General features: G+C 33.4%; 2 protein-coding genes across 7 annotated transcripts in view; both read right to left on the bottom strand.

Annotated features, from left to right (window-relative positions):
• LOC133306095 (mitochondrial succinate-fumarate transporter 1) overlaps window positions 1-1158 on the bottom strand; it is a 5242-nt gene extending 4084 nt beyond the window's left edge. For 2 of the 6 annotated variants that reach the window (XM_061506377.1, XM_061506376.1), the window contains exon 1: window positions 936-1059. The gene's annotated coding sequence lies outside the window, so the exon portion shown is untranslated. Of the gene's footprint in view, window positions 1-935; window positions 1060-1086 lie in introns of those variants that run through there. The other 4 variants (XM_061506374.1, XM_061506375.1, XR_009750842.1 and 1 more) reach the window with 4 other exon arrangements.
• A 32702-nt stretch (window positions 1159-33860) lies between these two features.
• Window positions 33861-36746, bottom strand: LOC133306087 (transport inhibitor response 1-like protein). The gene is made up of 3 exons (XM_061506361.1): window positions 35665-36746; window positions 35074-35578; window positions 33861-34990 (listed from the first exon to the last, which is right to left on the bottom strand). Exons 1-3 carry the CDS (start codon window positions 36300-36302, stop codon window positions 34235-34237), a joined length of 1899 nt encoding a protein of 632 aa, XP_061362345.1. The 5' UTR covers window positions 36303-36746; the 3' UTR covers window positions 33861-34234.
• Between the last annotated feature and the right edge of the window lie 26303 nt (window positions 36747-63049).

Below are 63049 nucleotides of genomic sequence, written 5' to 3' on the forward strand. Positions count from 1 at the left end.
AATTAGGATAACCAGAAGCGAAGATGAATAATGTCCAGTCAACATTATATTAGTAGAATAATTTAACTTAGAAGGGTAATTAATGACTAGGATAAAAATTCCCAGTTGTCAAGTTTTATAATTGAATTCAATAACAAAGCAGAAAAAAGAGTGTCCAAGACAAAATCAAAATACATAAATATATATATTTATATATATGGGAGAGATTATACTTACCACCAACTAAGTTTACCACCTCTTAGTACCTCTATTATAACCATTGATGAAATCAGTTATCATTTGATATAAATTTTACTCTCTCTCTTCCATAATCTCCTCCACTCTCTCTCTCTCTCAACTTCCTTTTGCCATCATGTTTTAGTTACTATTATCTAACTGTTGTAAAAAATGTGGTAATAAGTGATAAACTTAATTGGTGATATATATTAACCGCTATATATTTAATTCAGGTGCAGCATAATGAAACAAGGAAAATTTGTGGAAGGCGTCAAATGGGGCATGAAAGGACCCTCGAGAGTGACTTATTGTCAAGGCTTATCAGAGGAAAATGGTTGTTGAAATTAAATGCTTACAAAAAGTGGGGGCTGGTCTCAAGAAATCTGTTTTAGCATTCAATAAGTATCCAATTCTATGGAACATTCAGACACAGGTCTTGTAATAGGTAGGGAATCATAATTCGGAAGACATTGCTAGAATCCCTCATGCCTTAGCCTATAACTTGTAGAAGAGGGTTGTTCCCCATATGCAAGCAAAATAATTCAAACGTGGAAACCTGAAGATCTGGTCAACAATCATTTAGGCTTAGGAAATTTTATTTGAAGATAATTGTGACCAAATATTTTGGAAGATGAGTCTCTCCTACAGGATACATATCAATAACACAGAACCAGAAATAAATAAAAGTGCGAGAGAGAGAGAGAGAGAGAGAAGCTCACAGCGGTTACAGGGTGGCGCCGTCGCGGTGGCCGGTGGGATTGGAAACTGAGAGAGTCGAGTTGTGTTGCCTGCTCAACTGTGAAATTGAGACCTATTGCATGGCTAAATCACAAATTTTAAAAATAATATATATTTGAAAAAAAGACTTACTTTCTTCCTCAGAAGTCAGAATGTGCTCGTTGGGCGCTCCGAGAAGGCAATTAAAATTTAGAGAATAGAAATTCAATCTTTACAAACGCTTATAAAATATTACACAGATAGTATATAATAGACTAAATATTATTTTTCGTCACTGACAATTTTAATTTTTTCGAAGGCTTTTTTGGTCCCAACACTAAAAAAGGCTTAATTTAGTCCTTAATTTTAGAAAAAATAGTGTCATGTTTGTCCTTCTGTTAGTTGGCATCCAACGGCCTAACTAACGGAGCACACGTGGAATGTTAATTTGCTGAGTCACTAACATCACAAGCCACGTTGGATGAAAGAAACTACGTCATTGTGAATATGCGGAGTGTAGTAGCTGTAACTAGAAGCGGACGACGTTGTTTTTGTATAGGAGAAATCTTCCACTTTGGTCTTAACTTAATTAACACACTCAGACAACAACAAATAACTTCTACCCCCCCCCCCCCCCCCCCCCCTTCTTTTTCCTCTGGTCGTGAGCTACATTTTCGGTGAAAGTTGTGAGGAACGGTGGGTTGTGGGTCAACATCTCCTCTGCAATTGCAAGGATTTTGAAGTAGTGTGGTTATTTGGTCAACATCAGAAATACGGTTGTGAGTGTGGTCACATTCGAACAAGGTACGTGGAACAAGTCATTTCTTTATTATCTGTGGTCCCCCTTGTGAATGAGTAATTGTTTTTTGTTTAATGTTTTCCCCCATGCGGTACCTGGTAAAGATATTGTTAGGGTTTTATTTTGTACGGAACTTGTTGCATATGGTCCCCTTTTCGTGTTTTATATTTGCTATGTGTAATGTTTTGTGGACCCGAGTTTTTAGCAATAGACGTCATGGCCATTTAAAAAATCTCTAAGTGGTTGTCCCTGACTGTTACAGTATTATTGTAATATTGATAAATCATGATTGGTTTGATGATACTGTAAAATGATGCAATGGTAGTGTAAAAAATGTTTGTGTTGTGTTTTCTATGCAGATGGACGAATATATAGTTATAAGATATCATCATGGGGGTGTGTTGGTTAGGAATGATGAAGGAAAGCTTACTTATGTAAATGGGAGAATGGATGATTTACCTGAGATGGATGCAGACTATGTCAACCTTCGTGACCTTAAAGCTCTGTTCAAGGGGTATGGTTATAAAAAAATATAGACAGATGTGGTGGCTTAAGCCTACTGAGAGTGATTTAGAGGTTGAGTTATGTCTTCTTGAAAAGAACTCAGACGTTTTGGAAATGGTTAAGGCTTCCTTGGGTAATGGGAACAAGGTAGAAATTTATTTCGGAGATTGCATTGCAGCTCCTGACATTGTGGCTGGACCTGCAGAAGGGAGTGATGGGTTTGTACCTCAAAGTGCTGATGAGGAGGGGGTGTTAGGTGATTCAGTTGGCAGTTCATGTGACTTCCATATGACTTCTGCAAATGAATATGAAGATGGAGAGGGCAATGGACTGTCAAGTGATTCATATGACAGTGTAGAAGATGAGCCATATAAGCCTCTTCCACCGGGTTATGAGGACGAAACAGAGGATGAACATGATGAGCCACTTATTTCATTGGAAAAAAGGGTGAAAGGAAAGAAAAAAAAAGACAGTTAACCAGCATGACAGGGAAGAAAACTTGGAAGAGGATGAGCAGAATATGTCATTTGAAGAGCAAGGGTATGGTTATAATTCTGAAGAGCTGAAGACTCCTCCTTCAAGTGGGGATGAGGAGGTTGAAAAGGCTGTGTTTCCGAAGTTTAATGCAGATAATACTTTTGGTCATGTCCAACTTGAGCTTGGAATGGAGTTTATCAGTTTAGAGCACTTTAAAAATGGTGTTAAAGACTATAATATAAGTCTTGGGAAACAATTTAAGTGGGTTAAAAATGACAAGGTAAGAGCAAGAGTCAAATGCTCAAATGAAGACTGTGAGTAGATGATATATTGTGCCTGGAACAACAAATTCAATAGTTTCCAAGTGAAGACATTCAATGATTCATGTAAGAACCTGCACCGTTAATTAAGGTATTTAATTAATTAATTATGCAAAATTAGGAAATGATTCCATAATTGACTCTAGTAATTATTAAGAGGCTTTAATAATTATAGTGAGTAATAATGCTGAAAGTCGTTTTTCGGAAGAAAAGTGCAGATACCGGTTCTGCTAGTCGGTATAAATGCGTACCGAAAAAGTATCCCAGAAAATTATAATAAGTATATGATAATTACTAGAATGATATGTAGGACTTGTAAAACGAGTTTCAAGTCCAGATAATGAGAACTGGTGCTGGAAACCGGTACTGGCTTTGAAAAAGCGCGTACCGAAAAGATGCTCAGAAAATTATAAGAAAAATATGTTAATTCTTGGAAAAATGTGTAGTTTCAGATTCCAAAGTTTGGGATTAAAATACTAAGAGTAGCAATTGAAGTTAATACTGTATGTTTAATTGTTAAACCATTATATAAGCTTTAGTGGGCACTAAACCCTAGGCCATATTACTTTCTCTACGTGAGTGTGTGAGGGTGGCTGATCAGCTTGGCTGCTCCTTGGGATTTCTTCTCCATTTTGGGTCCAAGACACTTCCTTTCTTGATTTTCTTCACACTTTCATTTGGGAGACACTTGGTGAGGGTGAGAGCTAGCTTTGGGACTCCATTGCTGGTCTTTTCTGAGTTGAGAGAGCTGTTGTGTGTGAGGTTTTGAGGCTGACTTGGGTTGGTTGTTTGTGGGAGCCTTTGTTTTGGCATTGTGAGGTCCAAGAAGCTTCCTTTGTGTTGAAAGGTCCAAGCTTGTTGATCCATTTTCGTGCACCTTGTTGAGTCAGTCTTGAGGGGCTGATTGTGAGCTCCAAAGAGCAACCTCTTCTTCTGTTTTGAGCTGGGGTATGTGTACCAACCTTTGATCATGAGTTTAATGCTTAAAAAGGAAAGCTTGATGCATGTTAAGGCTTAAAGATGATAACTTGTTGTTGGGTAATGTTGAACACACGTAGAAATGCATGTTTAGGTGCTTTAAATCGTTAAAAAACCCAACCTTGGATGGATATCTTCACGACATGTATCTTCTGCATTCTGTCGTGAAATATCCGGATATGTGCCCGAGGAATATCCGGATATGTGATATCCGGATATGGATTTTGAGCATCCGGATATCAGATATCCGGATATGGGATTCTGGATATCTGGAGATTGCATATCCGGATATGTCCAGTGAGATATCCGGATATTGCATATCCGGATATGGTCCTGAGGAATATCCGGATATTCTGGGATTTCGTAGAACAGTAGTTGTGTTGTGCGTACAGTAGGCTATTGGGGGTTTGTGGACCCTAGATTGATGAAGTTGAACTTCTGTTTTAATTAAACTAAGTCAGAATCAAGTGATTAAGGGCTTATGGCTTGGTGAGAAGCCTTAAGACGTAAAGCGTAATGAAAAGGCGTTGTCTTTAATTTGTATGCATGTGGTACATGTTATTGATTTATATTTGGTCCATATCAGATTGTGATCTGCTGTGATTGGACTTTGAGCTTGTGGCATTGGATAGCTAGCTTAGAGGTAAGCTTTCGTGTCCTCAGTTTAGCCATGTTGTGGTTCCACCATGTCCCATGGGGGTATGGTTTATGCATGTTGTGTACATGCTTTTGGATATTTGATATGTTGATTGAACTTTACATGTAATGGCTTTTAATATGCATGTGTTGTTTCATCTTGACGGGAAGCCTGAGTATGTAGCGCCATACAAGACGGTGTACCGGGGTGAATGCAAGTGGTACTTGCACGGTGTGTAGGTGATAGACGTATACTTGCACTGTCTCTGGCCAGTAGATTAGTATTGACACACATGGCATGATTATCTGTTGCATTGCATTGTTTTAGAAATGATAAATGATAAACTGCTTTTGAACTTATATTGCACATGTAAGTGAGCTTGGGGTGGAAGATCCTTGAGGACTCACTGACTTACTGAGATTTCTAGATTAGAGATCTTACCCCACGTTTGGGGAATGCTTATTTCAGGATCAGGTAGTATGAGTACTGATGCCTCAGGCGGCAGGAGGCCGGAGCTTAGCTGATTATGTTTTACTGCTTTATGTTAGCATGACTGGATTTGGATGCTGTTTATGTTTTCCGCTATTTACGTTATGTTGTTGTTGAGACTGATGTTGGGCATGTTGCCTTATTTGAGTGAGCATGGGGATTGTCCATGACACTTTCTGTTAGTACTTTTAGATTGGAGTTGTATAAACTGTTAGATGGTCCGGTCTACTTTGTTGTAGTTCCGTGACTAAAGCCACATTCCTATTATCTATGTTATGAGGTATTTTAGTTAGCTGTCTTATTGCAATTACATACAGGCGATGTTTTATTAATTGATTATTAAGCAAGTTGGTAATGTTAATGGCATCATAATTGAAAAGAAAAAGTAATTTCGCATTTTTAATTAAGCGCAACTTAATACAATATTATGATAACATTGCCGGATATATACGGGGTGTTACAATTCACATTCGTGCTGCAGATTTTTTAAAAATAAAAGGGCCAGCAGGGATTGAGTTGCAAAAAAGTTGGAGAAAAGGCTGGTTACACAGCCCAACATGACAAGGGTTGAAGCTTATGAGCATTTAAAAGAGGAGTACAAGGTCCATGTACATCTCAAGAAAATGACCAAGGAACTGAGTAAAGGCAAGGGCAGAATAGAAGGATGTGAGAAGGAACAGTATGCCAAGTTAAGGGACTACCTAGCTGAGCTTTTGAGAAGCAATCCTGGCTCCACTTGCCAGATGCAAGTAATACCACAGCCTATACCTGAAAGGCCACCTATTTTTTCTAAATTGTATATATTGTCTTGATGCTTGTAAGAAAGGGTTCAAAGCTGATTGTAGGCCATTGATTGGCCTGGATGAGTGTTTCTTAAAAGGATACTATGGGGAACAGCTCTTGAGTACGGTGGGAGAGGATGCAAACAAGAGCTTTTATGTCATTGCTTATAGTGGTTGACAGTGAGACTAAAAAAACTGGAAGTGGTTTCTGAACTTGTTACAAGAGGACATTGGCAGCTATGTAGTCCATGGTTGGAACTTAATTTCTGATAAGAAAAAGGTATGTTTATTTAAAACTTTCTTTTGGTTTTATATGGGTACTATATAACCTGTACATTGGCAGCCATGTTTAATAATTTTTGTTAAAGGTGACTTTGTTGCTTCATATATGGATGCAGGGTTTGATACCAGCTTTGCAGGAGGTGATGCCTGGTGCACATCACATGTTTTGTGTGCAGTATGTCTGGAAGAATTTCATTAAGCATTGGAAGGACAAGGCCATTAGGGGAATAGTTTGGGAATGTGCAAGATGCATTACTGTACCTCAATTTCAAAGAACTATGCAGAAATTGAAAGATTTGAATGAAGATGCTTGGGCATATCTACAAGAGATTGACCCCTCATGCTGGGTCAAAGCCTATTTTAGTCACTGGCCCAAGTGTGACAACATTACAAACAACATTGCAGAGGTTTGGAATGCAAAAATTGTAGGATATAGGTCCAAGCCCATAATCAGTCTATGTGATGAACTTAGGTGCTACATCATGAGGAGGATGGTTGCACATCAAAGAATTCTTGGAACAGTTAGGGGTAAAATTGTCCCTGCACAACAGAAGAAGCTTGATCAATTGAAGGTCCTAAGCAATTCCTAGACCCCTACATGGATAGAGAATTTGAATCAAGACATATACGAAGTTAGTGGAAAGGGTGAAAGGGTTGGAGTGAATTTAACCTATAAGACATGTGCATGTAATCTGTGGCAGCTGACTGGATTGCCATATGGGCATGCAACTGCTGCAATATGTCACAAGAATGAACCAGCAGAGTTGTATGTGCATCAATGGCTGACAATGGATGCTTTGCATGCCACCTATGCACACACCTTGAACCCTGTCAATTTTGATAAGTATTGGCCTACATCAACTGAGCCAAAACCAATTCCTCCACAATTGAAAAAGCCAATTAGCCGTCCCAAGAAACATAGGAAGAAAGATCCAAGTGAGGAACATGGGAACAATACCAAAAGAGTGAAAATGACATATGTTGCTAAATGTCCTAAATGTGGACAGACTGGTCACTATGCAAAGACTTGTAAGGGACCAGCTGCAAGCAAGAAAGGGAAGAGACCAGCACCTTTTCAACTTCAGTTACTGTCAACATACCATCAAGACCTGAAGATGAGCTCCCTCTGTGTCAAGGAGGACCTTCCCTACTAAGTTCCCAGGCAGCTGAAGAATCAATTAGAGGCAACAGCCCACCACCTTCTGCCCCACCACCACCAGAAGTTTTGTCCAGTGAAACTCTCAATGCAACAAGCAGTGGCACAAGGAGCAGGCTAATGGCCTTCATGACCACACCTGGGTTTAGGCCACCAAGGCCAGCTTGAATGACATGATCAGTTGTAGGTTTAGTGTTTTTTGTACAGGCAACATTGGTATCTTTGACCATTTTTTGTATTGTTGGCTATTACGAATTGTACCCCCACATTTTTTTGTATTTAAGGCCATTAGGTGAATTACATGCTGGTTTATATTACAATTGACAGGCCCTCTTTTTGTTATGTGCCTGTAATCATGATTTAGTCATATGGATACTGTTTGATGGATGGGTTTAGAATTGTAAATGGCTGCATTAATCCTGATTTATCAACCTTTGTCAATTGCTTTCTTTCCCGTTGTTTGATCAGTTAATCTGTTGCAATTTTTCCCCCTTTCTTTGCTGCAATATGTCTCTGAAACTAACAACTAATATTTCAAAGACTTGTGGTTTATGGTTTACCAACTGATTTATCTCTGGATACATTTCTTGAAGCTGGTTTGTGATACAATGATGTCATGATGTACAAATCCAAATATGGCCATTGGATTGCTGAATTGGTGGTTTTAAAGGTTTGTGGTTGGTGGTTTGCTGCAATATGCCTTGCAACTTCTGTGTTCATGCCCATTTTTTTTACTGTTAAGGACCAAATAGGGCCCCGATAAATTTGTCAAGGACCATAATGGGTTTCGTGAAATTTGTTAGGGACCAAAATGAGTTCACACAATCCCATTTTGAAACAAATATGACTGCATTCCAACTTCCAACATCTGATATGCAGATTTATTGACTTAATACAAAAAAGGTGTGGTATGTGGTTTGTGACACAATGGTTCCAGCAGATGCATTCATTCTAGCCTAATTATGCAGATAAATAACAAAACGGTTATAATCCATCATGGCAGTAGATTCATAACAGGAATAAAACATATGATGCAAACAGATGGCAACGAATAATCCATGACCTTGTTCATGCCATTGACATATAGTGTAAGCTTTACCAAAGAAATGAGACTACACAAAAACACATTTTCAAACCAATATAGAATAAGCCATATAATAAAAGCATATTCATTCCTTTGCTCATTAAAGTATAGAGAACTCATTAAATTTCATTCAAGAAAAAATACATTTGGTACACTAGTTTTGATTGTTACCACACTTGCAACAAAAATACAAATCATGATCACACCTACACAAGCACCAACTATGACCCTAGCTACCCTACCAACATGCCTAATTTCATTGTCCATCCTATCTAACTCTGAAACCACCTTCATGTAGAGCTCATTCAGCTTTCTTCCCTGGTCATTAATCTTCAGTTCTTGCTCAATAATCTTCACACCTTGGTCTTTCAGCTTAACTTGCAATTGCTCACTCATCATCATGTCCACATACTTCAACTTGAAATCCATTTCAGAAACATCCAACTCCACCTTGTGTATTCTTCCATCTTCAAGCTCCAGCCTTTCATTACATACGTCATCTACCCATCTAAAAAATCACAAAACGGCTTCTTCTCCTGCCAAAATTACAAACCACAATCAGCAAAAATTTCAACTTAATTAACTTTAAATTACAAATGTATACCTTGAAATTAGGGCACCCAAAGAATGCCCTATTTGGGTTTCTCTCTGTTTTGGAGGTATAGACCATAGTTTGCCTCCCACATTTGCACCTTCGACCGGCGGTCCGTGTGGTTATTCTACCCTATGATGTACGGACACTGACATGGGACACGACACGACACGCCGCCACGTTAATTCTAAAAAATGGCATATTTCAACACGTTGGGACACATTTTGATATTAAATAATATTTTTAATGTATATAATATAATTTATATTTAATAGATATAACAGTCCATAATAAGTCATATAACCAATCAAATATTCAAATTTCATAACATAAATATAAACAAAATTAATTTTTCGTACCTTGTTAATTTTTCATGTCAAATTTTATAACAGAAAAAAATTGATTTATAAATGATTTTTTTTATTTTTAGTTAATAAAATAAAATTAAGACTAAAAAAAAATGTGTCCGAGCGTTGACCACGTGCTGAAAAAACGTGTCGGAGAGTTGACCACGTGTCCCAAAATATTGATCGTGTGTCCGTGTCCCAAAATATTGATCGCGTGTCCGTGTCGGACACGTGTCCGACACACACAATTAACAAAAAAGAACGAGTTCGTGTTTCAGAGGTTCTACCCCCTATTGAAGTACTCCCACTTGAGCCCCATGCCAGATGAAAGACTTATCTTCTCCTACGCCCCAGGAAATCAATGGCCTAATAACTTCTACTCTCCTCAATTTTCAATCATCAACGTGCGAAGCTTTTGGGGAATGTGTTTGTTTATGGTTGATTTAGGCTGATTTAGGGTTCTCAAATGCTCAGGGACCATAATGGGTCAGTTACCCTTCGATGCTAGGGGCAGTTGTCCAAAACTCCAATAAGACATAAGGCATGTTCAAAACGTCATTGTATTACTTCCACACTGGACTACTTAATTCTGAGTCAGCAAACTAACATTCCACGTGTGCTCCCTTAGTTGGGCCGTTGGATGCCAACTAACAGAAGGACAAACGTGGCATTATTTTTCTAAAATTAAGGACCAAAATGAGCTTTTTTAATTGTTGGGGACCAAAAGGGGCTTCGTTCGTGAAAATTGTCAGGGACGAAAAATGATATTTACTCTATATATTATGTATATAATAACTTATAAGAGTTTATAAATATAATTTATTCCTAAAATTTATTAAAAAATTAAAATAGAAATGGGACACCAGACACCATCAACTTGATTTAAAGATGCAAAAACTAGAAGAAGAAAAATATTTTTTTAATTTCTCTTTTTTTATAAATCACATGTAGATAATTTTGTCACAGACGGGTCCAGGATTAAGGTTTTAAACTCCTTCAAAAGATGGTAATGAGGAGGATTGAAGTACTCTCATTGTTTTAATATTATAATCATGTACTTCCCAGAATACGTAGTTATAAGAGGTTGCAAGAGAACTATTGTTTTGCAACAACATAAGAAAAAAGAGACCCTTTTTAAACAATGAGAATATGTTCCATTATGTCATGTGAATGTTAGGAATTTAATTTCAATACAACTTTGATGGAAATAGATTCTCTTATTTGAAAAAAAAATGACATGGTCACGTAGGAAGACCACAATCATACAAAAATGAATTAACGGTTATGATTTTATATGATTATGACTCCTCACATAATTATATCATATATTTATTTATTTTTGGTAACAAAGGAGGGCCTTAGCCCAAAAATATATTTTTTAACATGAAAGGATTCAGTTCCGTTTTATTTGTAAAAATAAAAGTATTCGTAAATGAAATAAAAAATTAAAATATATAAAACAAGTCTGTAGATCCCAAAGCTTCCATAGGGGAAAAAGAAGAAAATAATAATAATAATAAAATAATAAACGCAGCCAAACAAAAAAAAATTTCTCGCAAATGCTCTTATAAAAAAAAGGTAATATTTTATTATAATGAACAAAAACATGAAAATAGCTTGTTTTTATAAATTCCCGGGAAGAGCTTCTAGCTACACAAATTTAGTTTTTCTTTTTAAATAAAAAAAGCTTTTTTCTATTCTTTATATTTTATTATATTCTTATTCTAAATTCTTATTTACAGTATTTTAAAAAAAGAAAAAAACCGCCAATTTTATGCTATCCATAGATAAAACTTCATAATGTTGAGAGAGATAAAATATTTATTTATATTGGAAAAATGTGTATTTTAAAATATTCATATATTAAAATTTTAAAATATTTATTTATATAAATAAGTATTCAATAAAAAATTATTTAAAATAATTTTTTATTGATATATTAACAGATAAATATATTAATATAAATAAATTCAATTTATTTTAATTGATAACTAAATATTTATCATATTTTAAAGAAATTTACCTTTTAATTTTATTATAATTTTTTTATCTTAATAATATATAGGTTCATAAATATACGCTTTATGATAATTCCAATCGGAAACAAAGCATGGATAAATTATTTTACCAAACAACTTATTTATAGCTTCAAATCTAAAACAACTTCTAAGCTAATAATATTATATAATCACCAAATAGATTTTTGCTAGGGGTGTTCGTGGTCTGGATTAGATCAATTTTGGAAGCAAAGATCATCTGATCTAATTTCTTCGGTTTGGATTTTTTTCAAATCCGATCCGATACAATCCAATTTTTCTCGATTTGGATTGGATCAGTTTTCGGTTTTTTGAAAATCCTAAATTTGTTTTCATGATTATTGTGCAAATAACATCTTTTGTATATATTGGCTTTGTAATTTATTTATTTTTTGAAATGCAAAAGTATTAGTAAACTATAATATAGTTTTTTTTTGGCAATGAGATATGAAGCTATAAGATAAAATTTTGTTGATGAGATGTGATTAGATTTTTTCTTGGGTTTAGTTGATTGGTTAATGGGTCTTGGGTTTAGAAAATTTTAGGCTATGATTGGGGAAAGACCCAAGTAGGTATAGGAGAATTAATATATTGGATCGATTTGGATTGAATCGATTTTCATCAACCCATCCAAAAATTGATCCAATCCAATTAAAATTTGCGATTTTTTTCGGTTTTCGATTTTTCAATTTTCGATTTATTCGGTTATTGGTTTTTCGGTTCGGTCATCACAGTTTGAATCGGTTGATGAATACTCCTAATTTTAGCCTCTATTTTCAAACTTCAATTTTTAATTTTTACTTAAAAGTTGCTTTTAAGTTATAAAAAAATTGCGCCAAAGAGACTATAAGTGACAACTATTGCATTAGTTTTTATTGGGTGATATTTGAAATCAAAATCATGATTTTACAAAAAATTATCTACATTCTTTATCTCATATTCAATTTCTTTTGGTAAAAAAAAAAAAAAAAAACCTCAAGACTTTGATTATCACAAAATACATCTAAATTTACTCCATATAATGTCTTCAAATATAAAAGCAGAGATTAGTAATGTTAATTTCATATTATGGGTAGGGTAATATTTTTGAAGTTGTAAGCTACAATTTTTCATCCTACATCAATACATAACTTACCCCCTTCTTGGAAGCATCACTATATACTTTGAACTTCTCGAATCAATATTTTGAATCACTAAAACTGGTTTTGTGTTTAGTAAAGTCTTTAGGTCTCAGGAAAGCATTTTCACACTCATAAGTCTATATGAAATAATTTTACTTTTAATTAACCAGGTAAAAAGCATAAATAGTTGAGAAAATCCCTTGATGAATCTCCTATAAATCTAGCAAAAAATTAAAATATTGAACGAAACGTGTAGGATTTTGATCAATTTACCTTAAAAAAAAGTTAGTTCTTTAATGTTATAAAATATCTATTTTATATATGTGGATGACATTTGACTATTTATATGCCCCATGATGTGTAGATGATGACTTTTGATTTTCTATGTCCTTTGATATATAATGTAATTATCATACTAATATGATGTAATAAAATGTAGTCACTTTCCTATTTATGTTTAGAGTCCTACATAAACCCGATCTGAACCTATTATAAAGGCCCAATTGTAAACAAGGTCGAACTTTCCTTGCGACATAGCCTAAAAATAAACAATCTTGCTCAAAAGGCATGCATCTCGCTTAGAAACTTGGCCACCAAGCGATCATAACTTAACCTGAAAGGAATCATCATTGCCGACGTCAGCAGTTTACGCAAGTTGGCCACAAACACCGTAAAAAATCAGTGAAGGGTTGGCAGCTCCAGTTTGCCTCCATAGACCACATAATTTACTTTAAACACGGGCTTATCCACTAAAAAATAGCCTAGGAGAGGCCATCCCTCTGTACCAATCAACCTGAACACCACCTCATGAAGGATGATGATAAACACGACGCTCGGGCATTATAAATGCGGAGGCCATTGGCCTAAGTATGATATCTCTATTTGAATACTTGAACCTCTGTGAGTAGTAAAATGACTTGAGCGTTAGAATGCCTTTACAGGTACCTTCTAATCATTCCCAGATTACCCAGATATACAAAGGTGCCACCTATTCATCTCGCAACGCATTACAATATCTCATCAAGCAATCAAGCATCTCAACAAACAATATACACAATTGTCTTTCTCTTCATCAACATCATTAAACTTCAATCGTGTGTGATTAGGCCCAGTCTAATTGGTTTTTGCATTTACACTTCAGGAGAGATCAGTGGAGGATGACTACAGCTTGCTCCATCAGCCCTGGTCGCAACTCTATTCCTCGCCATTAGCTTCAACATCTTCAGCTTGTTTAAAATCGCCTTGTTTACAAATAAAAGCACAACAAAAATGATAAGATGAGCAGGATACAGTAAAAGCACGAATAAAATGTGAGATCAACAACAAAAACTATATGCAAGATGAAAATTCCTACCAAGGAAAACTTTCATATCATCATCGGTATACTCATTGAGGATGGTGAAGAAACTCAATAAACCACTTTCTGTGCGTTGTAGGCAATATTACACAACTTTGTCACTGTTATTCTCTCAGGCAAATCTAAATCGTCAATCAAATAGCTAATTTTGGGAAAGTCTTCAAGGTCGTTTGTCAAGTATAAAGGAAAGAAGGGAGTATTATCTTCATCATCCAAATAAAATGGATGATGATCTCGCGTAAGATAAAGTTTGAAGTAATCCATATTGCAGTTATGATTTTTTTTGGAATATGCCTCGCAAAAATTATAGGAGGGATTTTTTCTAAACGAAACCCAGCTTTTGCGGGATTCGTAAACTTTGAACAGGCACAAAAAAGAACGTGGCAACATGAAAAGGTTGCATGCTTTACACAACATTTCATACACATGAATATACCCTCAAGCATTTAGATGCAGTTGTAAAGTTGCGACATGAATATGATTTAAAAGATTGATTACCAAAGATGAAAATGGCAGACAGGCGCTTAAGGAAAGGAAAACATGACTATATATTATCAAAAAAATGTTATGGTTGTTCATCAATGCGAGATGAGCACACACTTTCACTGCAGGAATTGGGGAAATTTCCCACTCATGGTCAAATGCCTTGTCTTTAGTGAGGTGAATTACAATAGAAAGATCCATTACTGATTGGGTAGTGTGAAAGTTGGAGGTTATATTCTTCACATCATCATTCACCCATGCAAGGCTGGCTACATCTCGCAAACCAGAGGCACTTTTTCCTGTAAAGGAGCATTCACTCATGATTTTCCTGAGAGTGGAAGAAGTAAAGTCAGTATTAATAGAACTAGAAAAAGTATCAGAAGAATTAGATGAAGACGAGCTAAAAAAAGAGCTTAAAGGCACTTCGCCTATTTTGCGTTTGTTAAAAGGGTATCTAGCAAGATACACAACAATTAAAGGAACAACACTGGGAATATGAGGAGGAGGACTAGGGTAGAGAGGTGCTCTGGGAATAGAATGGGGACTTAACTCAGAAGATAAGCTACAAGAAATAACAATGGGAGTTTTTGATGATGAAGGAATTTGGGAATTAGGATCAATTAGACACGAGATGTTACTCTGTTGGGATTGAACCCGAGGTAACCTATGAGATCCCTCTCGATACTCGCAGAATGAAGATCTAGCTCTTCTAGAACCTCGCAAAGAAGACCCACCTCCATAACCTCTTAAAGATAGGAGGGAGGGTTCTTTCAATTTTAGCCTTCTCCTATGGCGAGATACACTCCCCTGTTAACCACCATTCTGCCGTACTAAGTGACCTCGACCTAGGAAATGGTCTCGGTTTGAAACTTATGGAATATGACCTTTCAGCCATGTTTCTAAAATACACATAAAAAGGATGATCGTTAGACATTTCCTCAAAAGGTTGGTACGCAACCCAAAAAATCCAAAAGACTTGATGGAGAATAAACCCAAATGTAAAAGCCCAAAAACTAGAGCACACCCATAAAAGAAATGACACTACTCACCGGCATGCAAATACACATGCAAGTTTCAAATAATCTGAAACAACACTAAGCAGAAGATTACCAGAAATAAAAATGAATGAAGGTGAAAATGCTAGTTTATACCTAGTATTTATACTTAAATTCAGTGAAGTTCTTCAACCACGAATGCAAGAGCACACTCATAACGTGTCAGCAAAGGAAATCAAGAAGCTCGAAGAAGAAGCAAATAAACTTCTCTTAAGACACCAAGAATTATAATTGTGGTTCCCTCCAAAAACCTTCGTTAATAATATGAAAAGTGACTGAAGAGTATAAGCGTAAAAAGCGTGCAAAGATGAAACGATTTTATCGTAAGTGGGACAAGGGTCAGCCAAAGATCAAAGGTTTATTTCATTAACCCACAAGTAATAAGGTTTGCGTTTAATGCGTCTAACAGTAAAAATTACATTAACCGTTTCTTAAGCGGCAATATGATGGTTTTACCAAAGCCCACTCAAGTACAAAGACTATGGGTACGTGGAAAGTATCTTACCATAAGTGCAGATAAAACATCTCAAGTGAATAAAGATCTCGCATGAAGATTACATCTCGTTCCTCATGCCTACAACATAAGCACCGAGCTGGGGGACTTCTGATCTGACTTGTTATAAAGGCCCAATTGTAAACAAGGCCCAACTCCTCCCTGCGACATAACATAAAAGCCGACCATCTCACTCAAAAGGAATGTATCTTGCTAAGAAACTTGGCCACCAAGCTAACATAACTTAACCTGATATGAATCATCATTGTCGAGGTCAGCAGTTCAGGTAAGTTCGCCACCATCAGGAACCAATGAAGGATTGACAGCTCCAACTTGCCGTCATAGACCGTAGAGTCTACTTTAAACAAAGGCTTATCCACTAAGGAATAGCCTGAGAGAGGCCACTCTCTCTACCAATCAACCTGAACACCGCCTTATGAAGGACGGTGATAAACACGACACTTAGGTACTATAAACACCCCAGTTATGATATCTCTCTTTGAATACTTAAACCTCTTTGAGTGCTAAACTGACTTGAGCATCAGAGTGTCTTTGCAGGTACACACCCTTTGGGCTATTCCCAAATTACCCAGATATACAAAGGTGTCGCCCAATCATCTCATAACACATTACAAAATCTCGTCGAGCACTCAAGCATCTCGGCAAACAACATACACAATTGTCTTTCTCTTCATTAACATCCTCTTCCTTCAACTCTGTGTCATTAGGCTCAACCCAATTGGTGTTGGACTGATCAAAACCAAATGATGGTAGTTCAGTTGGCGCCAGAGAACAGAGCATGTGGAGATGAGGGCATATGTTCGATCCTCCACAGTACCATCTTTGGGAGGAGTTTAAAGCCTTAATCTCGGGACCCGCCCTGAATCAGATTAGTCGAGAAGCGTTGAACCGATTGGAATATCTCAAAAAAAAAAAGTCCTATATAAGAGCATCACATAAAATTAGATGATTAAACCATAGGTGTGAACACCCAATTTTGATCAAATATGTTTATATAAACAATTTTTGTTTAAAAATAATAAAATCTACTCAGTAATTTTTCTTTTTCTTTTTGGTAATGTAAAGGGGTTAACAACAACACCCCAAATAGATCAATTCAATAAAATCGTTATGAAATTACAAGACAAAGACAAATTAGCCCAATACAAAGGCCAAATACCAGGGGGAGGGTTTGAAAAAACACAAAAATTATTCTCAACAGTATAGTCTAACGGATATTTAGAAAGTCAATCTGCACAACTATTTCCTTCTGTAAAAACATGAACTAGGTGAACTTGCCAATTTTTTTGTAACCATGCTCGAATCCGAGTCACTAATCGAGACTCTCGAGCTGCTCTTCCACTACTGAAGAGCAAAGTGATAACTGAGCTTGAATCACTTTCTAAGATGTAGCGTCTCCAACCTCTAGCCCAAGCAAATTCAAGACCCTTGAGGACGCCCCATAATTCTGCAACAAAAGCTGAACAATGGCCAATATAGTAAGCAAACCCTTCTTTCCGATAACCATTTTCATCTCTTATAATTCCTCCACAAGCAGCACCCCTGCCATTACTCCTGGCTGCAGCATCCGTGTTTAATTTCACCCAACTTGTGTCCGAAGGTAACCATCTAATAAGAACATAAATATAATTCTTTGTCAGCTTTTTCCCCTTAGAAGTTATCCAGGCTTGTGTATACTCACAAACCAGACTCACTACGGACTGCACCTTGTATGCTTTCCCGCTATTTTCCACACCATGCACCTGATTGTTTCTCCACTGCCAAGCTAACCAAACAGTAACAGCAAAAACCAACGACCAGGGGGCATCAAAGCACAAAATAGATACATTTTTAATATTCAATTAAAGCCAAGAATCTAAATCAGTATCAAAGAAATCATTTATCAAATTTGGCCTCAAAAGATCATACCAAACTTTTTTAATCTTGGGACAGTCACGTGCCATATGAATACTGGATTCCTCATGAAAATTACAAATAGAACAGCTAGGAGGACACAATCTAAAGTTAGCCAGGAAGCTCCTAGTTGATAGGCGATGATGAGCAGTCTTCCAAAGGAACAAACTTATCCGATTGGGCCCTTTTAAATTCCAAATGGCTGACCAGAATTTTCTGTCAATACCATTAGAATTATTCTGATTTAGCAATGCAAAATAAATATTTTTCACAGAAACTTCATTTGATCCAACTAAATTCCACCATTTTGTGTCCATGCCATTAGATTCATGAGGAGGCAACATACTTCTAATAATTTGAACACAATCATCAGGAAGAAAGTTAGATATATTCTCACAATCCCAAGTACCATTATGAGTAACATAATCAATTACTCTCTTACCAGCCTCTGTTGGGGAAATTTGAACAATAGCTCTGTTTGCAAGTTTCCCCCCAATGTTCACCCAATGGTCTTCCCAAAACAGAACAGAAGATCCATCACCCACATCCCAAACCAGCTTGGGTTTAAGCTTATTCCAAACATCACACATAAATTTCCAAAGTCGAGAATTACCATTCTTCCAATTTAAATCAGTCTTAGTATTGGATGAATTTGTGTACTTAGCTTTTTGTACCTTCACCCAAAGTTGATCAGGATCATTGACAAAATTCCAAACTAGTTTTCCCAAGAAAGCTTCATTCATGACTTGTAATTTCCTCAACCCCAGCCCTTCATCTGCTTATGGTCTTGTAATTGTGTCCCAACCAATAAGATGCATATGTTTCTTCTTTTATCTTAGGCTATTTGACCATTTTGCCCCTCATTAATTAATTAATAACTATTTTGCTCCTGATTCGAAACTATCTATCAATCTGCCTCTCTTTAATCGACTACTTTGCATGTTTAATCGACTAAATGGTTGTTGGGAGATTTAATCGATTAAATCTCCCTACTTAATCGATTAAAATCTTCCTACTTAATCGATTAAAATCATACTGACTTATTTTTTTGTCAAATATGGAGATTTAGTCGACTAAATAGGGAGATTTAGTCGACTAAATCTCCCAACAGCCTTTTTTGTCTGTTTTGGCCATTTAGTCGATTAAAAATGCAAGGTAGTCGATTAAAGAGGGGCAGATTGATAGATAGTTTCAAATCAGGGGCAAAATAGTTATTAATTAATTAATAAGGAGCAAAAGAGTGAAAAAGCCTTTATTTTATCTGCCTCTTAATTTATATTTTCTTTTTCTTTTTTCTTTTTAGTTGTAAGCGAAAACAAAAATGTGTCAACTTCATTTGAGTCTTTTTATTCTATTTATTTTCACCTAACCCGTACTCCACTACTTCAGCGAAATTGATGTTTTCTTATAATAATAAAAAGTAAAAGGGATATTTACAAAAAAAAAAATAAGTAAAAGGGATATTATATGTGTTTTTGTTTACTTTTTCCTTAGGACTTTTATGGCGAGTAGGTAGTACTTTTATTTTATTGTTTTTAAATGCAATTGAATCATCCTTACGAGTTTACGCTCAGCTTAGGTAGGATTAGAGTATTATTGTTTGCTTTAGAATAAAGTTTGGTACGTTTTGGCTAAGGTTTCATATTGTTGTGATGTTTATGTTTTAATGAAATTGTATATTTTAAATTTGTTCATGTTTATGATCTGATTCATTCCGATTTTGCTTCATATTTAACTTGTCTTTAATTTTGTTAGAAAGTAACATAAGAAATGGAAATGGTGAAGCTTTCTTGGTGTTTGTGAATGGAATGCATTTTTTATTATTCTTCTACATTCCTGTACGTATTACATTTTAGATGCAAACATAAGAAATGGAAATGGTGAAGCTGTCTTGGTGTTTGTGAATAGAATGCATTTTTATTATTATGTTTTTTTACTTTTCCTGCATTTTAGATGCAAACATGTGATCTTAAAATGGTGAAGCTTTGTGTGGCGTTTGTAAATAGAATGTATTTTTATTATATTTTTTTACTTTCTACATGTACAATATTCTAGATGAAAACGTGGTCTTAACATTGCTTGCATATTTGAATAAATCATAACATGACAGTAGCGAAAGTTAACATGTAATCTTAGCAAAAAGGAATAACAATAATAATAAACATATTAAAAATAGCAATAATAATAATAATAATAATAATAATAATAATAATAATAAAAAAGGGTAACGACAATATTTCTTAATTATTAATTTTTAAAAATAAAAGAAATAATTTTATTGATAAAAGGAAGACTTAGCCATGATGGCTTATTGACTTACATATTTTTCGGGATCATTTTAGCTCCGACAATTTTACGGTCCAAAATTTATTTTATCATAGGTTTTAGAATAGATCAGGATCATTTTACACGGGTGTAAAACTAATTTTTTACAGAAATCTCAGCGGTTGATTTTCGTACCTCCAACGGTTATAATTTAGGAAGTCATATGAATTAATTAATATTAATTAATTATTAACTACAATATAAATACCAACCAATGATTTTCGTTCATCAATGGTTGAGATGTGGTATAAGACTTGTTAGTCTTACACTGATACTGGTGTAAAAAGAACCTGCCCCTGTTATAATAATGAAACTTCTAACATTTAGATTATTATCAAGGGATAATTTAGCCTGACGATTTGTTAACCTCACATATTTTGTTTTGGCTCATTTTAACCGTAACAGCTTGGTGATTTGAAATTTATTTAAATTCATTGTAAAAATTTTAGTAATGAAAATAATAATATAAAATTATTTTTAGAAAGGTAACATAATCGTTACGGATTGTCAACCCCTCGCATTTCATTTAAGTTTAGTCGTGACGGCTGGCTGACCAATAAATTTCCACTAGAATCTGTTAAACTGGAAGTTTGAATTCAAAAAACTGTTTTGTTTAGAATGTTATTTGGATAATACCTGATTGTTGTTGAAATAGGATTTTTAGGAGATGCTTTAGCAGTATAATTAGTTGTTATTTTACTACCACAACTCTCACTGATTTGGTGTTAGTTGAAGATTGAATTTTGTGCATATAAACCTTAGTTGAGAATGATAATACCAGATGAGAAATTATATTCTTCATATCTCTTTGTTTGACATGGTATCAATGCTGGTTTCTGATCCATGAAAGGGACAATTAATTTCATCAAAGTCACACATCGTATTTGCCCATCATTTCCCCTTCAATAAAACAACCCACCATTACCCGTTTTTACTGTTTCCATTCTACCTCGACCCATTTTTTTTTTCTTGTCATACGAAATCCCTACTTTTCTTTTTCTATTCTCATGGAAAACCAGAACACCAACCCCAAAATCACCCTTCCACAGTCACCCGCCCCTTCTCCAAATATCATCATTCAACAAGATAACTCTTCTTTTCCTGTATCCATTGTCCTTGATGACTCAAATTATCCCCTTTGGTCCCAATACATGGATATACGAATTAGGGCTAGAAACAAATCCGGTTATCTCACCGGTGCTCTGAAAAAGCCAAATCTGATGACCCGTCCAATGATATCTGAATTACTGAGAACAAGCGTGTGAAGAGTTGCCTCATTGATTCTATGAGCCCTGCCATCATGTATAGATTCCTTTGACTTGAGACTGCCCAAGAGATTTGGGAGGCTGCTATGAAGACATTCTACGATGGCTCTGGCGAGACTTACTTGTTCGAACTCAATCAACGATATTCTCCATTAAGCAACTTGGTTGTCCACTTTCAACATACTACAACAAACTCTTCCTCCGACTGTGATTTGTACCTAATTCGCTGCATCTCGTAGCCAATTTGAGAAAAAAATTTGCCACGTATCCTGCTTTTGCTCAGAGCTGGTTGATGTTTTAACCACATAATTATCTACTACAAATAAGGAATTAGGTGGCCACCAGAAACATGCCACGTCTACAAACTAAATTCGCTACCTGTTGTAGCGAATTTGCATACATGGCACTTTGAAAAATCTTACTGTTCGAGTGGCATTTGGACAATTTTGTTTTGAATTTGTGGCAAATGGGTTATTGTTCCTCTAAACTTAATGGATCTCCCAAATTAAAATTATAAATTTAAGAATATTTAAATTAACCAACATACAAATATATTTTAGGAACAATGTAGCTTTGATTTCCTTATTGCAGCTAAGGATATGTTGGAGCGAGATTTTTCTCGTCAAAACTAAAGTAAAATTTAAATAATTTAGTTTTATTTATTTCTAAATAATCATATATCTCCTTATGGAATAAAGTAATTATTTTTAAAAGCTATTAATAATTTGCACAACTAACTTAGGGTAACCATTTTTAATTGAATGTGTTAGAGGTGGAGTGGGATTAAGTTTTCACCCTTCCTTATATAATTAGACTCCTGAATCTTGATCTAAAGTTTTAAAGATTAGTTTGCAAAATAAAAAAGGTTTTTTTTTAAATTTCAAATTAAATATAATTAATGGCAACTCCATATTTTTTGAATATAAATTTTGGATCGTTACAGTAGGAATTTGGTGATATTCACATATTTTTAAGAGTTCATGTTTTGAGGTAATATTGACGTACTTTTCAAGAATTCTTGTTTTGATCTTCCTGTATTTTCTCTCATGCTTTCGTTTCCATATTAATTTCATTTTATAACATTTACAACTATAATTAGGAACAAATATGATGTTATACCCATTATTGGAATTTTGTTTCAAAAGAATAAACAATAATTCAAAATTCCTTTAAATCAATTTGACCCTATAGTATGACATGCATAACAATGATTATATATGGATATTGAATTATAAGAATACCTAAATAGGATAAAAATGAAGTGATCATGATGGATTTTAAAAGAGCAATCGCTAACTGGGCCTATGAGGTGAAAACTATCCTCATTTCCCATACGTGCAGCAAAACCACATGGTCTTAATGGACTAACAATGAAACATATGGGCCTCTCATTGTAACAACTAATACAAGTTAACCCATCTGTATATCGTAAAAAAAAAAAAAAAAAATATGTCATTTTAAATAATATAAATTATGATATTTTATAGATACAAAAAGTACGAGTTTCACTAAAAAAAATAAAGACAAAAAAATAAAAATAAAAGTGTAGACTTCATATCTTTATATATGAAATGACACACTTTTTTTTATAAAAAAAAAAAAAAAACCCTCGGCCTACAAACCCCGTAAAATAATGAATCTATGCATTTATAACATCTCATTAACAAAAGTGATTAAATATGTGATAATCAATAAATGCTTGATAAACATTTGACATTTAACTAATCCAAATTTCAAGAATCGTTAATTAGAATTAATAAATTCTGACATTTGGTACACTATAGCACGCCCACATAAGAGGCCGAAGGTGTCATACAAACGTTAAAAAATTGAGATGTTCTAAAGTTGAGGCCTTACCGAGATTGCAAGACTAATTTTGTAAAAGGGGAGTGAGTGAACTTTGGTCAAAGAAAAAACCTGCGGAACCATCTAGAATGCTCATTCTAAAGTACTATAGCATACATTCTTAATACAGGAACAAGTTTCGGCCAAGACTTTCGCCCTTGGGCCAAACGCACATATGGCTCCTCTAACGCGATCAAGGGAAGTAATGACAAAGGATCTATGAGAAAATACTAAAATAATGTGCCAAGGTTATGATCACATTATTAAGTTAGCCACATCCATGAGAAAACACTAAATCTTGAAACTTAAGATTATTACTTTATTTTTTTGAATTTTTTTTGTTTTTCCATATATTTATCGATTAATTGACTAATTCAGTCGAGCCGAAATTTTAACATAAAATACATAATTATATATCCAAGACTCGAACTTAGGACTACTAATTAAATGAAAACAACTCGTATGTACTTTATGAGAATTTTTGTATTTTTGTATTTTTTTTTTTGGAGAAATATATTTTCTTTGTTTCCCAAATCTTCTCTTTTTGGGCTCACAAACAGGTGTAACTTCGCATATAATGTTAGGTAAATTTCCCATGGGAATTTTCATTTGATTTTTTGTGCATGTTTTAGGTTTGATATTTTCTCTCCATGAGATCAATGGACAACAGGTGTGGAAAAATGGTTAGGCCTCTCTTATCATGATTTTTCATTATCTCACATGTCACATGGTATTTGCCATTTCTATATATATATATATATATAGATAGGATCTTTTGACATCGGTGTCAAATTTAAAATTTGACACCTCATCTGAGAGCCATCAGATCAAAAAAATATTAACGATTCTGATTGGTAAGCATGTGACACCATTGATATTTTTTGATCTGACGGCTCTCAGATGAGGTGTCAAATTTCAAATTTGACACTGATGTCAAATGATCCTACCTCGTATAGGGGCAGGATCCTTTGACACCGGTGTCAAACTTTAAAATTTGACACCAAATCCTAACCGTTGATTTTCGTCAATTAACGGTTATCATATATTGAGAATTACACTTATTAATTAATCATTAATTCTCAATAAATGATAACCGTTGATTGGCGAAAATCAATAATTAAGATTTAGTATCAAATTTTAAAATTTGACACGGTATCAATGGATCTATCCTTATGATTTGGGCTCGACTTCTGGCTTATTTTTAGGTTTGTCCTTTTTGAAAATTTTGTAAGATTAAGATCCACGACAAATCAGGATACGCGGTAGCTGGTAGCATTACAGCGGTGCAGCATACCGTACACATGCAAATCTCAGAAATCAACAAAAATCAGTTGATATCATGAATCATTGGAGCTTCAATTAGTGAACCTGAAATATATTCACTTCAGAAGTGGCCTGCACACGACGTTTTTTTTTTCTTTTTCGGAAACTGGCCTGTACACAAGTAACACAACGTTGTTCGTTATCTTAAAGCAGTGTCCTGTAAACGATAATAACGATGTGAGTGAACACCTTGTATTATTGTTTGATAATACGTACCTGCTCTCCGCTAGACTGATGGTGAAGAATGATACGGATTGAATTTTTTATTTCAAAATACCACGTCAGCTAACTATAACATTTGATGACTTATGTATGGACACGTGACAGTAAGTTCATACTCACGTAAGTCATTGTACTTTGCAGCAAGAGTACGTGGGAGACAGCTTCTGTCCTAGCCTGCCACACCAATGATGGACATGTATATGTGCAACTGCACACACAAATTTTTTGGAAAAAAAAAAGAAAAAAATATATTTTGAGTCATCAACAAAAATTATAGGGCCCAATTTAATCTCTTAAAAAAAATCGACTCGTGATCCCATTAAATTCTAAAATAAACCATGTTAGTTCTTTTGAGGGACTAATGTGGGTCTTCTTGAATTTCAGAGGGATCACGATTTTGAATATCTTAATCTATTTTTGAATTCTGAGGGACTACGAGTCGACTTTTTTTTCCTAAGGAAATAAGTTGGAGCCCGTAATTTTTGTTGAGGATTCAAAATGTTCTATTGTAACAGTTTAGTTGACTCTTGACTACTTTTTTTTATGTTAAGTTAAAGATTTCTTTTCTTTTTTTGTTTATATTCTTTTGTATTTTAATATATTTAAAATTTTCTTTAAATTTTTTTCCTTTATTCTTTTATTGTAAGTATATAGACATAAATAAAATTTTCTAAGTCTGCTATTGTGCCACACCACATAAAATGCTAGGTAGCTTGTTGTGTTACGTGTCTGACACGTGTCAAATTCGCTATGTTGCATAGCTTATTTTGTGTCAGCTTTTCTGACATGTGGGCATATATACTGTGCGGCATAATATATTATGTGTAAGTAGCTTAACAGTTCAGCATTATTTGTCTAATAAATTAACACTCCTAAACATAATTAATTAATAGTTCTAAAATAATTTAAATTAATATAAACTAAATAAAATTCATTAACACTCCTAAACTAAATTAAATTACTTAACAATTCAATTTTTTTTTAAATTTAACATAAACTAAATTAAATGAAATTAATTAACACTCCTAAAAATAATTAATCAATAGTTCTAAAATAATTTAAATTAATATAGACAAAATTAAACTAAATTTATTAACAAACATAAATTTAATTTAATTCATTAACACTCCTAAATTAAATTAAAACTATTATAAAAAATTAAATTACTTAAGAGTTCAAAAAAAATTAACTTAACATAAACTAAATTAAATGAAATTAATTAACACTCCTAAAAATTATTAATTAACAGTTCTAAAATAATTTAAATTAATATAGACAAAATTAAACTAAATTAATTAACAAACATAAATTTAATTTAATTCATTAATACTCCTAAATTAAATTAAATTACTTAAAAGTTAAAAATAATTTAACTTAACATAAAATAAAATAAATTAAATTAATTAACACACATAAATTAAAATAAATTAACAGTCCTAGATTAAATTATTTAAACATAAGTTATTTAAAACTAAAATATTCAAACCAACATTAATTTTCCTTACATCATTATATTTCAAAATATAAAATTCAATAATTAAAATTATCGTATAATTTATTAGACCACAATAATGCAAATCAATATTGGGCTACTTACACATAATATGCTATGCAGCAACATGTCAGAAAAGCTAACATATAACATATTATGTAGCATAGCGAGTTTGACACGTGTCATACACGTAACATGCCAAGTTGCCTAGTGTTTTATGCTGCATGGCAGGCTGTAGCAGCAGCTGTCTGTCACATAATCTCACTGCACTCTGTAATGACTTACGTGACTATGAACCTGCTGCCACGTGTCCACACCTAACTCGCCTGGTGATGTAGCGAGTTAGGCGATGTGGCTTTTTGAAAAAAAAAATTTGATCAGTGGCATTCACATAATTTTTTTGTAAATAATGTGGTATTTTAGTCATTGTCTCGTAAGACGTCTTAGGATAGCAATTATGTTAGCGATTATTGAATCATGTTACCTGCGCCTAATTAAGGGTGTGCAAAAAAATTGATTCGTTTGCCCTGCCCTTAATTTGACCTTGATCTGACCTATAAATACCTATTTTTTTGAACTGGGTTTAAATATTGACCCACTTTTATTTGGGTCAGTTTTAGACCTGACTTGTTTTAATAATAACCCATTGACCCACACTCATTATGTGAAAAAAAATCACAATTATGGTTTTCTCTTCTCAATGTCACATTCTTGCACTCCACCAAAGAGGATCTCCCATATGCTTCTCAACTTTTCTTCTGCTCAATCCCAAGCTTCTTGATTAATTTAAACTCATATGGTATGATATGCCTGAATACCTTATTGATGCCATGTTTTGCTATAATGGTCTTTGTTATTGGCTATGGATTTAACTCTCTGATCCTTCCAACATCGCCTCCTTCATTTCATAACAAGCAGTAGATTTCCTTTCTCTCTATTCCTTCATTTTTTATTTTATTTTAATGGCTTTTACATCATAGCTTTCCTGGTAAAATTTAGTTGCATAACTGAGAATTTTCATAAATGTCTCCCATAATAATCTTGAAGGCTCGCTGCCGATTAAGCTTAGCAAATTAGCAACTACTTCTTTGTCCAATTTTTATTTGAGTCATTATGTGTAGAGTTACAATTATTACATTAATGAAAAAGTTTCTATACAACTATTCTACCTATATAATATGTCGATGTTTATCAATCTAATTCCTTTACATTTTCTATTTTCTTTGTAGTTGATAACTAAAATTATATATGTATAATCATATTAGCCAAGAGTTGCCTTAAACTAATTGATCTTTCCCTAAAAATAATTGTATAATTTGGGTTTGAATTTATGAATTTCCTATCAGTAGACATTATGTAATTTTATAATATATCATTGTTAAAATTAGTGATTTGTCATCTTAAGATAGGAAGAGCATTCTCTCATCCTTTACTTTTCATTAATTTTCACTAATTTTGCTTCACATGTGCAGGGAGCTTAAAATTACATTCCTTTATTTATTCAACAAATATCAAGTTTATTAAAAAATTTATATATTTTAAAATAAATAAATAATTAAATTACATGAGTTTAAAAAAAAATCAATAACTATAAAAAAAAAGGGTTTGTTTTTTCTGATGTTACTTTAGATAACTTTATCTAATGTTCATCAAAACGACGTCGTTTTGGGACGGGAATCATGGTATTTTTGTAATTTTAATTTATTTCAGGGTCATAATAGTCTTTATCTCTCTAATTTTTTAATTTTTCAACCCCAAAATGACGTCGTTTCGATGAACATTAGATAAAGTTATCTAAAGTAACATCGGAAACTTTTTTCCCTAAAAAAAAATCAAATTTAAAATATGTTTTGAAACCAAGTCAAAAATGAGTCAGGTCGGATTTGACCCACTTCAAAAATCAAGTTAGATCCACTTTAGAAACCAAGTCAGGTCACGTCCGATCCGATTCTGAACTAATTCAAAAAAAATTAAACCAAGTCAAATCTGACTTGGATCAAATTAAATCGAATCGGGTCAAAATAATTGACTTATAAAAATTAAGTTGAGTCGAGTCGACACAAAAACCTGACCCGACCTAACTCGTAGACACTCTTACGCCTAATTGACATGGTTCAAATTCTATCTCGGTACAAGATAGCATGAAATGCTTATATTCTGTTACTATAATTCCGGCGGTTACTAGATGTCAAAACAATTAATAAATAAAGAAAAAAAAAATTATTCTCTTAAATGACACAACTTATATCTTTTCACTCTCACAAAAAAATGAGACCGACACTTTTATTTTATTTTTGTCAACTCTCTCTTTTTTTTTATCTATCTCTTTCTCTATCTTAAAATGACATAATTTTACATTCTTTAAAATGACACACATTTTTCCCATAAATAAATCATACTTTTGATTTGATAGATATCAATAGTAGTAATGAAACAAAAGCTACAGTTTTTTTTTTGTTTATAGATTTCTTCACATTTCATTGATTTATTGATCAATCTGATTGAGCCGTGCATGATATAAGAGCAGCAAAATTTTCTTTATCAAGTTTTTAATATAACCGTGTATTCTAAACTCGAACTCAAAATTATTAATTAAACCGGAATAACCCCAACCAGCCATTATTCGAAATCCCTCAACTAGACTCACCTTTCCGTTTATTCTTCTCTCCGCATGCATTTAATTTGTCATATTAATTATGAAGTATCTCCCTTATAGCTGTTGACTAACTTGTAGCCACTTGATATCCAAAAGATGCATGGTTCACGCTAATGACCCTTTACAGCACCATTTTCTAGGCAATAGTACCATATTGTATTTGCTGTCTATGTACCGTGACCAAGTTGGCAGGCTCATGTTACCGTAGGAACCCCCAATTCTCTCGCAAATACGACTTTTCTGATAATATCTTCACATGTACCTGCAGTTCTTTTGTCAATCTTCTCACCGTCCCTCGGAAAAGCAGCGTCGTTCTAAAGTATGAAATATCATAAGATTTTGTGACTACTTTTTAGTGCAATACCAGCTTTTATTCTTTAAAAGGAGAGGTTAATTTGAATTGGACACTATGGACTAACTATTGAAAGAATACTTTTATTAGGTTTATCTGTCGTAAGTTTAAAACGACGTTATTTTGGGTGAAATTTTTTTGTAATTTTAATTTATTTTAGAGTTATTATAGTCTTTATAATTATAATTTTCTAATTTTCAATCTCAAAACGAAGTATTTTTAAAAGTAAATACATATAACTTATAGACATTAACTGTATAAATATTTTTGTGCTTTTCTTTTACTATTACGAAATGTTATTGGGAGGTCCCTGATTTGATCAACCCAGATGATCAAGTGCTGAACTTTTTGCCAGTTGAGTGTGTTCTTGTTGAACGCCTTTGAAATTTGAGGTTGAATATGCAGTATAATTTTTGTCCGCATATGCCTGTATCCTATCTATCACCTATGTACAGATTTCAAGCGCACAAAGTGGCTCATGCTGAAATATGATGATGGCAATATAGAATTAATTGTAAGCATATCCTAATCAAAATGAGGCCCCTTACTTTTCATTTTCGTACTGGGGGGGGTCTATGCTTCTCCAAAATTTTGTATGGTCATACTATGGACTTATGTTGAAATTATTTGTAGTATTAGTTAGGTTAAGGTCCATCATGACCAAACTGGGCTCCACCATGAATTTAGAAACCAGAAATTTTCTTTTGTTTTCAGGTTCCATCCCCTCCTTCTTGACCATATTGAAGCTGATACCTGATAGTCATTCTGCTTTATCTGAGAGGATAATTTGGTTCTAGCCAAAGTGACCCCTGACCTGACGACACCACTTTCTTTTTGAAAGTTGAGCTTGGGCATCGCTTCTCACTGAGTGCTCGTGCTATTTTTAACAAGATATTTTTGTTAGAACGAATTCCAAACGCACAGGGTACCATGGTTCCATGTCACTCTAGAAAAATATACCAAGTAGTTGAGATGGGACAGAGTAATATAAGAGTTTTAATGGATTCTAAAGGAGATATTATTGGACTGCTCTTCACCTCTCCTTCAAATCATGTACCCCCCAAAAAATAAAATGTATGGCCTTTTTAAGTTTTAATGGGGTTTGAAGTTCTAAGGCTTTGAAGCCTCAGTTTTAGATATTCCACGAATGAGTTCATTGTTATAAGTATTGGGGTATAACAAGTTCTCCTGGTTCCATTTGAAGAACAATGTGACATACCATGATGTCCACATCGGGGCCTAAGACTTAGAGCAACCACCTATTATGGATGACCCATTTGTCAATTTTGTACAAGGGAGTGGCCCCCCCACGTCCATCAAGTTGAGGAGTCCTGATGGCATTCTTAAGGCTAGAATTTGTTTACTTTTTGTGTATGCATGTACTATATATATGTAATGTGGGGGGAAAGAAAGAAGAGTTAATAAGGGGAATGGAAAAGTAAAGATCATATTGTAAAAACTAAAAAGTATTGCACACGCACAAACGCACATCTTCCAAAGTTTTCAAATCCTGTTTAGGAATGGACAAAGATACTGAGGCAAGGGATGATGCTACTTTCTCTCTTTTGAAAACTTTTTCTTTAATGGCTATCTGTATTATGATTAAACTTTTGAGGGGCTAAAATGAGCAACTTATCTAAAGAGATTCCGACAATCTGACTTGACTAGTGTATTATGGGTGATTTATGGACAAGAACCATTTATTATTAGTGCATGTCTCATCCCTTCAATGGACAATATACGACTATATGTACTTACTGGCTGGACTATTCGTGCATTTGGACATTTTGTATGGATGTGGTAGGTTCGAAGGGAAAATCAATGGCTAAAGAAATCTTTAAAAAAGATTTTAAACCAGATAAAACCATATTAATTCATGATGACAAGTTGACAACTCAGTCCAAAACAAAAATTCCGTTGTGAGCAAATCTAATATATTAGGAATTAACCATAAGCACAAATTTGAACTTCAGGAAATGAAATGATACTGTATAATACCCCATTTATAAAACTCTCTGCGTTGCATGACTCGTTTGCGTTGCACATGAAAATTCACACAACTTTCCTCTAAAGTTGCCATTGTGATATGGTCCATAACTTATAAAATGAGAAACAGGTTCACTTGGGAAAAGGCGAAGATCAATCCTGGAAATAGTGCTCAGAAAGAATGCGTGATTAATTAATTAATTAATTAGAGATAAGATACTTGCAAGTGAAGAAGCTTAATCCAGTGGCATAGCACAGGACACATACTTTAGTGGTTGACCTCGTGCTGAGATCAGCTATGGAATGTGCTTAACACTTAACAGACTAAAGTTGTGAAAACCTAAAACCCTTTTAGCTTCAACTACCTATTATATTTTTCCTTCTCCCACCAAGGCACCAACACCACCCACTACCACTGCCAACTAGTTGTTGGCTTCCTTGTTTGTAATTTTGTACGTTAGATTCTGCATTCTGGCTCTCCACCATTATTTTATCAACCATGATATCATTGAAAAATGCATGATTATATAATATCTTAATGTGCACAAAGGCATTAATGTATCCCAACCCCAGTATCCTACACGTGGCTCACATACTCAAATGATCAAGTAGTGGGCCAAACCCCAGATGGATCTTCACCAACTAGCCCAAAGAATCAACTTTTTAGAACTGCAATTCATCATAATTATTGCTGAAATAATCAGCGCGTATAGTATACATGCTTAGTAAACAGTATAATGCGTGTAAAAATCTCGTAGATTTTGGAGGATACCCCCTTAAAATTAAAAACACATGGAGTTTCCTTGCATTAAAAATGAATTAAATGACACGAGTTAGGTGGGTCGTATTTCTAATTTTAGTGGGTGCACTATCACTGAAAGTTTATCCGTGAAAACTTGGTTGGGTTCTGGTTTTGTGCTGATCCCTTATTCATTCAGGACCATGAAATGTGATGGAGATTTAATCAAAAAGCGATGGACTTGGTCTGCGGTCTGGCCAGTAGGTAAGACAGAACCATCAAAATGGTCATTCAAACATATCCGACGATTCTAGTTGAAACAAGTGATGCAGTGGAAAAGAATCATAGTTGTGCTAGGTCATTATGAATTTGTTTTTGCTTATTGTTTCTTTTTTCCTAGGGGACAGTGATGATACACGTAAAGAAGAACCAAAGGCAAACAGAAAAAGGACATGGTTAAAAGGCAATGACAACTGTTTTAATGGCAATGAGGGGACTATACCCACCATGAGCGATATGGATAAGCCAAGCCAAGTAATGAGAACCGAGTGTTCCTTTATTCTCTCCGTTCAGTGCTCCTGCACAAGCCTCTTCTTATCCTCTCACCAAAGCAAATCTGATTCATGATACATGGTGAGCGTCAGAGACATGGGAAGAGAAGGGAAAATGGCGAATTGCAAGGGGGCAAGTGGGAAGCGGATACCATTGGGTTTGGTCCACTTGCTGCACCAGCAAATGGATAGACAAAAAAGAAAGCCAAGCTTTGCTTCCCATCACTTATTTGCACAGTCAGATCCCACTTTGATGTTTAGTTTGCTTTTACCATTCTGCCTCATGCCAGATTGAATACCAACAAGACAGTGAGATAGATTTATCTCCTAATAATGAGAGAGATAGTCCCATAGTGGACTTGGACGCTTTATAACGCAAACGAAGGAGGGGAGACCAGTCATCAAATTATTGGTCCCCTCACATCCTATGGAAGCCATATATATTTTAATACATACATATACATCAGCATAATAATATATATATTCAACGCAGAATGAAATTCTTCAGACTAGCTAATAAAGTTTAGCTCATTCCCTCTATAAAACCAAATAGGCATGTGACTTAAGATGGCTTGTATGAGGTTCCTGAGCAATTGAAAGAGCCCGCAGGCTCCTCACAAGGATATGATATGATGATAGACGATCAGGACCATCAAACACCCCTCTTTTTCTCATAAAAGGGATCCTCACAGCATGTTATATCGGAACCCCACGGGGAGAAAGGGGGTCCTGCAACGTGTACTTGAAAAACACTTTCCACACATAATTAATAGGTATCTCTGTCGATCACTCCACATTCAGAAAACGAAAGACATAAGACATTATATGGTCCATGCATATTCTGACATTTATTAACCATCTCACAATTCCTAACAATAACAATAAATTCAACAATCAAATGCTACAGCAACACATCTGAGAAAAAATAAAAACATTGAGATTAGGCAGACAGAGATATGTTCATATCAGTCTGGGGATTGGATTCTCTCCACCTACATCTTAAATTAACTATCATTTGAATACAAATAAACAGACTAACTTGCTTACAAAGGGAATACTTTTTTGCTTCTCTACTGGTATTGTATGGTGGAAAAGTTTGAGGACATCACCTCTACAAACCTTCTGTTTTGATCCTTCCTTCTGAATCTGCTCTCAATGTACACCATCTATTTGATCAAGGATATGAAATAACAATTGCTAACCAATCTCCAGAGCAGCTTCAGTAATCTCTACTCCCCCCCCCCCCCCCCCCCCCCTCTGGCTGTTTTCCGTTATGATAAAATGAATATAAAAGGGAAAATACATAAACTTAAGCTGTGATGATACAACAACATTGAATGGTCCAACACCTGTATGACTTCATCCTCCCCCTTAACCCTCCCTAATTCTCTATTCCAAATCCGAAACCTGGGTCCTCTAACATAAACAAGGCCAAATGGAGAAATGTTTCCCTCCAGAATAGCATCTTTATGGCCTGCCATCACAGCAGCCCACACCAAGAACAGGAGTTGTTAGCTTAACTTTGTTTCCCATGGATAGCATAAATCTTCTGGCAGGTTTATTTAAAATCCCCCGCTCTATCATATTTAATTCAACAGCCACCATTGGAAAAAGCTAAAAACTTCTTTAATTAAGAAAACTAATGCAGGATGGTAACAACTTTTGGAGCATCATCTCGTGGCCCGTCAAGAGACCGATACATGTACAATATCTCAATATCATCAACTGCAGCCGCTTCACTGTTGATCACTTCCAAAACTAGGTGGGGCAATGCTCTTGCAACTTCTTGGCAAGCTTGACGCGTCAATTTACACGATGACATCCAGAGGAATCTCATGTTGTAATAATGATGCAAACCAGCTCGCAAAGCTCCATCCCCAAACGGACTATCCCTGATTTCAAGCTTTTGCATATTAGGGCATCCTTCTAGCACATATTTAAGCCCCAGGTCAGTGTCTCCAGCAAAGGCAACTGACAGTGTCCTAACCAATTTCCCATACCTCCCAATGTATTCAAAAACTCGATCAGTCAGCAAACCAGACATAGCAAGCCGAGTGAGCTTCTTGCAATTCATAACAATGGCACCAAAACCCTCATCCATGGGTTCTTGAGTCACAGGATCGGGTCGATACTGCCCAATTATACAGAGACGAAACACCACAAGATCCGGGCAGTTCTTTGACATAGCTACCACAGCAGCATTTGTCATTCTTTGGCAGAAAAACAAAATTGATTCCAATCTCCTACAACCCTGAGAAATTGCTTCAAAGCCTACTTCAGAGACCGGACCTTCAGACTCTTCCCGTGTGTTCACAGGGAAAACACGTAGCTCGCGTAAATCTTTGCAAGTTGCAGCCACGGCCTGAAGGCCTTCATCACCTATTGAATCAAGGACCTGCAAAATAAAAGCAGAACATTATTAACCTTTTAAAATCCTGATCCCTTTCCTTTACAATGCAGCCAAACACAAACACATACCCATAATATCTGTAGTTTATGACAGTGGCATATAATCGACTTCAGCTGAAGGGCATTAACATCAGCATAGCTTAAATTCAAGGATGTGAGATTCGCGCAGACCGGATAAATAGCAGGAAGGTAATCAGCCCAAATATCCCTGAATCCAGATAAACAAACCAAGGATCTGCAAGCTGCAAACGCAGATGCATAATCTGGTTGTTCCTGATCACCCTCAGTAGCACTGAAGGAACCTGTTCCAAGATGCGTGAGCTGTGGAGCTCGAAGCATTAACCGGTATAGCTGAGACATGGATACATAACGATTCAACCTAAGCTTCTTCAAGCAAGGTGACCTACCCACAAGCCCCTCCAACGCAGCGAAATTAACAGGACTCTCAACACAATCAAAAACAAGAGACTCCAAATGAGTTTCACTCTCAGGAAAACATGATATCCAATCCACTTCATGATCATCATCATAAACCTCAACCACAGATTCCACAACTTCAAGCACCCTCAGCAATCTGAACCAACAAAAATAAAAAAAAAGGTATAAATTCAGATAAAGATTCTTCCTAGTCTCAAGATCCAATGACAAAGGCATTCATACCTGCACTTGCCGGCAACGGCGGCGAGTCCACGGGTGCCGAACCCTTCGCAGCAAACGAGGACAAGTTCCCGGAAACCGGAGAAGGAGGCGGCGACGAGGGCGAGGTCGTCGTCGGTGACGGACATGCGTTTCAGGTGGAGCTTCTCAAGCCCAGGGTAGGCCTGAGCTAAGGCGGCGCCCCACGGCGAAAAGTGGGCCCCCCAATCGGCCGGCATCAGATCGAAGTCCGCGAACCGCGGCTTGCCCTTCACGGTAACGGACCGGACACGGCTGAACCTGGCGGTGGCGCGGCGAGGCGACACCGCGTAGCAGTTCCCGATGAAGAGTTCGGATCGGGTGAGTGCCTCCGCACGGTACCACGAGCGGCACACCAATGACGCGGCGTTGCGGTCGCGCCGCGACGAGAGGAAATGGAGCACGTTTTCCAGTACGTTCTCTAGGACCTGGTCCGGGAACGGAGCCTGGAACTCCATGGGACCCGACCCGGAACCAGTACCCGGTAACCCGGTGCAGGTTCGGGTCTTGGAGGAGGAGGACGAGGACGAAGAAGACGATTCGGTGATTTCTGCCCTCGCGAGATCCAGAAGAGACGATCGGTGATCGTCTTCGGAGTTTGTTGAAGGATGGTTCTCTCTCATCTATTTCGATGATTCTTTTAATTTTAATTTTTTAATTTTTTTGTTGGGTGATCTGGGAACTGTGGCTTTCGATTCAAAAAGATGGAATCTTTGATTGGTTATTGGGTCTTGGTGGGTTATTGGATTTGTGGGGTGTGAGGGAAAATGGGAGTGTTAGTAAGATAGAGGTTGGAACTGGTACAGGAATTGGAAAGCATGTGTAAAGAGAGAGAGAGAGAGAGAGAGAAAGAGAGTGAAGTTGGAAATGATATGATAATGGAAGATGGGAAAGAGAGGGAGAGAGTGTGTGTGTGTTAGAGAGTAAGGATTAGTTTAATTGGTCACATAACAGGGCCAGGGAGTGACAACAGTAAACTCTGCTGTCTGTGTCTCTCAGCTTTAGCATTGGGATTCTCTATGCTCTCTCTCTCTTTCATCACAAATATCCAAATCTCTCTCTCCCTCTCTCTCTTCTTCTCATTCATTATTTGAGAGATTTTGGTTTCCCTTTCCTTTCATTGCTTTTGTACTTCTTTTTCCCCCTCTTTTTTTTTTTTTTATGTTGTTTCATTTGGTAATTTCTCAACTTATTACAGTTTTTTCCGATTTATAATGTTAAGTTTCTGGATTAGCCCTTCATTTTGAGTTATTTATGCAAGGATTAGATTTCTTCTCTCAAACTTTCCAAAAGCCAAAAACTGAACTATCAATGTCACAGTATATACTCAACTTTCGTATGAGTATACTCCTAGTCATAATTTTCTACGAATATATCTATCGGTTTTCTTTTGAATTGAAAAACAATACCGTACTCATAATTCTCAGCAATAAAAAACAAATCATAATTGCATATGCTCAAATTGCTTTACACCAACTAATATTTTGAACAAACCAAGTCCTAACAACTCACATTATATATTGAAGACCATGGACCACTTTTAGAATTGACTGGACCACCACTTACCAAGTTTATCATCAATTTCCGTTGCGGTAGTCAAATTTATATGTGTGCAAGTTAAGACACAATTTGTTTTTTTTATTTATATCTCAAATAAAAATAACCGTTTTACTTGCAAACTCAGTACCTGTTTACCATTTTTTTTTTTTAGTTTTTTTTTCTTAAAAAAAATTAATCAAATATAATTTTATAGAAGTTCTTATTATGAAGAAAAAAAATTAAAAGTTCTCGGAGGAGTTTTTTAATATATATGTCAATTTTTTGAAGTCATTATATTTATTTTATAGTTTTACCATTGTTTTAAACTTGTATTTATAAATTTGGATTCGTTTTTTCTGCACTAACTCCAAAAACATTTTTTTCTATAAATTTTATCTTTCTTACCAATAATTCATCATAATAACAAATTATTTCATAAGAATAAATTCAACTCAAAAATTCAAACTTTTTATATTATTCTCTAACACACTTTCACGCTAAAGCTAGAGATTTATTCCATTAAGAAGTGAGGTGGTGAGAATCAAACTCATGACCTCGTGTTCATTAAATTGTTGGATAAGAACTTTTTTAATGGTTTATACTATTCTCTAATACATATTAGCTTCTTCAAAACCATTAAAATTACTTTATACAATCACCAAATAGATTTTAACTTTTTTAAAGTTTTTAATTTATCTTAAAAATAGCTTTTAACTTAAATAATTGTACCAATTAGGTTCGTCCTCGCTTGGATTAAATCATGTAATAGCATAACAGTATATTGTAATTATTTACTTTTGGGAAAAGTTTACTAATGTATATCTGATTTGTTTCAGAATCACTTATGTCTCTGTTATTTTTTTGATCACATATGTCTCTGTGCTTTGTAAAAAATAAAAAACCACAAAGACATATGTGATAAAAAACATACCCTTTTGCAAACCACAAAGACATATGTGATAAAAAAAAATTACAGGAACATAGATGATTTTGAAGCAAATCACAAGGGGATCGGTGAACTTTTCCCTTTACTTTTTATGCAAGGACAAAAAATAACATTAAAATTTGAATATATTTGAGGGAAAAATATAATAACACTTGTTCATAAAAATAATAATAGAATAGCACTAAAAAAATGTTTCGATACATGAGAAGAATATTAATAGCATATTTAATTAAAAAAGTTAATCACATAGATAATAATTCAATAATTAGAAATAGAGATAGATTATGAAAAAATTTAAGCGAAATTATTAAAAAAATTATCAAATGACGTCTACAAATTTATATTTTTGACAAAAAAAAGGGTAATATCATCACTTGATTTATATAATGAACCCCGTCCAAGGGGGAAAGATTTTGATTATTTTGATTATTAAAAGAAAAGAGAGGAAAGCAAACAAAGTATGCCAACCATTACCAATACAACAAAGTGCGTGATAATTAAATTAGCAAAAACACTATTTGAATATAGAAAGTCGTGTGTTTTGCAGCGAAAAGTTCATAAGGAAAAAGTAATTATATATATATTTAGCTCAAAAGATTTAAAAGATTAGTAAAGAATCTTGACCATTAAAACTAATTCTTTTTACGTGAATTATTAAAAAAATATGGTATATCGGTTTGAGGTTTGGAACTTGCCTAAAGGGATTAATTTTATGGGATTTGCATTTCTCATTTAACACGACACAACAAACTTTCTTACACACACAATATTTTGTAGAGCCCACATTTTTTGAAGAAAAAAAAAAAAAATTATGGCACACAAAACGAATCTCTATAACATTACACAATTACTTTTCTTACAATATAACTCTTATAAAACCCTAATTTTATTTGTTTTAAATAATTTTCATCACTGATAAATTAACACATAATAAGAGCACTTTGCCGAGGGCAATATAAAATTACTTTTAATCAACATCAGTTAGCAATTGAAAAATTTTAATGCATGCTAAAGGATAGGATTCGTAAAAAAAAGAAAAAAAAAAATAGTCTTTCATTATTTTTTTATGGTGGTTGAGTTGAGTCTTTAATTAATTTATTGGTAAATATTAATTAGTAAGTCATTTTTAAATACTACAACAAGATTTACAGATCATAATCTTAGATGGTCTAACTTTTCTTTTCCCTAAATTTTCGTTTATTAAAAAAAATATTATCACGACATCTCTGCTCAATTCACCAACTCTTTCCAAATATAATACTTCTTTTCCCCTTTAAGATTAACGGAAGATTTTAGCAATTATTTTTGTTTAGGTTAGGTTGACGTGTTATGTAAAGAAATATTTCAACTCAAGAGTTTAAGTTGGTGGATGAAGGTTTTTTTAATGTTTTATACTATTATCTAACATGCTCCTTCACAAGAGAGTCTGATACCATATAAAGAATCATTTTAACCCAAAAATTTAAATTGATGGATGAAAGTTTTTTAATAGTTTATATTTTATACTATTCTCTACCATGTTATTTGAAGGTTTATTGGAGAATGAAGCTTTATTCATTTGAAATAAAGAGGTTTTAATTAAAAGCGATATAATTTCTCATGTTATATGGGATAATTTGTTCATACAACATACAAAAAAGTGGATGAGATTCGTTTATTTTCTTTTTTTCTCTTCTCCTTAATGAGTCTTATCCATTTTTTTTATGATTGCATGAGACATCTTATAATATAAGAAACAATATCTCCTTAATTAAAAGTGAAAACGAGAAAGGATTGAAACCTTAAAAAGATAAAGAGTAAAATATTATTTTTGGAAATTAATACAAAAGTGAACCCACAGTTGGGAACCATCATCAATGGGCTAAATAATATCAACTATAACAAGAGGTTCAAATATCACGTCTCAATCCAAAACCTTAAAATATTGAATTTATGAATTCGTCCATTTATATAATATTTATTTAGACCATTATTAACCAATATAAAACTTATCACATTTGACTTTTATCACTATTGTCTTCAAAGTAAAGTATTATTTGGAACATATAAATGTATAAAGGGAAATACTACTCTCATTTTACATGAGGTAGTTATCTCTTTTTCTCTCACTTCGAAAATTGTGCCCCTTCTTTTTTCTTTTTCTTTTTTGCTTTTAAATAGCGAGCCCTACTTGTAACCGCCTCTGAAATCCGTCGTGGAATTGTGATATTCAATTACGGTTTATTAGGACGTCGTTGTTATGTATTCAACGACGGTTGGCCCCTGACCGACATGGATTATCTGTCGCAAAACACACATTTTATTGTAGTGAGAGTAATATTACCCATGTATTAAATTGGAGCTAAGGCTTAAAAGCTCAAATAGTTTCGCCTTTAATCCCAAAAAATTCTTTCAAAGGATTAGATTTGCGACATGATATTTGATTTTCACACTCTTGGAAATCGATAATTATACACAAATTGCAAATGAAAAGAAAAAGAGAATTGACATAGTGATTAACTTGGTTCACTTAATGTAGACTACGTCCAGTTTGTCTGTACTATATTCATCTCATCACTACTTGTTACAAGTCACTCGGTTTACAAGAAAAATATAAATAAGATTATAAAACTCTAAGAGCAGCTATTCATGGGTTTAAGCCCAAACTATTAAGAAAAAGAAAAATTACAATAAATCAGAAATCCACAATAGCACCTAGCCTTTATGCGTAATTGTCTTTCTGTTAACCCCAACAATAAAAGTCTTCATCAACATACGAGGCCATACTCAATAAAAATAAACTCTTGCGGCCAAGAATGTTATCTCTCGGGGTTTATTTGTTTTTTTATTTTAAATAATAACAACCTTAAAACCAAAACAAATAGTACATAAGATGAAGTACAAAGAGTTTAAATAATATAAATTGTCTTGTTATAACATTCTCCTGGCTAAATACCATATATAATAAATCTCATGTTGTAGAGACAAAAAATATGTGAGACTCATATGTTAGAAAAAATTATATGTAGAATTCACGTTAACATAAAAATCGAATGATGTATAGAAAGATTTTAATTTTCATGTTGAATGAGAATTATAAAACTCATGTTCATAAGTAAGTACGGTGAACTAGTTGAAGGGGATTTTGATAATTTAAAAATGGGATTTATTAATCTCCTTTAATAGAAGATAACTTGCATCATGCCATACAAACAAATTATACGAGTTCCATCATTTTTTTAAAATATTAAAAATAAAAAAAGAATGGCACAATTTTTTATGCCTCACTAGCATAAGATAATTGTCTCTTGTAAAAGGAGACAATTTAATTTATAGATTTTATTAATTTTATGTAAAAGGAGATAAGTTATTTCATGTCATAGAGACAAACTTGTGGGCTCCGTCATATGAAAAACAAATGTGATACAGTTATCGAAAGGTGTGCAGGAAGGAATACTTATCTCATGTAGTATGAGAATAGTTTTTCCCTTTCTTTATTTATGATATTTATATAGTTTGTTAAGGATAAAAGAAATAGATGATATGTAAAAGCAGTTTAATTTCTTTTTCCTTTTAATCTTGACTTGGTTCGAGTTATGGTCCTTATGCGCTTAGCGCATGTCCGACCCATGTTCATCTTTAATGTTACTTGAATTCTTGGAAATTGGAATGCATGTTTGGTAATAATTTTTTTTTAGAGAAATAATTATATTTAAAAAAAATATCAATGGACTGTAAAAAAAAGACATTTATCTTAAGACAAAGTAATCTAAACACACAATGACATTAATTTGTTTTAAAAATGTTACTCTACCACTTGTTTTGTAATTTCCTTTTATACATATGTTATATATTAGTACGGAAAGAAATTTTGGGTGCACTTGGTAGTCATAAGTGTGCATATAGTCTCCTCTAGATCTTTACCTCATGTACATCCACGGATGGACGGTTTCATAACCAATTAATAATGCATCCTTTTAATTATATATATTGAATGATTATATAAGCTGTCCAAGTTGGTGGAGCGTACAAGTACCGGACTCTCTGCCTTCCGTGTTCACTGCATCCATTTGCGTCGTATCCTATTCTTTCTCAGTCGGCATTAATAATTTTTTTTTTATATACATTTTGTCCATAATTTTCTTAGTGCATATAAATAAGCAATAAAGCAATGTTTTGACATCAATATGTATGAGTTTTATAATTATTATAAGTAACGTGAGAAGAGAAATTTTTTTACGTATCATTCGATTTCTAAGTTGATATAGGTCCTACACATAACTTTTTATAATATATGAATCTCATATAATTTTTTTATATGACATAAGAATTTCGTTCTCATTAATACTAGAATTATAAAAATATATATATATATATAGATGTCAATTAAAAAAGAATGACAGAACTCGTGGATATGACATGCAAGAAGAAAGATGCTAATATAATGGGATGAAGACGTAACCTGTAGTGTGGACAGCCCCATGTGGAGTGAAAACTGCTAAAACCACGTGTGCAAGAAAAGATAGGTAGGCTGGTCTAGTTTCATCCCACCAATTACTCTTGGTCTACTACTGATAAACTCAACCACAGAATAATAAAAGATCAACTCTTCTTAAAGCAAATATTTCATTATCATGTCTATTGAATTGCTTAGCATCTGAAATTTTCCAATGGGTCCGTCTTTCTGTGTCTTTATGCACCTGCAATTTAAATGATAAGAATGTGTGGTAGATGAAAAATGCATTCTCATTTTGTATTTTTGATATGCGTCAAGGGCGATAACGACATTAATTATATAATTAAATCAGATGTATATTTTAGCATAAAAGCTTGAAGGGCTTTTAAGAAAGAGTTAGTCTTACCGTATATGCTTGGATCTCCTAGCTAGCATCTGGATACCATGCATTTGCATATACCAAAGCATTAATGTTGAAGTCGCCTGATCTTCCTTACCCTTATACGGATGTGGCTTCCATTAAATATAAATTTTTACTTATTATCGCATTTAGTGTTATTAAATTCGGACCTATCATTAATTTGGTCGTTAATAAGTTATTAATTTAACAATCAAGGATTAAATTTATGGCAAATATTATGTTTACTATCATTTTAGGCTTATCACTCTTATTACCTACTTAGTTATCGTTAGATCAATTTAAAATTAATGATTGAAAAAGAAAAAAAAATATTTGTTATTGATTTCAAATTGATTCAACAATAACCGTAAGAGTGGTAAACCTAAAATAATGGCATGTATTACCGTCTCCTAAATTTAATTTATAATAAATATAAAATTAAAAAATTACAATAAAGATAGTTAATCTAGTAGTAAAAGTTACATGTTCAAATTTTGAAAATTGTATCCAAAATTAAAAAATATCAATGAAGCTATAAAATAAGGTGCTGATTTACAACTGTCTATAAAAAAAAAAAAGGTGCTGATTTACAACTAGTTGTAAAATCTAATTCTAGAATGGATCACCGAGACCCAATGGGTGCATCTCAGTTGGTTCCTTGGCGCTGAGTTAGTGGGGTTGGACATGTGTTCGATTCTCGCTGAATGCATTCTTGGGAAGGGGGCTGAACCTTTAGCCATCACTGACCCCCGCACTCCAAATTAGTCTCATAGCCGGCTCAAAGAGTCGAAGCTTGTGGGATACCGGAGGGAGCCAACTCGCCTCAAAGAGGTAATTAGGGTTGGGTAACTCCAAAAAAAAAAAAATGGATCACCGAGTTGCAATCAGTTCAAATGCGAAAATAATTCAATGGCATCATCGAACCAACGGAGTTTTCGGTTTTTAGATGAACCAATCCGATCAGCCGGATTGGTCTGAATTTCACAGCGTTACTCCTAGGAGTATTATGATTATTTCTTAGGCTAAGAGTATTAATGAGGTTAGGCAACTTTAATGTTAAGCTAAGCTACACCTACCACCTTTGAAATAAAAACATTATTATTTTTTTAAAAAAATTCTCGATGTATCTAAACGCACCATGAGTAAACGATCGATTTTAAAGTCACACTCTCTAATTAAATGGTGGTAGTTCAGTTGGCGCATGGGAGCTAAGCAGTTGGAGGTGAGAGCATGTGTTTAAATCTCTTTAGAATCACCTTTGGGAGAGGTTTAAAGTCTTAATTCTGAACTTGCTCCGAATCAGATTAGTTGCGAAGCAATCAACCGATTGTAATATTTAAAAATAATAAAAAAAAAGTCACACTCTCTACACTACAGTTTACCGTATTTGTTTGTTAAAACCGTGGCTAAAGCAGGGAGAAGAAAATAATTTTTCCTCTCCAGAATGGCCCATTAATAAAGAGTGCTGTGAAGCATGTAAACAAATGTTAGGGGGAGCTGGTGAGACAAAATCTAAGGACTGGTTTAATGTGTATGATATGATAATAATAAAATATTTGATAGTATAAGATCTAATTAATAATATAAAGTTGGATAAAATTTTAATATTATTTAGTGTTATGTTATATAATATAATATATATTATCATGTATTTGATGATGCATTGTACAATACTAATTTTGATAAGATGAAAATTAACACTTTAAAAAAATATTTATTCAAAAATATATTATATTCATCTATAATATTTGTTATGTTATTCTAATTTTTAATAAAATATTAAAATTCTCTAAACTTAAAGAGGAGGAGGGGGGTGGGGAGGACTTATGACCACCATCTACATTTTAAAAAAAAAAGTTTGCACACAGATATTAACAAAATTCTAAATGGAGATTTGATTTAGAAAGTATATAACGCTAATTTTTTTACTACTATACATTCGATATATAGTATATATTTATGTATAAAATTTAATGATATTCGTCGTGTGTCTTATATAATTTATATGTGTATTTTTTAAAAGAATATTATTAAAGAAGTTGACACTAATTTAATTTGTAATAAATGTTAAATATAAAAAAATGTATACATAACTTTAACAAAACTAAACTGCATGTAGTTAATGTTTAAAATAAAAATTATTTAAACGCAATTTTTAAATATTGGCTCCCTCAGTAACTAAATTCTAAATTATCCTTAATAATAATCATCAAAAAGATTTTACATGAGTTTATACATCTAAACTCAATCAATTATAATATTATTTTTAAAAGCCTAATTAATATTGTTCGGTGATAGTGAACTGTGAATTTATATCAAAATGTATGTGTTCATAGATATCTAACAAAGAGATATTCTATTGGTTTAAAGCTAACATAATCACCGCGCATAGACAAGAGGCTTATAGTCAAAATGTGGGTGTGTGCAAAATATTGACAACGATAGTAAATAAGTCAAAAGTATGTACCTGAATCTTTAGCCTTTTATTTATTGAGTTTACCTTTGTGAATTTGGGCTTTATATATCCTTTGATTGATATAATACTTGTCTAATTTGTTGGGGATAATTATCTTATTCCTTGATCCTTCTTGAATTATGTTGATGTGATAAGATTGAGATAAATTCTGATCTCCTATTGAACATGTGCTTGAGATATGCATCTAGTACGTAACAAAGTTATTCATTTTCTAAATTATAGAAAATTTATAAATAAGTTTATGATTAAAATTTAATTCAATATTTACATAAAAAACTGATAAAGTTACAATATGTAGATCGTATTAATTTATCGAAACGTACTTATTATAACGTCTGAAACGGGTAGTAAAACAAAAATATCGTGAATCTTAACGCGTTTATTTAGAAAAAAAAGAAAATAAAAGTGAACTGATAGTCTGATACATTTAGAATTAGCACAAAGTTCATGAAGCGTGCAAACAGACGCAAGGGAGACAGAATCTAAAACAGACATGTTGCGGATCTCAACCATTTATGTATTAATTGGGTTTTGTAAGAGTTATGTCGTAGGAAAAATGATTGTATAATGTTATAGAGATTCGTTTTGCGTGCCTTAATTTTTTATTTATTTTTTTGTTTTAAAAAGTGTGGGCCCCACAAAATGTTGTGAGTGTAGGAAAGTTTGTTGTGTTATGTTAAAGGATAAAATGAAACCCTTATTAATTTTACAGAAGTTTTGTTAACATGTTATTTTGTGGCAGAACCTTGCAGGTTGATGATTTAAAAATATTATCGTTATCCTAATTAATTTAAAATTAAAGTATTGAATTCTTATTAATTTTTATGATATTAATATGTTTAATTCTCAGTTATTACTTCTGTTCATTTTTAATTGTCTTTTTTTGGATGTATGCATAAATTAAGAAAATTATTAAGTAAATTTGATTATAAGCAGGGAAAAATATTTATTTTTGACTATTTTTTTATTGATAGACTCGAAATGTTTTTCCCACTATATCAATCCTCTTTTTCAGTTATTAATAATAACAATATAGTTAGGAGAAAAATTGTAAATTATGTATCTTAATATGTGGATGACCTTTGACTTTTCATATGCCTTATGATATATGGATGACCATTTGATTTTTCATGACTTTTGATATATTATGTATCCACTACATTAATAGTGTATTGAAATGCATTTACTTCTTTATTGATAAATAGAGTCCTATGTATAAGGACATGACTCTTGTAGGAACGATTATGATAGATGAATAATAAAATGTTTGCGATACTTTCTCTCTTATTTCTCTTTAAAGTTCTCTTTCTTTGTATTATAACATTAACTTAATAATGTGAGACAAAAATAATAGATAAAATGATAAAAAAATAAATTAAAGTGACAAATAAAAGTAAATAGAAGGATTCCTATTTTTTTTAATTCCTTGTCAGATTTAAGATACACATTATGTTGACAAAAAACCTAAAAAATAAGCACTTAAATTAGGAAAATTAAATGCTGGCCCAAAGTTGTAGAGTGATCATGTTTCTTTCGTTTTCATAATATATGTCCTATACTTTGCCGTTGAAAATTTATTGTGTCATTAATAAATAAGCAATCAATCATGAAAATTAATTGCACACCATGACAATGACTCATTTTCACTATTTATTGCTTCAAATAAACGTATTCAGTTAAAAAAAAAAAAAGTGTCTGAGATCTTTTGATTTATTTCACTACTGTCTCTTATAATACCGTGATCAAAATAAATCTCTACAATTTATCTCCGTACCTCATCAGCCTGTCAAATGCTTCAGGTTACTTTTCCAGGAATGACAATTTTATTTTTCAGCTTGTATAATGACAAGTTTAACATAAATCAGTCTAAAAAATCTGAATTTCCTCCATAAGCTAATCTTCTACAATCCTGTACATGAAATCTAAAACGCTTTGGCCAAACACAACATAGTTCGACCTTCTAAGCAACTTAGCAATATCTCTTAAAAGTGATCTAAAATGTGCCTTTGTTATCAATAATGATTAGTTCAAATGGTAAGAAATTTATTGAGACGAGTGCTCCAACCAAATTAATTGAATTTCAGATAATTGGTTGAAAAAATAAATAAATGTGTCTTTTGTTTTTATTTCAGGCAATTGTTTTTATTATGTTACATAACCTAAAATCATCTTCCTACACACACAAATTTTATATAAGACCCACTTTAAATTTTTTCTCTTTTTTCCTATTTTCTCCTCTCTCCTCCTTTTGTGAGAGTAAGAAATTTGCTTTTAGGTTATGTTACATAACAAAAAGCAATTCCCTTTATTTCAATGGTAAATAAAAACAAACCGAAAAGGGAAAGAAACTGAAGGAGTTTGGTCTAAAGAAAAAGATATATTTGGGTTTCCTCATTGCACTTTTATGACTTCAGAGAATCTTTCAGGTTTCAAATTGTCATTTCCATCTTCAACCAAGCAATTTTTTCGGAGAACAAAACACAAGAGGGGATAGAACCTATAAGAGACTACTTGCATTCTGTGTCTAATTTTATTGCCACACAAATTTTAGACCAAAATAGGCCACCGACCTAGAGAGACATAGCTACATGCATCATGTTGTTCTTAGCCTAGGCACAACGACGTAATCATTCAATTAATGAAATTGAGAAGTTTATGTTAAACATTAAGCTGGAAAAAAAAAATAATGTAATTAATACCCACCTGATTCGTAGTTACAATTCACATATAGCGAAAAGCCAAAGATTTAAGATATACATGATTGATATGTGATCTTTCTAGTTTGTTATAGTGTTTGCCATGTTCAGCAAAACCCCAGTGAGGTCTTATTCGTGGTAATTCATGTTTCGCAGAATCAGCTGGCAAGTCGGTAAAGGGACTTGTCGTTAGCTTGTGGGGACTATGGTGAAAACTGAAAACGATGCGAATGGAGGCATTGCAACATTAAACATTTTCTGTGCCACCGCATATACATGACTGTTCATCATCCGTTCATCTGTGGGGACCTTCTCTCATTTGGTTTGTTCATAAGGACAAGACAAGGTGAACACTGATAGGTACTATACTTTCACCAAATTTAAATTTACATAGAAATTGAATATTTGAGCTAGCTTTTGAAGATGCTCTTCAGTCATTGCATGTTTGTGGACTTTGGAATGGAAAAAAAAAAAAAGAAAAAAAAGGGAAATTTAAGCCTGTATTTTGAGTTTTTAGCATAGACTTGCCTTTCATGCTATGCTAGAAAAGGTTAAGTAAAGTATAATAAAGGTCATTTAAAGTAGCTCTATAGCGATGCGGTTCCAAACAAATGGAAAAGCGTTAAAGGCATCTTCTGTAGCTCGGTACATGCCGCCCGCTTTGTCACCTTGTGAGGGCCCAATTCATCTGTCATGTTATTACAGCAAGAAATTTCATACAAGAATCGTATTGCATACTGTGAGCAGTTTATATTAGAACCCAAAACTAGAAAACTGTTCAAAATATCGATTTCATGGGTGTTGCACTCACGACAAGTGCACCGGTCGTACGAGTAATATAATGTTAAAGTATTCTCACGAGGATTATGACTTAATCACTAATTCACTACTTTAACTTAAGTTGGACAATAAAAAAGGTATTTGGAACAAAATTTGAATTAAAATTTAAAATATTAAAACTAATTAATCGCAAGAATTTAAAGATTTGAATTAACTAATAAAAATTAAACGTAGCTAGGGCTTCGATTTCTTTCAATCTCTCGATTATGTCTGAATTTCTTCTTTAAGTTAATCATCATTAATATCAATATAATAATTAGGGCTCAATCCCTTGTTACCCTAAATCTTTACCATCTTGCAAGAACCCTAGTTCTCCGATTATTCCACAAGAAAATAAGCATTAAATTCAAGAATCTAAAGATTACGCAAATCCTATGTCTATCCTTAGAATCATAATGATTACGATGAAATTGTCATACAAGGATCATGCACCAACATTCCTATTGTCATACATTTATCTAAGATCAATTGTTGCGAACTCGGCAAGTGCACCGCTCGTACAAGTAATAAAGTGATAAGAAAAGTTGTCGATCCCACGAGGACTGATGACCAAGCAATAATTTATCTGTTTAACTAAAGTTGGATCGATCATGAAAGGAGTTCTTTGAGAATATTGTAATTAAATTAAAAACAAAATTTGTAAACTTATTTTTAGTTTTTAATATTTTAGAAAATAAATTCAGAATTAATAAACTAGGAATTTGGTTTTGAATTTTAATAAAAGACGTAGCCAGGACTCGACTTCCCCAATAGTTTCCTAACGAAACTACTTATTCTTATAATTATATTCAGGATCAAGTTATTAACAGTTCTTTCTATATTTGATAGAATCACAATCCCTTGATAATCTAATCCTTTATTTCACTCCAAAGTCTAATCCCTTAGTACTTTTTCATAAAATAAGCATTAACGCAAAAATCTACGGTTATAGAATTCATAAGTCTATATCCCTAGATCATACAAATTCCAACAATCAATCAATCGAAATCGGTACACCAACATCCCTATTGTCATGCACGACTCTAATGTTCATTCAAGATTGGCCAGATCATAAACAAGACTGGAAATTTTAAATAAATTAATTGCATAACTTAAATCAAGAATATAAATCATAAGAGAAGCAAATAGCGTTTAAGAACCCATTGGTTCTGTCTCGCCCTAACTACTTAAAAAAAATTAGCCTGACATAGTCAGTAAAACAAGAATAGATGAAAAGAAACTAAAATTCATAAAAAGGAAAATAAAACCCGGTCTCCACGGTGAAGCTTTGACCGTTACTCTGTTCCTCTGCCTCCTTTTCTTCGCGTTTCCCCCAATCTAAGAATGAATGGAATGAGCCCTAACGTGCGTTTTTATAGAAATAAAAATGGGTTTTTTAATTTGGACCAGGCTCGTTGAGGATTAATTTTGATTAATTCTTTATTTTTCTTGATCCTTATCCTTTGCAACTGCCTTTATCCTTCTTGATTGCAATTTGTTATTTTAGACCTGAAACAAACTGAAAAGAGATTAGAATCTTATCCAGTTGTTGGTATTTTAATATCTTTAGATTTTATTAACTAACACTATATTTTTAATTATATTAAATATTATTTGAACTATATTTAACCTTAAAAACATAGTGTCTTAGACACTTATCATCAATCTACAAGATTCAAGCTCGTAGAAAGTATTAAGAAAAGACAATTTCATTCATGATAAAAAGAAAAATTAACGTAAAGAATTGTTCAAAGCATAAATAAAAAATTGAATTCCATCTAACCCTAACTACTTAAGGATTTAGCCAGACATAGCAAGATCAAGAATGAAAGAAAATATAAAAGCTTCCCCAAACTTCATAGTTGATTGGTGAGTCTTCAAAACTTTCAGTGCAGACTTGATTCCTATCCGTCTCCGCCGTTCACGAACATGAACCGGGTGTTTCGCCGCGTTCCCTCTGCCTCCAAGTACCAAGAACTCTCCAAAAATGTGAAAATGTGATTAATTCTGACCCAAATTGTGTTTTTAAGAGCAAAGAATTTGTGCCCTAAGTGGATACTTAAAGTGCTTAAGTTGGGTCATTCGGAGCGCTTAAGCGCGCTGTGGGGCGCTTAAGCCTCCTAAGATTTGCATGGATTTTTCACGTGGCGCTCTTAAGTGCGCTCTTCGAATTAGAATTTTTTAACTTGGTCGCGCTTAAGCCCTGTGTTGGGGGCTTAAGCGCCCTCAGGCAGTGGGTAATTGCTCATTAATTGAAATTTCTGGAGTTTTAGGGGGCTTAAGCCTCGTTTTCAACAATTTGATTATCTTGATTTTTTTCAGATAAGATCTTCAAATCTTCTAATTTTGATCTCCATCTATCCAATCTTCATTTATCTTGATTACAATCATTGGATTTTTCTGGTAAGATTTTTAATGAGGCAGCTTCTGATACATATTTCTTCTCAATAGGATTATTGTACATCAAAGGGGAAGTGTTATAAATAATTTATTGGTTGTCCATATCCGTTATATAACCGTTATGGCCGTTGAAGACGTTATGGCTGTTGGAGACGTTATGGTTGTTGGAGATATTACGACCGTTGGAGATATTATGACCGTTGGAGAATAATTTCAGTTATTGTAACTTTCATGTTTTCCGAGCCTATAAATAAAGCATCATTGTAGTGTGACAATACAATCTGAATACATTCCTCTATCTCTTATCTTTATATTCTAATTCTTAGTAATTTTACAACAAAAATATATTTTTGAGAATGTTACTATACACGTTCTAATAAATTATTTTTTGCCCTCTTATAATGCACCAATAAATAAGTATATTGTGTGCAAACGTTAACACATGATAATTAAATAATAGGATAAATAACAATCATGTTACACGTTCTCTGTTCCAGGAAAAAAAAAATTCATGCTGCAACGGGAGAAAACTGAAAATAATAGTATAAAATAAGTTGTTACCAAAGAAAAAAAAAATTGTATAAAATAAGTTTACAGTGGGAGTCAACAAAACAATTTCGACACCAATTGGGCTTAGCTACAATTGCCAGCTTTATTCCCAATTGTCTCAGGCCCGCAACATGAGATTTGTCTGGTGCAGGTCCCAAAAGACACCCGCTCGTGAAGACAAAAATGGTCATCAGTATTAGACATTAAAACAGTAACACACGCGGCTATTGCCTTTTCTTTTCTTCTTTTAATAATATACTTGTTCTTTAAGGGTGTGTGTGAGTTGAGTAGAGGAAGGAAAAAATAAAAAAATAAATTAAAGTAAAGAAATTGAATTTGAAATTAAAGAGAAAGGAAAACTGGTACTTTAGTAATGAAAGGAAAGTTTGCCCAAAATATTTTATTTCCATGTTATTAATCTTAATCCACATTCCCAATGTAAGTGCAACAAAATAAAAAAAACAATATAGTTGTCTTCATACTGAGTCGGTGTATTCTTTTATTCATGCTTAAACTATAATAACTTTTACATATCACATGCTCAAATAACAGATTTTTATGTTAAAATAAAAAAAAATATTTTCTAAGGACCTTTCTCGAACCTTTTCAAAATGGGTATATTTGATGTAAACAAGACACGAGGAGATCCATAAGGGAAAGGCAGCAGCCATGTGCGTGTACAGAGGATCTAAATGAACAACATTCATTACTCACCTCAAGAAAGTGACTACAATGGATCTATTGTAGCTATCTGTAATTAATATTGTAGATAACATGAAATCTGTTACATTTTATACACATCACAGGAAAGATTCAGTAAAGTCAAGTAATGAAGGCGAAAGCACAAAAATGAGATTGGTTCTACACACCAAGCGTATGTATAACTGATGGCTTACCTTCAGCATCAAAGGAAATGTAATTTAGATATTTTGATCATCATGTTTGGAATTTTGTTAAAATATGCGTGATATAGTAATAATAATTGAACTTTTTATTTCAGTACAAAAAAATTTGACTTTTTTATTTCAAAAGAGGAAGCGGTACTTTCGTTAAAGAAAAGTGCTACTCTTTCGTTTCAGAAAATGATATGTACTTGGGAATGACAAAGTTTCATTCCATAATAATGATCAAATATAGTTTCTGTGACCATTACTTCCAATTTCATTTTAGTAAAATGAACGCCACGTTCTCATCCAAATATCTACGGAAAAATGGCTTCTTTCTACTCACAAACTATCTAGAAAGTACCTAGAACACTTCCTCTTCTTTTGTTGATAAAACCTAATAAGAATACTATTCCTTCATTTAAGAAAATGATATCTCCTTTAAAATACAAATTTCATTTCATACTAACAATCAAGGGTTTATGTTTGTTATGTTACATGATGTAACATAACTTTCCTACACACACATTTTTATATAGATCTCATCCCTTAATTTTTCTCTCTCCTTTCTTCTCTCTCCTCTCTCTTCTCAATCATGTAACATAACAAACATAAAATCCAACAATCAAACATACTTTACGTATTCTTATTATTATTTTTCATTAAACAAAGAGAGAGAACATGATTTTCAGTTCCTCACCTACCCACTTTTCTGGGGCTAGCTTTTTTAATATCAAAGCCCAAGAAGGGATGGACACTTTAACAGGCTTTTCGGAATTTGGACGAATCATGGAAATATTAAGCCCACAATGTAATGTGGGTTAGATTAACGAGAACCGAAGTCCTTTCTTCTTTCATCCTTAAAAATTCCAATTCAACTATTTTCTCAGACACTGAATCATCACTTTTACTTTTACTAGATTCCTTGCGTTGCCTTGTTATGGTGTCACAACTCACAACCATCAACATCAACGTATATAGAACCAAAAAATACCAGTGCTGATCCAACCCACTTCACCAAATCATCACAATCCCATTATTCTGCCTGTTATATTATGTTGTTCTTCGTATTATTCATATACCGTTTCTCATTTCTCACGAATGTTTTTAACACAGTATGTTGAATTCTCAATGCAGTACATATCATTCCCACTTTTAAAAACACATACACAGATCTGATTTGAGCAAACAAAAATTGTAACATAAATTCTGCTATACAGTATGTACGTGCCTATTGCTTAACGTTATATAGATACCGAAATCTCTTTGTTCAATTATAATACTACAATCTTCCCTTGTTCACAAAGAAAAATAATCCTACTTATCCTTTTTTTTCTCTTTTATAAGTTTTAACAATATGTGCTTTAAATTTAGCTTGAATATCTTTGAAATGTTCTATAGATCTAGTGGGGGCGGTAAGAATCGAACTTGTGACCTTGTGGTCATTGAAGCTTTGATACCATATAAAGAATCACTTTAATCCAAAACTTTAAGGTAATGAGTGAAGACCTTTTTAATGGTTTAAATTATTCTCTAACATCATTGTCAAAGGCTAATACAGTTGTATACATACACTCCTTAAGCAAATTAAAGAGTTTATTTTGGACTTGAAAGGTGAACAAAATAAAAGAATCACTTTGTCCATATGTCTGAATTGTTGTATGGGTCCAACAGTATCAGTATTTCAGCTTGGATTCCAGTTTGTAGGTCTCTTTCTTGAAAATGTCTTTGGCTAGAATCATGTTAGAGCACTGCCTGACCGCATTTTTTCTTTGGTTAAATGCAAAACTACAGCTGGTTTCTAGCACACTATATTTCATAACCATGGAGGCCATAGAATCATTCATTCGGGATACCTGAAGACACTGATTCAACTCCATTAGTATCGCATTCTGCTACTTCAAATTTGAATTTGTAGGATGCATTTCCAACTTTTTTTTCCTTGCACGCTCTCAAATTATCGAGTAAGATCATTTACTTACTTATAAGCGGAAAATCATTGCATCAACTGCAACAATTTTGTGTTAACAGTGTTATAACACGGAGAAAGGGGAGGATCAAGTAAACTCTTGGGACAGACCACATTCCAACTTGGACTACACCGCCTTTATTTTTTTTCATGGCAGTTGAAAGTCCCACATTGGTAAGGATGTGACACAAATTGGTCTATATAATCGTCTGACAGGCTTGTCAGTTCGCCGAGTTGGGTAGCTCCAGCTTGTAACCCAAGTGGGGGCAACTAAGGTGATGGAACACGGTTCTGGTATCGCTTGGTTGGGTCGGATGATGCGCCATGCTGGTCTGCCCGCTCCAAGTTGAGAGTTGAGCTATGGGTCTTGAGCGAAGGCTCAGGTCTCTTGGCTCCTAGACTGGGGGACACCGCGTGAGGCTGGTTTCACAGAGCAGCGTTCACCCCCGGCTCCTGACAGTGGAGGGATTACAGACTGCAGCATTTCCAGCCCACAATGCCAGGTGATCCTAGCCGCTTGAACCATCACTTTTTGTTGACTTACATGTGTAATGACATTTTCAATTACCAATGCTTTCTTAATTCTATTATTATCCTTGTTGAGTTTCCATGGAACATTGTCCTAGTTTGGCTGATGCTGCAGTGGGGAGGATTTCCGTGCTATCTTTTCACCTCAACTGGACCTGTAATGGGAATTTTATATTTGTCAACAGCAAAGCTTGCATTTTGTAGTAGTAACATTCAACTCTTACCTGTCTTGCCTTTCACAACTCAGCAAACTGATTTTGATGGCTTCATTTCTGCATGATTATTTGATATTGGTAGGTATGTGTGAATTTTTTCTTACTGAATTGAAATAATTATAAAATAATTTCATCAACTGCTTTAATTCCAAACAACAGTGCAATTCAGTTAGACATTTTCACTTCTCCAATGAGATTGGTCAGTTGCCAAGTTTCAGTTTATTGGGTTTCCTGGCTTATAAGCATTATTTTTAAGAGAAGAAGGTATCCCACATGCTTACTAATAGCCTTTGAAATTTAAAATCAAGGCTCAAAATATGTGGAGGGTTACTTTTTGCCTTGTTTCTTATATATTTTGTTTCTCTATGTTTCCTGAATTCTTCTAGTAATAAACGTAATGAGCTATACTAGTATGAGAGTGATTAAACTGTTAGTAGGAAACTCACAATAACCATTCTCTTCACATGGTCATTACATTATGTAATTGTGTGCTCTGTTTTTTGTCTATCATCCATGGTTAAGAAAGACTTTAACTGCTATGTTCATTACAACCTCAAACTTTAGCATTATAAAAACTAATTTAAAAGACTTTTTTGTATTTGGATAGGCTAAATTAAAATTATTTTTAGAGATAAAATTACTGAAAGAACATAATGCAATATTACGAAAGAATTGTTAAAAAAAGAAGTAAATGTTTCAATGGAAAAGTCCAGGACTAAATGGGATATTTTTGTCAAATTCGTAGCCTAGTATCACACACATGTTTTTAAAACTAAATTTCTCATTAAATATGTCTTTTTTAATTTTATTATATTAAATAATAAACTAATATATTAATATATAATAACATAAGATAAAAATATTCTTAAGTTCATAACAATAAGAATTATACTTAAAAATAAATCTAAACATAATAATTAAAATGATAATGTAGAATTTTTCAAACTCAAAATGCGATTAGATAGGCCAATTTTTTCTTAGACCAATTTTATGCAGACTCAGTTTTTTGGAATAAATAAATCAGATACCTAATCGATTCATCAATTCTTTTATGGAACCGACAAGCTCAATGGGATCCGATTATTCAATCCAATGTTATTAGAGCTGGACCGGTCATTGACTCAGCTGAGGTACCGGGTCACTGGATCAATGGTTCAACCGGTGGGTCACTGGTTGAACAACATGAATCGGATATATATATATATATATATATATATAAATTTATATTTTATACTTAATTATATAATAAATATTTTAAATGGTGTCATTTAAACAATAATCTGATATAGTTTAGTGGTATTTGCTATATTGTATATCCGTTTGAATCCCATTGGATGCAATTATTGAATTAATTTTCTTAACTTAATAGTTATATAATAAATATATTAAATGGTGTATTTTATTGCATTGACGATTGTGGTCTAGTGGTATGAAGAGGCGCTGTTCACTCCAATCTCCCTGGTTCGAAACACACGTAGCTTCATTATTTTGTTCACTTTTCTGATTTTAACATCAAACTCAGACCAGACCAAAGGTAACCAATACAAAAACATATCTAGATACAAATTTATTTGCACCACTGTAAAAATGAGACATTTGGCAAAAAAAAACAATTTTGAGGTTTCCATGTTTAGGAAGCCAAAACAATCTTTTGTTGATTGAATTATCTGATTTAGGCTCAGGATCTGCGGTTCAATGATGATTCAGAGCCGAAGAACTCAACTTTATTGTTTTTTTCTTTTTTTTATTCCTTTACTTCGTTTCTTGGTTTCTTTTATTTCATTTTAAAGTTAAATTGAAGACATGCAGATTTAGGAAATAAGGATGTGACAGTGATCAAACTAGTAACATCAAATACAGCAAAATAAAATCTGTAATCTAAATTATGTTAGCTATTCAACTAATTAGCCATTTCTTTCATTTCACAATCCAGAAGAAGCCCAGTGTATCCTGCAGAGAGACAGTGAGGGAAAAGTTTTTTTTGTTCTCTACACACCAAAAGGTTTTATGAAGGCTTGTTTTTATGGTCCCTACTTATTTTTTAGAGGAAGCCTGGCCCACTTGAAGGAGATGTATTTAATGACCCTGACATGGTGGGCCTAATTATACCTGAAGTTGATCAGAATAAGATAAGATCAAACCTTCTTAAGGCCCATCTTTTGTACTATTGATGATTAACATTTGGGTAGGGCCCATCTTGGCCCATTCTTCGAACTCGTTACTCATCAACCCAACAACCCTGTCTCAGTTTCCATAACAACATTCAACTCAACAATCTAGAATCTAGTCCGATTAAAGAAGAAAAAGGGTATACAATAATACAATTGACTTTGTTGATACTTTTCTATACTCTGTTCTGATCAAGATGGTAATCTTTTTCCTTACCCCTAAGTAGAATCACGGATTTGAAATGCATACATATAGTACGTTACTTAGTACGAAAAATGATAAACGAAAAACGCATAGGTTTAATTTTTAGTTTGTAATGAACTTATTCGGTGCCTTTCGTTCTTATGGATACAACCACTTTTTGCATTTTAACAAGGGTTTGTTTTTCTTAAAATTATTTTAAACAACTTTATCTAATGATCGCCGAAACGATGTCATTTTGGGGCAGAAATCATAATGTATTTGTAATTTTAATTTATTTCAGAATTATAATAGTCTTTATCATTTTAGTTTTTTAATTTTTTAACCTCAAAACTACATCGTTTAGGTGAACATTTGACAAAATTATCTAAAATAATATTAAATATTTTTTTTCCTCCTAACAAAGTCTATAATAATAATTCTCAGTGCTACTTAACATTTTTCTTAGAATTAGGAGCATAAATAAATGCACAAGAAGCTTCAACGTCATGTCTCAACTATACATGAAGATGCACGTTAACATGTCAGACGATGTCGCGACCTAGTCTTGAGTTTTGATTTGACCATCTACTATATTAGTGGTACGACCTACGATTACAAGTCGAGTGACAATAGTATTCAATCTATGAACCCAAAAAAAAGTCAAGCCAAAACAAAGAAAAAGAAAGGGCGGTGCATGTGTAAGTGATTCTACGACATGCTTTGAACTTTCAAGACACAGATCTTGTACAAAAACTAAAAAGGAAAAGAAAATAGAAAAATATAAATAAACAAGGAAACTTGTTTTTTTCTCCCCAAATAAAAAGCTTTACAGGCTGTAAACGATTATTTTTAGTACACGAAGGCACTTTGTGGCATTTTTTTGTGGTGTTTTATGGCAGGCTTAAGCTAGAGATTAAAATAAAGGAAGTGTTACGTTTACAATTTTTTTTTTTTATAACACTTACAATTTTAATTATGTATTCCGGAAAGTAGGGGTGTTAGCCGTGTCGAGCTTTGCTCTTAAAAGACTAAGTCTGTATTCAAATGGGTCAGTCTGACCAAGTCTGTTATTTGTTATAAATATAATTATTGGCCTGTGACTTGTCTTATTTACAAAAAATAAAAGTCTGGTTTAGCCTGTTAGCCGTTTTAAAAAAATAAGATAATAAAAATTTATCCAAACAAAATATATAATCAATAACACTAGTAATTTCATAAATATTCATAAATTTAAGATATATCCAAACAGTATAATATAGACCAAAATCATTCAAAAACTCTGTTTAACCAATAAAATGCGATGAAATGGATTGAGGAGAAAGAGAGGGCTATTACAAGTAGTATATATATATATATATATATATATATACTAGGTCGGCCTGAGAGACTCTAAGGCCGAGCTTTTGAATTGAAGTCTGAGGCCTTTTTATTAAAGGAGCTTTTATACAAGTTCAAGTCTGGTGCCAACAACTAATTTTAGACATGTAAGCTCAGGCCTTTACGACCCGAGCCAAAGATCCCTGGCTCTCTTCTTTATAACTCATACTTGAATACTTCCAACATCTTCCCCTCAAGTATGAGACCCAACATTATGCTCCCCCTTAAGGGCAACTTCTGCGGAAGTCTTTTTTTTTTTTAAGTATTGGAGTCACACTAGCCTTCTGCGGAGGCCTTGAAACATCACCATCTCTAAATACCCGGCCCAACCAAACCTTTGGCTCGGATACCACTGTTAAGAATGGTACGGGGGAGCCCAAAACCCTTTGCAAAGGGTACATCCACCAATGGGTTAAATGACAAACCATAATAAGTGGGCCGACACCACATCTCAACCCAAAACCTTAAGGCTGTAGGTTTATGGGTCTTTTTGCACTTATATAGTCATCACTTGGTCTATATCTAGTCGATGTGGTACTTCTTTATAACTCATACTTGAATACTTCCAAGAAACCCGACTCATAAAATAATGCATAATTTAAAACTTTCGTCTATCACAGACATTGGGAGTAGATCTTAAGGAAATTGATTTTGTTTTACGAAATTGATTCTTATGACAGCAAAATTTTCATTGCCAATATAGAGACCAAGAATTTTTAGAATCCAGGTTTCTAGCCAACTGGATGGGGAACTGAAATCAGATAATAGATTGTAGTTGTGATAGTTCTCAAAGCATCCAAAGAAATAATAAAAAGAAGATAAAGTTCCTTACATCCTTCAACTTATATATGCTATTCAGCCCTTGTCTGTGTCCTAAACCTAAAGCTCCACAGTTACCGTTTAACCACAACTTGCTTGATCATGCAATTGATAGGGTAAGTCCTTTTTTTTTAATTGAGGTCAAAGGTAGGCCATCTACAACTTGATTCCGACATAATGGCATATTTGGAATTCGAACCTGTAACCATATATTTACATACGCATTACTTACTCATTCATTACTTATCTAACATCTTAATTTAAACTGATATATTTTGTATTTACCCTGTGTTGGAGATGCCAACGTCCTGTTTTGGCATGGCCAATGTGAGATCAAAGTCAACTCAAACCATGACATTTGAGTTGGTGGTAGAAATAAGTAGAAAGAGTTATATCCTAATTAATAGCTATAGCTTTTGACTTAATAGTAAATGTTCGATTTAAAACTTGATAACTGAGGTTATGGATTTATTGATTCAATTCCCAGAGATGACACTTTGCGAGAGGCAGGTGTTGGGAAAATTGTTGTAGATGCCAACATCCTAGTATGGTCATAATCATTGGCGGATCCAGAAAATTAACGAAGGGTGGACACTCAATAAGTTCAAGTACATATAGATCTAGGTTTGGTCTAGAACGTGACTTGCGAGCAGCAACGGCCCGCTAACTGGATCTGGTTTAGATTTAGATCTAGATTAGATTTGGATAATGAAGGTGGAGGAGAAAAAAAAACTCACTGTAAAATAAATAAAATAGAAGGAGAAAAATTAAAGGGGTATGATATTATAACAACCAACTAAGCTACTACCAATCAATTTCACCGTTAGATCGATTATGTTGATCCAACGGTTATATTTATTTTCATCTTTGTATGGTTATGATTCCTCATATTTAATATTTTATATTTATTTTTACCTTTGTATGGTTATGATTTTCCATATTTAATTTTTTTATTTTAAATATAAGGAATCATAATTATACAAAGATGGAAATAAATATAACCGTTGGATCAACATAATCGATCTAACAGTGAAATTGATTGGTAGTAACCCTAATTAGTTGTTATAATATCCTACCCCGATATTAAATTGAAAAAACTTGAATTTTAAGAGAAAAATATTTTTATATTTTCATAACATATTTTAAGGGTGGGCACTTGCCTCCTTCTCTTATACCTCCATCGCCCTCTGGTCATAATCATATTAAACCAAGAGGCTTGGACTGGTAGGGTAAATAGAAAATTAAGTTGCACCCGGACTAACAACGATAGCTTCTAACCTAGTAGTAAGTGTTTGATCCATCACCCAGTAATTTGCACACCATTTTCTCGCAATCAATCAAACAATTAATTAAAGATATATTTAACAAGTTATGTGTCTCAGTTGGCACTTCAGTTTCACGAGACCAAACTTTTCGAAGTTTTACTAAAATGGGTTAACATTTTACTGACTTTCAGATTGATAAGTGATTTCTACCGTTAATTAATCCAACACATACCTTAAATCTTGACAAACTCTTAATTGTATTTTGTCAAAAAAATTCTAATTAACATTACTCTTGGTTCCATAACTTTTTTTTTTCTCTAGATGATTTGGGAACATCATCTTTTTGTCAGTATGGGCAAATAAATTAAGCATTATGGATTTAACTCCTTCTCATTAACCTTTTACACTATTTATAAGGAGATTACAAGATATGGGGACAATCGCAACAAATAGAAATCAAACCCCTATGTTCATGATGAATCTCATTAGGAAGATGGACGTTGTTCTTTCCAAACTATGAATATACATCAACGTGCATGCGATCAAATATAACATACTCAGGCATTCCTAATTTTAAAGATCATGAAAATATTATAAAATGTCCTCAGTAAATTAATTATCGATAAAATTTATTCTTTGTAACTTATTCAAATTTTAAATTAAGTTATTATTATTATTTCTTAACTTGAAATTTATAAAATTTACATAGTTAGTTATTTAATTCCTTTCGTCGATTTTACCGATCCTAACACTGAGCATATATATGAGTTCAACTGCTTATAAAATAAAAGTTTTTTTTTTTTTTTTTAATTTACCGTTTTAGAATTCTCATTTGAAGTTGAAAACTGATTGGCCTTTGATGAGAAGATGCTTAAACCAAGGACATAATGAGATAAACCAAAAGCTAGGAACTCCTCACAAAAAGAAAAAGAAAGAAAAAAACTATGAACTCAATAACATGCAACCTCCTCCAGTTTTGTTTGTAACTTTGTATATATAATCACCCTCGTGATATAGAAATACTAACATACAGCAACAAGAAGGGTGTTCCTAGCGGTTCAGGGAATCAGGGATATTCTTGAGCTAGATTGATAAATTCTTTAGATTTGGAATCCAATTAAATCAATTTAAATAATTTTTTTTTCAATTTTGTTATTTAATTTTCTATCAAATATGTTTTAAGAAAAACACAAATTCAACTTCTTATTCTTTCTCTTTTCACTTCTTTTTTTTTTTTTTGGTAGTGCATCTTTTCATGATTTAACCGATAATATATTCACCCAAAAATCTTAAAAAGCACTGTTAAGAGACATATATAGAACAAATTAGCTTAAAACATTTTCTTAAATAAACTGTAAATTAAAATTTAGACAGTAAATTATTAAAAATATATATATAAGTATCATAGAATTATATGCTTGGTTCGATTTGGTTCAATTCAAATAGATAAAAATAAATTAAACTAATTCGGATCAAACTAAACTTAACCGGTTTAGAATAATTACGATACGATTTTTTTAACTTTAAATCGATTTAGTTATGTATTAAAAAAATGGATTTAGCTAGGTTATGAATGCTCCTAAAAGGCATTTGTACTTAATTAAACAAGAGAAAGTAGTGGATCAACTAGTAAAAGTTATTTCAACTTAAGCAATAATTTTGAGTTCGAATCCATGGCAATAGGGACTGCGCAGGTATGGA

This window comes from Gastrolobium bilobum, unplaced genomic scaffold (assembly GCF_033153095.1).
Source record: "Gastrolobium bilobum isolate Gb01-03AN ecotype WA unplaced genomic scaffold, APGP_CSIRO_Gbil_v1 utg50351, whole genome shotgun sequence".
Classification (NCBI taxonomy): domain Eukaryota; kingdom Viridiplantae; phylum Streptophyta; class Magnoliopsida; order Fabales; family Fabaceae; genus Gastrolobium; species Gastrolobium bilobum.

Coding starts and splice junctions, on each gene's coding strand:
- LOC133306087 (XM_061506361.1), bottom strand. CDS start 36,302: ATGAGAGAGAACCATCCTTCAACAAACTCCGAAGACGATCACCGATCG. Junction 35,579..35,664: donor GCCGTTGCCGGCAAGTGCAG/GTATGAATGCCT, acceptor TTGTTGGTTCAG/ATTGCTGAGGGTGCTTGAAG. Junction 34,991..35,073: donor ATAAACTACAGATATTATGG/GTATGTGTTTGT, acceptor TTTATTTTGCAG/GTCCTTGATTCAATAGGTGA.